The 72089-nt window shown below is 35.5% G+C and overlaps 5 protein-coding genes and 1 long non-coding RNA gene across 8 annotated transcripts; 2 read left to right on the top strand and 4 right to left on the bottom strand.

Moving 5' to 3' along the window:
- The first annotated feature begins 10414 nt into the window (after window positions 1–10414).
- LOC104898983 (uncharacterized) lies at window positions 10415–11389 on the top strand. Its single transcript, XM_010686121.1, has 2 exons — window positions 10415–10647; window positions 10810–11389. Exons 1-2 carry the CDS (start codon window positions 10415–10417, stop codon window positions 11387–11389), a joined length of 813 nt encoding a protein of 270 aa, XP_010684423.1.
- Window positions 11390–22887: 11498 nt separating this feature from the next.
- On the bottom strand, window positions 22888–40381 carry LOC104898904 (putative GTP diphosphokinase RSH1, chloroplastic). Of its 2 annotated transcripts, none has more exons than XM_010686035.4 (24): window positions 40084–40381; window positions 39748–39947; window positions 34052–34231; window positions 33114–33179; window positions 32936–33028; window positions 32726–32857; window positions 32541–32642; window positions 32385–32462; window positions 32238–32309; window positions 31479–31586; window positions 31136–31233; window positions 29279–29339; window positions 29093–29155; window positions 28932–28988; window positions 28664–28765; window positions 28217–28369; window positions 27959–28090; window positions 27765–27851; window positions 27614–27685; window positions 25984–26070; window positions 25401–25842; window positions 23800–23861; window positions 23635–23703; window positions 22888–23556 (listed from the first exon to the last, which is right to left on the bottom strand). In XM_010686035.4, the coding sequence occupies exons 1-24, from the start codon at window positions 40112–40114 to the stop codon at window positions 23470–23472; spliced, it is 2634 nt and encodes an 877-aa protein (XP_010684337.1). In that variant the 5' UTR covers window positions 40115–40381; the 3' UTR covers window positions 22888–23469. The 2 variants fall into 2 exon arrangements, with proteins under 2 accessions (XP_010684337.1, XP_048489842.1); XM_048633885.2 differs by lacking the exon at window positions 40084–40381 and adding an exon at window positions 37991–38111 and having other exon boundaries at window positions 39748–39889.
- Window positions 40382–47576: 7195 nt separating this feature from the next.
- LOC104898905 (uncharacterized) lies at window positions 47577–48742 on the top strand. Of its 2 annotated transcripts, XM_010686037.3 has the most exons (4): window positions 47577–47840; window positions 48147–48220; window positions 48319–48393; window positions 48479–48742. In XM_010686037.3, exons 1-4 carry the CDS (start codon window positions 47588–47590, stop codon window positions 48551–48553), a joined length of 477 nt encoding a protein of 158 aa, XP_010684339.3. In that variant the 5' UTR covers window positions 47577–47587; the 3' UTR covers window positions 48554–48742. The 2 variants fall into 2 exon arrangements, with proteins under 2 accessions (XP_010684339.3, XP_010684338.3); XM_010686036.3 differs by having other exon boundaries at window positions 48319–48742.
- A 3504-nt stretch (window positions 48743–52246) lies between these two features.
- On the bottom strand, window positions 52247–53134 carry LOC130589525 (uncharacterized mitochondrial protein AtMg00810-like). The gene is made up of 2 exons (XM_057390798.1): window positions 52833–53134; window positions 52247–52733 (listed from the first exon to the last, which is right to left on the bottom strand). The coding sequence occupies exons 1-2, from the start codon at window positions 53132–53134 to the stop codon at window positions 52247–52249; spliced, it is 789 nt and encodes a 262-aa protein (XP_057246781.1).
- Window positions 53135–57545: 4411 nt separating this feature from the next.
- LOC109135470 (uncharacterized mitochondrial protein AtMg00810-like) lies at window positions 57546–58751 on the bottom strand. Its single transcript, XM_019250584.1, has one exon. The coding sequence runs from the start codon at window positions 58749–58751 to the stop codon at window positions 57546–57548; it is 1206 nt and encodes a 401-aa protein (XP_019106129.1).
- Window positions 58752–66511: 7760 nt separating this feature from the next.
- LOC130592208 (uncharacterized) lies at window positions 66512–68449 on the bottom strand. Its single transcript, XR_008970459.1, has 3 exons — window positions 68011–68449; window positions 67732–67839; window positions 66512–67400 (listed from the first exon to the last, which is right to left on the bottom strand). It is a non-coding gene; the product is annotated as an uncharacterized LOC130592208 (long non-coding RNA).
- Window positions 68450–72089: the final 3640 nt, after the last annotated feature.

The following is a 72089-nucleotide window of genomic DNA, read 5'->3' as shown; positions in this document are numbered from 1 at the left end:
CTTAGAATTACAAATTAACAAGTTCCATTGTAGCATGATTAAAGGAGAAATATAGAAAGACAAAATTAAAAAAGTTCATGTTCCCACACAAAAACAAACGAAATAGAAAAGTTTATGTTTAGGAGAGGGAGGTTGCTCACTTCTTCCACCACATCATGAAGCTTGCCATCACTTCTTGATGATTTTCGGCCAATGTCATTCCCTTGAGCACAATTCTTCCAACTTCAACAACGAGAGTTCATTGCTTGAATGGAGGAAGAAAGTTCACCAAGCCGAGCCATATCCTTGTTGTCCTCCAAGGCTTTTCAACTTTGTGCATTACCCCTTTTACCAACCCATTTAAATCCTTAGCTTCGTAGCAAACTCCATCATTGCTTCCGAATGACCCATAACCAAGAGAACAAAAATCCAATCTTCTAGCATGAGCTAGAGTATATGTAGAACCAATGGTAGGATTTTGAGAAGAGAGGAGCTTGAGAAGGACTTGGTGCGGCTGTTGTTCCTTAGGTTTGGGAACAGCAGGTTGTTCCTCTGAATGGGAACACACTGTTTCCTTGCTTTAGGAACAGAACAGGAGGGTTTTGAGGTAGAGGGAGGGATAGGATCATTTTGTGGTGCTAGGGTAGAGGTGAGGCAGATTTTTGTGAGATGGAGGAAAAGGAGGATTGGTTTCCATGGAACAGGAGTCGGTTCCCTGAAGGAGGAGGTTAGATTCATAATCTTCCCTATCAATCACCTTACTTCATCTTCCTCACAACTTTCTCGCATCAAGCAAAGGAAAATTAAGCACTTTCATTTTTGAACCTTTGACTAGTTCTAGTGCTTTTCAAACCGGTTTCACCACCTCTTCAACCACCTTCTTCCCTTTCTTTTTCGGTTTTCTTTTCTTTTTCATTTTTCCACTTTTTCTGTTTTCTTCTCTTCAATTTCTTTTTCTTCTTCTTCGTCCACTTCATCATACACATCATCATCCTCATCATCATCAAAGTTAGCACGCTCCCTTAATAACTTCTCCATTCACAACACAAACATTTAAGTTATTCAAGGCACGCACATTCAACATATTTCCCGTGAATACTAATGGATGAGTTCCCGAAATTTTCACTTAAATTAAGTAGATTTCGGTTACTAAGCTCCATAGCCAACAACAAACCATTTTCAATGCAATGACTCAATGTGTTGAATCATTAAAGAGGAAAGTTTATGTGTTTGAGAGGTAAACAATGAATATAAATTAAATCCAACATGCTAACTTGAGCACGTTTAAAGAGACGAGGCAATAAAGCTTTCTTAGGATGTGAAAAAAATTTTGTGTAGGGAGAAAGAGATTATGATCAAGAAATGTTTTTCCCTTTTGACCACCATATTAACAATCAATTGATCAAAAGAGATATCCGAAAATGGATAGGACCACGTTGTTTCTTGAAATAAACATCGTTCCTCTCACGGGAACACCAAGCATTTACCCAAATTTTAGCATTAAAATCAATTTGAGTTCCTTTACCAAGTGGAACAATTTCCTTCTTCATCCATGGAAAAGTTTTCACAAAATTCATCCATAATTTAGGAATCAAACTATTTCCATAACATTTCACAAAGATGTTTCCCAACCTTGAAACTTAATCATATTGAGCAATTGACGAAATTTACTCTTTTCACCAAGAAACATCAATAAAAAGTCCATGCACATACCTAGATGCCGTGGATTTTTTCGAGCAACCTGTTGTTCCTCTCTCGGAACATCTGATTCCCCCTCACTTGTTGCATGATTCTTCAACCTCCATTTCAACGTTTCTTCATTTTCTTCCTTTTCCTTAGAATTCTAGTGAAGAATTGGAGAAATATCCATGGGTGGTGATTCAATTTAGATGGAGAAGGAGAGGGTTTTTCGGCTTTGTGGGAGGAGAGAGAGTGAGAAGTGTTTTTGGGATCATATTTTGTGGAGTATTTTCGGTTTTATGAGAAGGAAAAAAAATTATTTGTTTTGTTTAAGGAAAGAAAAAAATATAAACCGTGTATTACACGTTTTTGAAGAAAAAAATCTTATCTAATAAAAAATATCTTCAACTAACTTGAGAGATATAAGGAAAAAATCAAATTTTTAGGAAATAAAATCTGAAGAGAATATTTTTGGATTTTTGAAACAAAAAAAATCTAAATTGAACACGCTGGGAACATCGTTTGGGAACAATGAATGGAAACAAGAAATTTTGCTACTTTGGAACCCATTAATTCTTTTAATCCTTTGTCATCACTTAAGGCATAGAATTGTCTTATGAACAATAAGGGGAATATTATTGGACATTGGTGAGCAGTTTTCAGACATTTTTACTTATACAATGAAATAATCATATAAGATTGTGATGTATTTAAGCAAATAAAAACATGAAAATGCACATCCAAACATAATGCCAAAGAATTAACACAAAGGGGAATATTGTAGCAATCATTTCAACTTGATTAAGCCAAGTTCAAGTCTCAATTTCTCAAACCTATCTCTATTTAAGGGCTTTGTCAAAATGTCTAATTTGACGTTCAGTCTCACAGAATTCCATTTTAATAAGACCCTTTTCAACATTATCTTTCAGAAAGTGATGCCTAATATGGATGTGTTTGACTCTTGAATGATGCACGGGATCTTTAGAAATACTAATAGCACTAGTATTATCACAATAGATGGGAACACATTCAAAGTAATTCCATAGTCACGTAGTTGTTGTTTTATCCATAGCATTTGGGAACAACATGCTGCTGCTGCAACATATTCAGCCTCGCTGTAGATAAAGCAACTGTGTTTTGCTTCTTGGTGCTCCAAGAAACTAAACTATGACTAAGGAACTGAACCATACCTGATGTACTCTTCCAGATCTCCTATATAGTCAGCATACGCAAATCCTTTTAATTCAAAGGTATCACTTCTCGAATAGAATAGGCTTAAATCATCTGTTCCCTTGAGGTATCTTAGGATTCTCTTCACAGCTGTGAGATGAGATTCCTTTGGATTGGCTTGAAACCTTGCACATAACCTACACTGAAAGCAATATCAGGACGACTTGCAGTTAGATATAGTAATGAGCCAATCATACCTCGATACTTGGTTTGATCCACACTTTTCCTATAGAATCTTCATCCAATCTGGTTGAATTCCCATAGGTGTATGATTACTTTGGATGCTTCCAAACCATACTTTTTCAATAGTTCCTTTATGTACTTTTTTGATGGATGTAGATTCCTTCTTCTGTTTGCTTGATTTGCAACCCAAGAAGAAGTTTAGCTCACCCATCATACTCATTTCAAATTCTTTACTCATGAGATTAGCAAAGTCCTTGCACAAAGATTCATTAGTGGCACCAAATATAATATCATCAACATATATTTGAACAACTAATAAATGTTTTCCTTTTGATTTTAAAAACAAGGTTCGATCCAATTTTCCTCTTTTAAACTCATTTTCAAGAAGGAACTTAGAAAGTCTTTCATACCATGCTCTTGGAGCTTGCTTTAACCCATAAAGAGCTTTGTCAAGCTTAAAGACATGATTAGGAAATTCTTTATTTCAAAACCTGGAGGTTGTTCTACAAATACCTCCTCATTAAGATAACCATTTAGAAAAGCACATTTTACATCCATTTGATACAATTTAAACCCATGAAGGCAGCAAAAGCTATGAAATTCTAATTGCTTCCAATCTTGCAACTGGAGCAAAAGTTTCTTCATAATCAATGCCTTCCTGTTGATTGTATCCTTTCACAACTAACCTGGCCTTGTTTCTTAATTATGTTCCGAACTCATCTAATTTGTTTCGAAACACCCACTTCAAACCAATAACCTTGTTATGTTTAGGTTAGGTTCAAGGTGCCAAACTTTGTTTCTTTCAAATTGATGAAGTTCATCCTGCATTGCTACGATCCAATCAGCATCAGTGAGAGCTTCTTCATGATTCCTAGGTTCCAACATAGAAAGAAAACATGAAAAGCACAAAAGTTTTTCAATTGAGATCTCGTTTGAGTTCCCTTTTTATGTCACTGATTATTAGTTCCACAGGATGGGAACGATGAGTTTTCCAAGGCTTTGGTTGGAAATCCTGGATGGAAACTTGTTTCCTTGATCTCTTCATTTCCCTGTACTTGGGAACCAGGTTCAACAATAGTGGATTCATTCACTAGTGCATCATCACTTAGTTCTTCTTCTTCCTCATTGGGAACAGGAACAGGATGTTGTTCCCTTGGCTTTGTTCCCATGACTTCGTCTTCCAAAGTCTCATCAATAAGACTTGATCTTTTTCAATCCTATTTCGAAGTCATCTTCAACCTGTGTGCTTGCATCAAATTTATCTGTTTCATCAAAAATAACATGCACACTTTCTTCTACACACATAGACCTTTTATTATACACTCTATAAGCCTTGCTACTAGAAGATATCCTAAGAATACAGCTTCTTCACTTCTAGCATCAAATTTTCCAAATTTTGTTTCCCATTATTATGAACAAAACATTTACATCCAAATGTTCTGAAATATGTAATATTGGGCTTTTTACCAAAATACAGCTCATAGGGTTTTATTTAATAAAGGTCTTACCATGGCTCGATTTATAATATGACAAGCAGTATTCACAGCTTCTGCCCAAAAGTTTTAGAAGACCACTAGCTATCAACATAGTCCTAGCCATCTCTTCTAGTGTTCTATTCTTCCTTTCAACAACACCATTTTGTTGAGGTGTTCTAGGGGCTGAGAAATTGTGATCTAATCCATTGTCTCTGCTAAAGTCATCGAACTTAAATTTCAAATCTTTACCATGGTCGGATCTAAGGTGTAAGCATTTTGACCACTCAAATTTTTACTTTCTTTGCAAAGACAAGGAACTCATCATAAGTCTCGTCCTTGCTAGAAAGAAAAATAACCCAAGTAAATCTAGAGAAGTCATCTACAATTACTAACACATATTTCTTTCCACTCCTACTTTGTATCCTCATAGGTCCACATAAATCCATATGATTAACTCTAAAGGTCTTGTGGTACTACCACATTCTTGGACTTGAAAGAGGACCTAACATGCTTACCTTTTGCGCATGCATCACAACATGATCTAAATGAAACTTAGTAGAGGGTAAACCTAAAACTAGTTCTTTAGAACGCAGTTTGTCAAGCAAGAAAAGCTAGCATGACCTAGACGCTTGTGCCATAAAATGAATCATCATCAATAACACTAAGGCATGTGAATTTGTTTTTGGGAACAAGGTTGAGATCCACAACATATGTGTTCCCTTTCCTTGTTCCTTCCAAAATGAATCCTTTGTGCTATTGTTGACATAAACATTTTTCACTATTAAACTTCACACAGTTCCCTTATCACAGAATTGGGAAATACTTAACAAGTTATGCTTTAATCCATCAACTAGAAAACATTTCTATGGAATGTGACGATGACTTACCAACTTTGCCCATGGCAACTATGTTACCTTTCTTGTTGTCACCAAAAGTCACACTTCCACCATTATAGGCTGAGAGTGAGAGAAATCTTGATTTATCTCCAGTCATATGCTTAGAACAACCACTGTCTAGGTACCATGTGTTGTTCCCCCTCACTCCAACCTGCAAGAAAACTAATTGTTAGAGTTAGGAACCCAATCTTTCTTGGGTTCCTTTCCTTCAGGAACAATAGATTTCTTTTTCCAAATTACTTCTTGTTTCCAAGTTCTCATTATGCGACCAAGTCTTTTAGGACAAGAGTTCCTAAAATGACCAGTGTTCCCACAAAACATACAAACTTTATCACTTGGTAAATCAACTCTCTTTTTAGGTTTTTCAAATTTTTTTTGTGATTAAAACCAAGACCTTCAGTTCGTTTTGTTTGAGGGTTCTTAATCCAGTTTGGAATAGGTAGCATTTTCTTTTCATTTCTCATTTGGTGCAGTTCCCTACAAGTTCTCTATTTTCAATTTCCAAAAATGAAACATGATTTTTCAATTCGTTTATTTCAGATTTGAAACTTTGCAAGGGAACTGACTTAATGTCAAATGAACTTACTTCAGGAACAAACTCTTTTAGTTGTGATAACTCAAGACTTAACAAGTAGTTCTCATTTTTAAGATTTTGAAATCCTCTTTTAATTTAAGATTTTTGTCAAACAATTCGAAAAATCTTTTCTCAATATCAATCGAACACTTTTAAGCCAAGAGGTATGTTCCTTTGCTAACTTAAAGCATGTTGACATTGTTTTAGTTTAATGTTCATCTTTGCAATCATTTACAGCGTCAACAATAAACTCAAATAATTTTCTTTACTTAAAGAATTAAGACGAGTTTTGATGGTGTCTAGACTTGCCTCAAGAGATTCAATCTCTTCATCAGATTCGGAATTGTCAAGAGCCATAAGACAGAAGTTTGCAGTCTCCTCATTTGGTTGAGGATCATCTTCTTCTCGAGTCAGAGTCTCCCCATGCAGCAACCATAGCTTTCTTCATGTCAGATCGAGTATAGGAGTTTTTGTATTTCTTGTTCCTATCTCTGCTTCGTTCCCTTCCTTTGCCTTTTTCTTGTTCCCATTGGGGACAATCCTTGATGAAGTGCTCAGAACTGCCACACTTATGACAAACAAGTTTGTTAGAATATTTCTTATTCTTACCTTTGTAATCCTCTTCTTCATGTTCCTAAACATTCTTTTGAATTTTCGGACCATGAGAGCGATTCTTCTTCATCGTTTCTGAGCTTCACTTTCATCAGCTTTTAAGGCAATCGATTTTTGCTTGGACATGTCTCCATTCTCATTGTCCAATTGCAACTCATGAGTCATGAGGGAACCAGCAAGTTGTTCCAAATTGAACTTAGTAAAGTCCTTAGTTTCCTGTAAGGCAGTTACCTTAGCCATCCAACGATCCCTAGGAAGGCTCCTTAGGACCTTTCGTACCTGTTCCTCAGATGTAATCACTTTACCAAGAGATGTTAGCTCATTAATATATTAGTAAAGCGTGTAAACATTCTTGGATAGACTCTTTTGATTTCATTTGAAAAAGTTCATATTGGTTCATCAAAAGATCTATTTTTGATCTCTTAACTTCACTCGTACCTTCATGAGTGACTTCAAGAAGATCCCAAATTTGTTTTGCGGTTTTCATCCCATGACACGATTGTGTTCATGAGGTCCAAGACCACAATGAAGCAATTTTAGCAAGAGCATTAATTTCCATCTTTTCGAAATCAGCTTTATCAAAATCAGATATAGATTTAGGAATTACCTCATTCTTGTCATTAGTGGTAGTGACTTCAAAATCACCTACCTCTATGACTCTCCATACCTGGTAATTGTCGGCTTTGATAAAGATCTCCATTTGTTCTTCCAGTAAGTGTAAAACTTACCATTGAACATTGGTGGCCTCTGCGTAGAGTACCCTTCTTCCAGTTTCTCTCTAGTATTCATATTTTTCAAGATCTTGAACTCAACAGGGTTTCCTGAATATTAGAGTTCCCGCTCTGATACCAATTGTTGTATAATATGAGCACTATAAGAGGGGGGGTGAATTATAGTGAGAGAATAAGCTATACTTTTTGCGGAATTTGTTGAACCCTAGTTTTGATAATGACAAAGAAACAAAGGAACAAACTAAGTAGTGAACTAATGAATTATTTAAGTGTATGGTGTTTAAGGTATCAATGCAAGGAACTGGGAGAATACGAAGTCAATGAAGAAGTCAAGAGAGGATTTCAGTTGATACTGGAGCAAGCATTGGATCAAGAATAATAGAAGCTAGGCGTTTTATTTTCTAGTTCCAATGTAAAGGAACAAAGAAAGAATGGTAAGGAACTGTGGCAGAATATTTGAGAATGAGCGTTTGTTCCTTTATAAGGAAGGCACTTAGCAAATATGTTAAAGGAACTGAATTAATAAAAGGAACTAGACTTAGGCGTGTAATTAGTGTAACGGTTAAAATGATAATGGAGTAAGTCATGCCTAGATTATAGGAAATTAGTTATTTCTAATTTCAAATGATAAAATCAGTTTTAAAAAGAAAAATTTGTTTTAGAAAAAGATTATATTTTTCGGAAAATAAGAAAATAAATATCCGGTTGTTAGAAAGATTTTATTTCAAAGATATTATTTTCTTAAAGATTAGAAATTCAGATTTAAAGATAAAAAGAGTTTATAAAAACTGATTTTCGGATAAAGCTCAAGGAACTCCTATTAATTAGGAGTAATGGCTGCAATTTATCCACGATCATTTATAGTTCATGGGATCATGGGACATGATGTAAAACGTGTTCCTTAGGGGAAGGAACATCATGGGTTAATGGACTAAACATGTACTCTAACATTAATCCCATGTTCTTCATGATTAACACTATAAATATAGAAGTCTAGATAAGTTCCAAATTGTGTCTGACTAAGTAATTAAGTGAGTTTAACTAATTAAGTGTCAGTGCCTTCATTCTCTCATAATAGCCATTTGTTCTTTGCCTTCTTACTCTAATTCCACTAAGCTTATTTCGATCAATTGTATTTTGGTTTTTGGGGTAAGGGAACTTTGAGTGAAGTTCTGTAAGAGAGAGGCTTTGAGTGAAGCTTGTATGTGTGAGAAAACTTCGAGTGAAGTTGAGAGGAACTGTTGTTAAGGGACAGTGGCTCAGGAACTTGAGTTTAGGAACTCAAGGTGTGGCTCGAGTTAGAATTAGGTTGTAACAGAGTTGTTTGGCCTAATTAGTGAAAGTGTTGAGTTTAAAATCCCTAGTGGTCGAGTTGTTTCTTCTTGTTGGGCCAAGAAGTTTTTCCTCGTAAAATCCCTTGTGTTCCTTAGCTTGTTTATTCGTTTAAGTTTTAATTTCCGCAAAAAGTTACGTTTATTTCTACACCTACAATTCACCCCCCCTCTTGTAGTGTTCCTAGGGAAATAACAGAATTAAAAGTAAACTTGGGAACAAACAATGGGAACACGAGAGATTTAGCGAGGAAAAACTTCCTAGGCCTAGTAGGAAGAAACAACCTCGACCACAAGGGATTTTAAATAACTTTCCACTATATTAGGCCAAAACAACTCTGATTACAACCTATTACTTTTCTCTCGATTCTCAACTTAAGTCACTCAACTCAAGTTCCCAACGACAGTTCCCACAACTGACGTTCCTCTCAAACTTCACTCGAAGTTCCTTTCTCTTTCTCTTTCTCTTTCTCTTGCTTCACTCAAAACTTCTCACACTTACAAGAGTTCACTCAACCCCTTTTCTCAAAAATACACTTTGTAAAATAATGGAAGAGTAATAAACTCGATTAATGTAAGTATGAATTCTCTTAAGGAAAAGGCGGCACTGACACTTTGATAACTTAAGACAAATTAACTAAGTCAGACACATTTTGCTCAAATGAATTAGGCGCCTATTTTTAGACAATTAAGACAAGACATGTTCTCCACTAATTTAAACCATTATCACATGATCTCCATGATGTTAATTAATTAATTAAATTAAATTAATTATTCTATGTCATGTAAAGCATCCACTAATCCACTACTTCACTTCATAAGAGAAGCAGTAACACATTACGTGGTTTTACAAAACTTGAAGAATAATTAAACTCATTTTAATTAAATAAATACTTGGAGGATAATTAACTAAGCCACTAAATCCACTAACTACATAAATCGTGTAGCAGTAGGTTTAGGCGTGCAATCTAATTTTTAGGAAATAAATAAATTAAATCCTTTAGCTAGTTTTTAGGAAAAATATCTTTTTCAAAATATCTTTTATAAAACCGAAAAAAACAGGTTTTATATTTTAAAATCCGAAACATTTTAAAAACCGAAAATATTAAATTTTCGAAAACTAAATCTTTTAAATAAAATATAAAAGATAAAAGATAAAAGATAAAAAGATAAGATTTGAAAATCAGTTAAATTAAAATCAGAAAATCTTTTTAAAATCTTTTCCTAACAAACTTAAACTAAATTCCTAAAATAGTGGATCTTAGTCAAAACATCCCTAAAAACTCTAACAACTATATTGGGCACAAGTTTAACTTAGGCGCACAATATTAGAGTCTCTTAGGAGTTCCTAAATCAGTTTTTAAGTCTTGTTCCCTAACCTTGTTCCTATAGTGCCAGGTCTGTTCCTTTCATGGGAACAGAACCAAGTTCCTTTGAGAATTCACCACGAACTTAATTAAGCTTTTACTCAACCTTAACATGAAGATAATAAATACCCTAATGTATTCTAATCTTCATTCCATGCTTGATTCTTCATCTCTCGAACATTTTTACTTCGATCTTGATTAATTCTCCGTTTTAATCTTCAATCAAAATATTCTCTTTGCTCAATCATGAATCACCTTGCAACAACATAAATAAAATATATTATGTCTTTTGTGGTTAGGTCATCTTCAAAACTCAAGAGTCAACAGTGTGTTTTGAAGGGGTGAAACAAGGTTGGATGCAGGGTTGTAGGAAGGTTCTTTGTGTTGATGGGTTTTTCTTAAAGACTATTTTAGGAGGGCAATTATTAGCTGTTGTAGGTAGGGATACAAAAGACCAAATGTATCCTTTGTGTTGGGCTATGGTTGAAGGGGAAATAAATGACTCTTGGTTGTGGTTTTTCAATGAATTGAAGAAGGTGCTTGGTGAACTGATGGCAGTGACATTACAATTATATCTGATGCAGCTCAGGTAACTTTCTATACTTCTATTTGTTTTGTTTTAGTAACTACTTATTAGATATTAATATGTTAGTTACTATGGATTGCAGACCATTTTGAATGTTGTGCACAATGTCTTGCCACAGGCATAACATAGACATTGTGCAAGACATGTATTTGCTCATTGGCATAGGTACTTTAGGGGAGATGAAATGAAGATATTATTCTGGAATGATGTAGAGGCTTACAATGAGGAGGAATATGAGGATGTATTAAAGGAGATGGAAAAGGTTAGTCCTAGTGTAGTTGTATCATTCAAGGCTTATAACCCAAAGTGTTTTTGCAAGGCATTTGTAAGGAATAATACTAAGTGTGATGTCATAGTGAATAATATGGCAGAGACTTGCAATGGTTATATACTGAACGCAAGAACAAAGTACTTGATCTTCATGCTTAAAGACATTAGGACAGCTTTAATGCAAAGAATGGTGGAGAATAAGGAAGAAATGGAAAAAAGCAAAGATGTTTTGTGCCCTAGGATTAAAGCTAAGTTGAACAAGGAGAAACTACTAGTTGTTGAGTGTTCTATAATGCCATCAACAACCATTTTGTTCCAGGTGTCACACAAGTTAGGCACTTTGGAAGTTGATATTGAAGCAAGGAGTTGTACTTGCAAGAAATGGAATATCACTGGTGTGCCATATTGCCATGGTTGTGCTGCTATCTTCTTCAAACATGAGAAGCCTAAAGCTTATGTGCATGAGTGCTACTAGGGGTGAAAGTTACGGATAAAATCCAAAATCCAATCCAATCCAGTCCGAATTAGTAATTTGGATAGGATTCGGATTGGATTCAGATTGAGATTTTTTGAACATTTGGATTTTTGAATCGGATTGGATTGAGGGTAATTGGATTCAAAAATCAAATATAACCGAATAGTAATATGCCTTGTATTATGTATCTGTATTGGGTTTAAGTGCTTAACTGATTTTTTATTATAAAAAAAACCTACTCCATAGCCCAATACACATAGCACTTCAATCCTTCTCCTAAAACACTAATTGCACTTAATTCCTCATTTTCTAAATCTGCTTGGTTGTTGTTGTGCTTAATTTATTTCATCGAAAAACTAGAATTTAAAAAAAAACGGATTTCCGGATCGGATCCGATCTAGAGTATGAAATTTCGGATTGGATTGGATCAGATTCAAACCCTGATTGGTCTGGATTCGAATTGAAAAATTGAAATCCTAATTTTATTTAGATCGGATTGAATTAGGCCCTAATCCAAACCGCACACCGAACTTTCACCCCTAAGTGCTACACTAAGGAGACATACATGAAGATTTATGAAGCCCCAATCCCACCATGTGTTGGAGAAAAACACTGACCAAAGGTGGACCTGCCATTGGACCCTCCTCCTATTAAGATAGGTCCTGGAAGACCAAGGAAGAATAAAAGAAAAAATCCATTTAAAGATCCCAAGAAGCTAGGGAAGTTGACCAAACAAGGTGTAGAAATGAGTTGTAGTGTGTGCAAATCAAAGAACCATAATAAGAGAAGGTGTCTTGACAATGACAAGGTAGTTGAGCCAGAACCTAAGAGACCTAAGGGAAGACCCAAAAAAGTAGGGTCCAGGAATGATGGAGTTGAATCATCACAAGCACAACATCACCAACAAACAGCATAACCTTCTGCACTAGGGAGAAATGGGAGAACAATCATAAGGGGAAGGGGTAGAGGGAGCAGAGGAGATGGTGCCAGAGGTGGAACAGGGAAAACAGTAGTGTTGGAAGAGGTAGGAGGGGGGCCAATGCTGTTAGAGGGGGAAGAGGTGACAGATGTGGCAGAGGTGGCAGAGGTGGGAGGGGTGTTAGAGGTGGAAGAGGTGAGAGGGGTGTTAAGGGTGGAAGAGTGATCTTTGATGAACAAGGTAATCCAACTACTTTTAATAGTAGAGTGCAAGCCAGCCAACTGTCTTCTCAAGCAAGTACATCAGCAACAAATGCACCTGCTAGCCACCTCTGAATTTTACTTTTGCTCTGAATTTGCCTTCATCTTGGTTTACTCTTGTCGAGTTTGTAATTGAACCTTGGATTACTTAGGTCTGATGTGTTGAGTCAACCTTTTTTGGGGTTTACTTTTGCTTATCAAATAACATTACTATTGTTGGCTCAATTTTGTTGGTTTATTTCAGATTAATAGATTCATTTTGATTCCTCTTACTTTGGTTATAATTGCAAGTGTTGTATAATACGCACAATTTCATTGAAAATTATGCTAAAGTGTAAGATTGCAAAAAACAACAGTTGCAAAGATTAGAAATAACTGAGGCTTTTATTTACTCCATTGAATGAATAATACACTTCATTGTGCCAATACATACACCTACTTTTCCTTCCTAATATCTTTGTCTAACAAAATTCACTTCCTAAATGACCAGAATTACCAACAAAAGAGTGCAGACAAATTGAACCCATCGTTAATTCCCACAAAACATACAAGCCAAAACAACCCAAGACAAAATTAGGGCGTAAACCAATTTCTTCACCATTGATGCATTCTTGAACCTTGTTTCAATTAGTTCCACTTTCAACATTTCACTCTTCTTCTTCAATTTCGCTACCTTCTCCTATAATTTGATATTTTCTGCTTCAATTTCGCTACTTCCTCTACCATTACTTGTTCCATCATCAACCATATTCACATCATCAAGGTACCATTCAAAAAATTTACACTGCAAAATAAATAAATTTAAAGATATAAAACCCAAAAATAATCAAATCAATTACAATAAAATAAAGGAAATATAAAAAACTAACCGGTGAAAATTTAGGGCATCCCCAATATCATGTCCCAACGTTTTCTCCTTGCTTCACAACCTTCACAACAGCATGAAGACGATGATAGCATTGTAATCCAACTGAGGAAGAATTACTTGTCATCTTCTTTCTTCCTTCTCTAATTTTTCGCAACTGGTTTTTTCTTTCTTTCAAATAGTTTCAACTGCTTTAAATGGGGGAGATTACCTAATTGATGGCAAGCAGGTAACTTAGTTCATAATCACCGGTTATAACAAGTTAATCAGGTTTAGGGACTAATATTGTGGATAAGACATAATAATCTAGATTATACCAGAATAATCATTAGTTGGGAACTTGGGATTTATATTTGCAGACCGGCCATAGTTGGGGTTATTTATGTGAATTTTTCCTAAAGTTTACACAAGTACTTTTTTAAACTTTTTTTTATTAATTGAACTTAAATATACAAATGTTAACTTTTACATAAACTTCTACATAAACATAAACTAAAATTTGAACTTTAACATAAAATAAATTGGAATGTAAACTTAAACTAAACTAAGCATAAACTAAACTCAAACATGAACTAAAATTCAAACTTAAACGTAAACATAAACTTAGACTTAAACTCAGACATGAACTACACTTAAACATAAACTTAACTTAAACATAAACATAATTTAAAAAATTGCATTATTAGTCAACAATGTTGTTAGTGTCTCAATCATACCATCCTCAAATGGTGTTCGATTTTCCTTTGCATATAATGCTTGCAGCAAATCCACTCTTGCACTTTCATCATCCTGTTTTGCAGCGCTATTTTTTGTTCCTTTGCAGCAACCTTCCTTGTTTGAACTTCTGACCTTTTATCTTCTCTTTCAACATCTGTGCTCCTACCCTCTGAATAGATCCGATGTCTTTCATCAAATGAATTAAAACATGCAATTGTTTGACTAGACACCCCCTTTGAGCTTAGACTTCACTTTCTTAACACCATAGGGTTGTGGGTCCACATCACCTCCTTTACCACTGGTAGGTGTCTCAGGCATTGAGTCGCTTCCATCAACTCTCGGCCTTTTACCGCTACTTTCGCTTCTAGGTGAATCCACATTTTCTTATGGATTTTTGGTGCGACCACGTCGAGTTTCCATTGAATTTATAATTATTGACCTCCATTTACGAAACTTCCTCAACATTTTCTAAGCATGTTCGAGGATGAACCTACCATGTTTTATCATGCAATAAATGAGCTTCTCTCATAACATCATTATCGTTTTCACCACTCTTCTTTCTTGCAAGAGCTTCATCTTAAAATGCAACCCACCTTAAAACTTGTGGAGTAAGTCTACTCCAACGACCTTTCACCATATCTGTATTTCTTAGAGCAATTTCTGTTGGGTTTTCTATTCTTCCTACCTCGGAAGCTTCCCAAACTTTTCCCTATAAGACACCTTTCTTTTGGCTCGTCCTAGTCACCTTATCAAGAGAAGTGTTCATAAATGCGCAGATAATATTTTCATCTTCAACATGATCCCAAACCCTCTTACCACTTGCTTCTGCGATAAGTGCGTTTTGTGTGTTGAGTGGGTTGTGGTTGTGGTGGTTGCTGAGATTGATTAGCTTATAGTAATTGCGAAAATGATTGAGTTGGCTGAATAAAGTCATCATAACCATCAGAATCATCACCTTCTTGGTATTAACCAACACCATCACCATCATCACCTTCTTAATTGGTATTGACCACCATCATCATCTGATCTACATCATTATTTGGAGATGAATCTTCTTGGTATTGAGAAACTCCATAATTAAGACCAGGTTGACGAAGTGAAAGGTTGGCATTTTCAAATGGAGATTCATGGTAGAAGTCATCATATTGAGGAGAATAATATTGCGAATTTTCACCCTTTTGATTGGTATTTATATGAGAGGATTGGCGATAATTTGACTGATTTTGAGAGGGTTGACGATAATTTGACTGATTTTGAGAGCTATTTAAGCGATTTTGTTGCCTAGGCATTTGGTTTTTTGAGCAGTTTTGGGATTGATTTCTTATATAATTAGGATGATTAGGATCCACAATTATAAGAATTTGAAAATAAAGAGCAATGGAAGAAGAGTTAATGAAATAAATTAGAACAAGTAGAAGAAATTAGTGAAGATGGGGAAAATTAAGTGTGTCCAAAATTTTGCAAAATGCGTCTCTATTTATATGTCTCGAAAAAATAGAGCCGTTGGTAATTTCTTTGGATTTATATATTTAAAATATAACCGTTAAAAAACTTACAAAGGTTATAGTTTTAACATCAAAGGTACCTATTATACACATGTACGCAACTACAAATAATCACATGGACATAGCACAAGAAGAGCAAATTATCACACAACAGGAAAACATAACATTGATATTTGTCATTAAGGCAATAGTCACACAAACCATGCAGGAAAAGATATAATTATTTGAAACAAGTGCTCCAACACCAACACCAACACACAACATCAAACAAAATGTTCAAACTTGGTGACATAACACCCCAAAAACTATAAACAAAAAATGTTTTAACAGGTGTCACAGCACCTTGCAGGAATTAGAACTGTTCAAGCATCATCAGTGACAACGTCATTGATGCCTGAGTCAGCGGTAGCAGCTACATCAGTTGCGTTGATGCCAACTGGAAGCAGATCCTCATGAGTGCCGAAAACTTCCAGAAATTGCCTGACATCAGCCTCTGGAGTCCATGATAACATATGCCCTTCCATGTACTACTTCATTAGACGAGCTTTGGTCTTCCAAGTATAGCGACTGGCAGCGTCCACAAGCTCTTCACGCAGCCCAAGCTATTGTCGCCTCCATTTCTTCCTTTAACGCCGTAAACTTCATTGCCTGCGCAGCGAACAACTCCTTCTCTTTTGTTACCTCTGTTGTAATGTCCTTCAGCTTAGCTTTTGCCGCCATCTGCGTAGCTATAGACCTCTCTGGTTTGTCACAAAGGGTTTTACACTCTTTTTCAAGATTAAGAGCAGTTTTGTAGAGAGCAAGGGAGTGTTGAACAGCCTGAACGTATTAACATCGTCGGTAAAGGTATCAATTTCACAAGTAAATTTATATATGCCAGAAACTTACATGGATTTGCATGGCCAGCCCTTCGCTTGCTACAGTGGTTAGAGGAAAACTGACATGACGGTGTTGGGGCGCCGAAAATGCAAGCTTCCGCACAGCAAGGAAGATTATTGGAGACGTAATTTCGCAGAAGTTTTTGGGAAGAGTGATGGTGAATGTCTCACCTTCTTGCAGCGGCGTCTTAGCCGGTTTGGGAACATCTATAGGCATGGCTATCTTGGGAACTTTGGAAGGAATTATGGAGGACGACATTGTTATAATTTCTCCCTGAGTTTTCTTCCTCTTCTTCGCTCATTCTAGCATTTCAGATTCAGAAAGAGCAACGCTGGGAGTCTTGAATCTAGTGGACATGGTATTTTCTGTTGCACGTGTGACGATGTCAAACACAAAAAAGGTAATGGGAATCGTAGTTTCGCTGAGCGAGATAATTTAGACGTGCCTTATGCCATGGATGGAGAAGTGTTGTTTGTCGGTTCGTCGGTGTTATTAGTTGGTTCGTTAGTGTTGTTGGTAGGATCGTCATTGTCCTGGGGCAGATCGAGCTTCACCGTCAGAGGACGTTAAATCAAACGATTGACCTTTGTCCTCGTGTAATCAGTCTCTTCAATTTTCAGTGGTAGCACTTATGAAAAGAGGAAAGATATTAGACAACTTCAACTTCACATTTCGTCAAACGACAACACAAGAAAAAGAGAACAATTACCTCCAGTGTTCCATCCTTCGTGTAAGAACTTGTAAGGCTTTCGTATTGATGATTTATCCAAAAAACATATCTCTTCTTCCACCACTTGTGTTCAAGAAGAAAGTATACCTTGTGTTCTCAACCTTCCTTATCTCATACAAATACAACAAATCATCTAACCCAAATTCCACACCCATATCCCTAGTAAATTTGTCTATCACATGCACTACCCTCCACAGCAAAGGCATAAGTTGGGCGGGGTTAACTTGTAAGGTTGTGAGCAGTTTGTTCATTAGAGGGTTTAAGGGAATACTTGTACTCAATCTTGAATGGATACTCATAAAGCATCACCCATCCCACGGGGTAATCGTAGGGGAGCTCATTTAGGGTAGGAGTCCTAGCTTTGGTAAAAAGGGGCAAACCAGTTTTCTCCAAGAATTCATCTATTTCCTCCTCTAAAAATTCACTAGCAACACTAAGACCCCCACTTATCCCGGTGCCAACAACAATTACTCTCTTGGTGTCTTCAACAGGTTTAGAGGCTCTTTTGGACTTCCTAATTTCGGGGGTTTCTTTGGAAGCCATGAAACAAGAAAAGTGGAGTAGAGAAAAAATTACCTGTGAAATTGATCGGTGGAACTAGTGAAGGAGGCAAATAACCATAGTAGTTGCTTTCTTGAAGATGAGAGAAGTTTTAAGAAATTGAGAAGAGAGAGAAAGGAAAAGGTGAAGGGACAAAAGTTTGATGAGACAAGGTACTAATAAAGAAAGCGTGTGTAGTTGGTAAAAGACGGAGTGATTTTTCAAGGTGTGTAATTAATGTTGTTCCTAAGGTAGTTTTGGACAACACACATCAATTAGGCGTAATTATTGCGCCCATTAATTTTCATAATGGCGGCAATTTTTCTTTTTGAGAGAGGGAGATAAGAAGCATAAGTTATCACTTGTGTGAAGGGGTCAACAGAGGAAGAGGGGACCACGATCTTACAGTTGAGAGAAAAGGGGGAGCAGTTGCGTTGAAAGCTGAGGTGGCCTATTCCTTGACGAATATTCCAACAGCTATAGTGGGGTATTACTGTTGGGTATAAATAGAACTTGTAACCTAGATTTGGGGATTCTAGATGACATTGAGTCCTTGTACTCTAAGATCATCATTCTTTCACTCTCCATCCATTCTCCATTAGAGACTCACTTACGGCTCTTGTAATCACATAGTTGTATTGACGTTGTCATCATCATAGTGGATTGATGATTAAGAGTATCACCCGCGTTTTTTTTCCAATTTAAGGGTTTTCCGCGTTAACAATTGTTTGTCTTTCTATTCCGTTATTTATCTTCTTGATTTCCGTTAAGTATTTCATGTTCATATAAGTATATAGCTCTGTTGTTGGCTTCCCAATACCTTTGGCGTACTTGGTACAAAATCGACATAAACAACCACCACTTTCGCGCCACCGTAATTGTAAGACTTTTGCCATCATCTCCTTCGATTTAGATGCAAAAAAGAAGAAAAAAATGAAGCAAATATTAGGAGAAGGCGAGCAGCTATGATCAATCTTAATGTCAACCTAAAATTTAGAATAGTTAATTTCCAATTTTTTGATAAAAAACCACCTTAATTATTTCATTCGAATCAAATGTTGGAGGAATATGTGACTACTCTCAAATTCCTATTTTTACGTTAAGTACACTAATAGAAAGAGATGATTCATCTACTTCTTCATTCCCCACTTCGGGAACTCACCTCTTCATTGTATTTCTCCTTAAGTCTGTAAATGATACGAGTCAAGTTCGAGTTTCGGCTAGGTCGACTCGACTCGTTAGCATTTTGAGTCAAGTTCGAGTTAAATCGAGCTCCCAAGAGTCAAGTTTTGACCTAGTCGAGCTTTTACTGAGTCGGATTTTGACCGAGCAAATATCGATTAGCTTGCAAGTGTCTCAGATTAAAAGCAACCATAAGGTTGAAACTATGTTGAATTTAGGTATTTTTGATATAGATAATTGAGTATTCGAGATTCTCACGAATGTTCGAGTCAAGTATTGAGTTGCTCAACTCGACTCGCCAACATCTCGAGTCGAGCTCGAGTTCCATTCAAGCTAAATCAAATTGAGCTTTAACTAAGTCGATCTCAAGTAGCTCGTGAGTTGTCTCATATTATTTACACCCATATTTCTCCTTCTTTACAAATCCACAATTTATATGGTTGAAAACCATGAGGAACCCAAATTCCCTAATTCCTTCGTCGAAGCTCTGCTGTGCTTTGCCCTTGCTTTTTCTCTACTATATTTTCATTGTTGTTGCTGCTGTATGTGCTTTGGCCTTTTGTTTTGTTGACTATTGTGGCTTACTTTTTTCGTTATAGGGTTTTTGTGGGTAAACACCACTCAATTTTTTTCGGAAGGACCAATTAAAATACTTCCGTTGGCAACTTAACACTACATTATGATTTTTAGGACCAATTAAAATACTTCCTTTGACAATTTATTTTCCTCAAAACCTCGTTTTTTTTGTCTTATTTCCCCCTTTTAGTATATAAAAGTCCTAATTTCCCCCTTATTTTGCCCTTTGTTACTACTTAGAGAACTCAGAGAAATTGCACTCGTCCGAGTTCGTAGAGGAGAAATGGGTGAACCTAGATCGAAAATCAGGCTTGTTGTTGTTGGTAAACGAAAATCAGGCACAATGTGAGTGAGTGAGGAAAGAGGAAGAGAGAGAGTGTGTGTTAATTAGTGAAAAGATGGAGAAGTGGGTAAAAAGGAGAGTAAGAAGACGACATGAAGATTTTAGAGAGAGAGAGAAAAGATGGGGATCTCGTGAAATAAAGAGGAGAAAATTTTTTGGGGGAAACCAATTGTCAACACCGAAAAGTTGACAATCTGGCTTGAAAATTGTAATGTGGTGTTTAGTTGCCAACAGAAGTATTTTATTTGGTCATTCCCTCCAAAAAAAATTTAAGTGGTGTTTTTCCACAGAAACCCTATTTTAATTGGTCATTCCCTACAAAAAAAATCTTTTTTTTAATTGTTATATTTTCCTTAAATGGTTGTTTATCTTTAATTGTTAAATTGCTTAAACTTTCCTTATTTGGGGTATTTGGCCCACCATAAAGTAATTCTATTATATTTGTTTTTCTATTTTTCCACCAAAAAGTTGTACTTTTCCTTTTTTTTTTCCCATTATTTTACATTTAATGGGTCAAAATGTATCCTCTAAATACTCCCTCCGTCTTTTTTAGTTGCTACATTTACTTTAGCACACAAATCAAGAAAACATGTGGGGCCTTTGAAAATAGAGTAATAAAGCATAAGTAGTTGTCTTTTGTGTGATGAATAAAAAATAGGGTTAATTGGCTAGAATAGCACGACCTTTGGCTCTAGTGCAAGAAACAGCAGAACCTTTAACGGGTGCAAAGCGTAGCACCAACTTAAGCACGTGGTGCATAAAGTAGCATAAATGACACCGGAGAATGGAGATTCCACCGAAACTAGGGAATCTTCATTATTTTAGTATTTTCTTTTTGTTTCTCTCTCATCTTCTTCTTCTTCTCCTTCTCCATTTCTTTTCTATTTATCTCACTTATCTTCTTCTTCTTCTCCATTTCTTTTCTATTTCTCTCTCTTCTCTTGTTCTTCTCCATTTTTTTTCTATTTCTCTCTCTTCTCTTCTTCTTCTTCTCCAGTTGAACTGCCAACTTCAATCTTAAAAAATTGATCTCCTCTTTACTCTTCTTCGCTGTTGTGCTACATCTTCACGACTTCACATCATCAACAAATTGAGGAATAACAATTGTGGTGGCTGATCTCATTTTCTCCTAGCTCAGTATTCTGAGGTTGCGCCATACTCGCTCAAACTTCCTGGAACTCTTCTGTTTTATGGTGAATTAGTACGGAGCGCCAACTCCTGTGGGCTGGGAGTAATGCAAGGCTGTGAAGATGGTGTTTGGTGTGGTGGTGCTGCAGTGTTTGGAGCATAGAATGGCGTTGTTGGAGTGGAGGTGGTGTTTGGTGTGGTGAAGGAAGATGATGGTGTTGAGGGTAATTGTGGTGTAATAGTGTTGTGGGCTAGGGAAGAGGGTGGTGGTGGTAATGCAGGCACATGACTTTAAGGTTGTGTAGTTCCTTGCACTTGACCCAAAGGTTGTGATGTTCTAGCCAATTAACTCTAACAAAAAGGGGAGGGAATTAAAAGAAAATACTAAAATAATAGAGATTCTCTAACTCCGGTGGAATCTCCGTTCTCCGGTGTCTTTTATGCTATTTTCTGCATCACGTGTTTAAGTTGGTGCTACGCTTTGCACCCGTTAAAGGTTATGATGTTTCTTGCACTAGAGTCAAAGGTTGTGCTGTTCTAGCCAATTAACCCTACAAAATAAGGGTATAAAGGTAAATAATATGTGAGTATCACATACTAAAAGTAGAAATATTTGGCAAATGTAGCAACTAAAAAGAGACATGTCTAAATGGTAAAATGTAGCAACTAAAAAAAGACGAAAGGAGTAACTTGAAAGTGACATTGCCTAAATTGTTGTGCATAACACAATGTAACAATTTAAAAAAGACAGAGTATTTTCTATTAATTTTGATAAGGAACTCTATGATGGACATTACTTAAGGTTTTTTCTTTTATTGTTATTGGTGATAAATTGAAATTAAGATAAAAGGAAAGAAAGAGTGCGATGAGAGAGGGGGCAAAGCTCCAGTGGAACGTTGGGGGTAACGCGGAGCCATCGGCATGGCAGAAGAGGCAAGTGAGGAATTTCTAGGTTTGAGTGACCAGTCTGATCCAAACCTCATCTCATATTAGTTAATAATCAATTAGATTTAGCTAATATTCTTTGATCCAATACCATATATGCAACTCAAACGTGACTCAAATTCAAAAGTAGCAGGTTAAAGAATGAAAGAGAGGGGTAGAGGATGGAGAAGATAGAAGGGTGTCACGTGATCTTTATAGAGTCACATGACTCATAACCTGCTTTAGCATGTTCCTAAACCTGGAAGGTCCGATGAAAGACAATGCCTCCTAAAGTTAGGACTATCACAGGTTAATCGATACTTGGGACCTCTTGAAAATGTTGAGTCATAGTCGAGACCTCTAATATCAATTTTTTCCTAAATTCTAATTGTTCTTATCTATTTATTTGTTTAACTCCATTATGCATGAGTAATACTTTAATCTAGAGTTAGGTTGAACCTTAACCATGATTAATGTATGACTTATGTTTTGAAATCCCCAGTTTGATTAAACTGTGTACCTTGCTTGTTGAATTGTGCTTTAATGCTATGTTAAATATAATCTAGTATTTGATTAAATCTAATATTTACTTTATTGACAAAAGTTGAATTTAGATCATTGTGATAAAAATGATTGGTAGAATTGATTGTCAGACATTATTGAGTTACGTAGTTAGCGACTTAGCGTCTTTAGTTTGCATAATTTCATGAGAACAAGTTTGATTCATATTAAAGAAGCAATTAATACTCCAGAGAGTTGGTGATAGAAGAGCACATTCTTCCTCTTTGGTCATAGATTTTCTGAGTCTCAAGAAAACGATACTTTCTACTGAGAATAGGATTTTGCCTCACGCAAATGACCTGATTCCTCTATGTTGGCGCACAAATCTCAGTGCTCCTCTTTCAAAGAATAGTGGACATCATCAATCAATTATAGAAGAATAAACCACTTCCCTTTCTTATTATCAATGAAGAATCACAACCAATAAGTTGTAATCCCAGATGTCAACACAAAACAATGATGAATTACACTCTGATTACAGTATAACTTTGCAGTGAGAAGCAAAATTAGAGCACAACTTCAACAAGACATCCAAAAGAAAATGAATATACAAGTAAATACATCGAACTTTGCTGATTAACACATGGATATGTTGGCTTCTCCCTTCGTCTTACCCAGAATCAAGCCTTGTATACCCCTTTACACCTTTAGTCCTAACTATAACTCTCCTCTGTATATACAGTGCCCCGACTCAAGTATATGAGCTAAATCTGCTCAAGCTATCTACTTCGACATGTTCTACCAAAAAAAAAAAAATTCAGAATTCTGATATAACAAACTAACATCATCAGAAAGGTCGGTCTTTTCCCCCCACAAAACTTCCAGTCACAAGCCTGCGAGGCAACAACTGCTTGGACAACAAAATAGAGGTTGCACTGAAGAACATCAGACAATGGTAACATATGTGATAACCATAACCCATACAATAACCTGCTACAAGCAAGCATTGTTTTATGATTCACTAGGGCTCAACCAACTGCAACCTGCGGACCATCCCACAACACCAAGTATAGTATCAATCCTTGAGCAAGCATTGATCTGGAAAGGGACAAATTAAGTACTTGTTATTAGCATGAACTAATAAGTTTTCGTTGAAGCAAATCCAAGATCACATACCAAATCATCTGGAGTCCCTTCGATGTGAAATAGCATAACTCCCATACCCTTCCCTCTGTCGAGTTCAGCCTGATTCAGTAAATAGTACAATGGCAAAGAAAAAGTTAGATTTGCAATTCTGTACCCGATTTATACCAAGAGAATATGTTAATAGCTTCAGCTCACCACACAGGAACACACTGAGATTCCCAAAGCAGATAAAACTGTTGTGACTTCGCCCATTATACCTGAAATTTTCATGGGTATGTATACAGAGCTTCAGAATCCAGAGCAAGAAGATAGGTGCATATCCAAACTGTAGGTACAAAATAATATAGTCCAAAAAATTCCTAAACTGAGAAATTCTCGAGTCCTCCCCAAATATGTCATTCACATAGATCTAAAAATGATAGAATTATATATATGAGAAATGAGAATAACACTAGGAAGGCCAAAGAATTTGTTACTTCACCATGAAGAAACTGAGAGGGAAAGGCAACTGAATCAATTCAGGAATTTTGCCTTCATCCAATTGAATTAATTAATTCAAAGGGCTCTCTTTAGTACGCTGTGGGTAAACTCCCTCATGAACAATATTGGACATAGAGATCATGTTATCAACAAAATACGAGGGATGCCTGCAATTCTGATTTACACAGCTTCAATAATCACCAATGAGTCCTGCACTCCTGCTGCTTGACAAATCTGGGGGGTCTATTTACATGTGATGGTCCATGATAGTAAATCAAACAAGATGATCATCACGCAGAGCCGTTTGCACGCCTTCTTTTCACAATCTGGAATGCTAGGAATTTCAACTTATTGACCCCCCTCCCCTTAAATTCCTGAGCACATAAAGGATAAAAAAAAAGGAATTTTGGGCTTGCTCAATAGTTGGACAGATCAGAAGCATAGCATCTGATGCTTGCCTGTAGCTTGTAGGAGATCAAAACCCTATTCAGTTTTTCTCCTCCATTTCAGTCCCAGTCATACAGAATTATAGCCATAAAATGTTTGACATGGAATATTTTTCTTTAGGAGAGATGTGTTGGTGGTAATCCCGGACCCCCAGCCCAAATTTTTTCCCTTTGTGAAGACAGGCAGCGCAGAAGTGAGCCTATTCCTTCCCCCTGGACTCAGCATAGAAGTTATTATAATGTTATATATACCCCAAAAATCACCAAATAAGTTCCACAAAATCCTAGATCACTTAAATTCTTAAAACACACTAAACTATTAGGAATCAAGATAGCCGATAGCTTTCATTAAAAACGCATATTGTCCTCTACCTGTCCTAAATTACTTTAGTTTTGACCTTTAAGGCGAACCTATATAAGCTTAAAACATCTAATACATCAATATACAGTGGTATTGCATAAAAGAAGTTTTTTTTTTTTCAATTCAACTTCCATTAAATTTTTTGTAGTGTACTGTAAAAATGATCAAAACCAGGTCTCAGAACCATTGAAATGATAAATTATGAAAACATTTTGGGCCAGGGGTAGCCCTTATCTTCTCACGAGGTATAAAAAAACTGCAATGGAAGTAGGCTAAATTGAAACCCCAATAAATTTAAGCCAAACAAATCCAAATGCCTCCGTTCTCTGGAGACTAGAGGGCACATATATACGCAAGAAAGCAACCTCACCCCTCCACCAGTGGCCGTTTTGAAATGCAACGATTCATCTACTACTTAAACAAGAAAGAAGCACAGACATTTTAGTGACCTATTCTAATTTAGTGCATTATCACCGAAGAAAAGCAATAAGTAAAAGCAGAAACATTACCCTGACGATCAATACAAACTACGCAGAGCCATTGGATAGAGTTTCCTTCAATGCTGTGCCAAGTAGCAATCTTGCTCGTCTGCCAACTTTCCAAACCTGGAAGGACTTCCCTAGGCCTTGCAGTGTTAGCAAATATCAACTTGGCAATATTATTATCACATGACAATATTTGCCCCTTTTCCCACAAATTTGAATGCTCCACACGCTTATTGTGCTTCCCGTTGACCTTTGGAGCACAAGGAGCACCATTTGGCAGCTGAATATTTTCAGGATTTTTAGGGGGCAACAACGTCTCAATGATCATATCCGAAATTGGCCTGATCACCCTGGAAAAGTTTGAGGGTTCCTCTTCTACTTCTTCCTTTTCAGAATCAGAAATGAAGTCATAAATAGAATTTGTAGTAATTTCTTCAGCAGACAATGCAGCTTGTTCCCTCAAAAACTAGACAAACAATATGGAGTTACCAAAGATATCAGCCAATCATAAATTAATCATTGTAATCTAGCAAAGCATTAGAGCACAAAATGGAGTTAACAAAGACATCACTCTATAATTGTCTAGCAAAGGGTAGTGCAAACTCACTTTCATAATCTTATGACGAGCACTGCGGGTTTTAGCATGCTGTAACCACTGCTTGTGCTTCTGGAAAGCAGACTTACTCGAGAGAGCCTGGGAATGAAATATCAAAAAATTATATATACAGATATCAGTCTGCAACTGATTTTACTGACATATATGTATACATATATATAGGGTGAATTCTGTCATTGAAACATGGAACGGAATCGCAAAACAAAGCAAAGGACAAGGCATCCTCGTTCCATAAATTACAAGTAAAAGAATGACAGTCACACTGGACATTTGGCAAAATATGTGGGCAAGACATCAGACGCCACAAACCACAAAATGATAAGTATACCACATGATCCCACCAGGCCACCACACCGTCACCCAATCAATCTTATTACAAAAGATAAGGTCATTAAGCTCCAACCAAAGCACCCAATCACCGCCTTAAGCATGAACCTTCAGTGCACCTTGCTTTGTTTTCTCCTCCCTTTTTAAACTCACCTGAGCACATCTAAAATTCCTTTCAAAATGGAAAAACATATGGTAGTAGTATATTGTCACCAGCCATCTCACAAGAAAAGAAAAGATGAGGACCAGACTGCAATTCTGTAATGCATACTGCATAAATTTTAGGACAAAGCTCTAGCTAGAGTTGGCAATCCACATAAAATTGGTCAAGTTCGTATTTGGTCTTGTATTGGTTGCAATTATACACAAATTACATAAAAAAAAGCTAATACAATATGTAAAATGATTGCATACTATGACAAATCAATCAGACAAGGTCAAGTTAGTGGTGATTGGCTTTTGTGTCGTTTCAGGTTCGGGCATTTCTCACCAATATGTGATGGCTTCAAGTTGTGTTACCATGTCGAGTACCAACCAAAGCCATAGTAGCTTTGCAAATTATGGAGTATATTTTCAAAAACTATATTCCATAGAAATGCGCATACTTAACCTTTAGGATCCTTTGCCTTCAAATGATATCAGAAGCAAGGTAAACTATTATTTGAGGCATCTACAAGGGCTCTAGAAACAGAAGTTGCCGGAAGAACGAGCATGCAAGACTTGATGATCTAGAATAGCAGAGAAAACATAGCAATCTACGTCCCCCAACAGCAATCACGTTTTCCAATTCCAAATTATTAAGATGAAAATATTGCAGTCGTAACACAGAACATTAGCTACTCCAGAAAATAAAGCAAATATCATTTCCAGGGTGTGATTAGCTCAAACTTGCTTTACAAAGCAACTTCACCGATTCAACAACGCACAGGCGTTGCATGAGAAGGATTCATGGTAAATCTAGGGTTACTTTTACATATGAGCAGTGAGCTGACTCTCTATGAGATACGGGGTGACCTGGCCGTCTTACCTATATATAATCCTTTTATACTATTCAACAGACCGGCACGCCCTATATTGAGATGAATCTAAAAGACAACTTTAATTGTGGTTCTTATAGTAACCATATGTTCTGTTCTGACAGCATCTGTACTTCAACAATTAGCATTTCCAGTTCAAAAGAAATGATAGACAGAGAGTATAACGAGACAGCCCTTGATAATTAACACTTCAATGAAAAAAATTCAGATAAGATCAAAGGAGATTATTAGATAAATGTGGTCAGGCAGTGCCTTACATTATAGGTTATTATCTCCACAACTTCAGCATTGGCGAGTACATGTGTTGGAGAAACAAGGTTGCCATTGACCTGAGGTAAAACAGCCCATCTCATTACAAATTTTTAAATAAGACAATAACAAAGCCTGATTAAGAACTATAAAGAATACCTTAGCAGCCACCATATTGTTTCCAATTTCTGTGTGGATCATATATGCATAGTCAACAACAGTTGCTCCCTTTGGAAGATTTTTGATCTGTTTGAGCGCACAAAGAAATATGATTATTGAGAGAGAAATAATTATTTCTTTCAGCTTGTAAATTTCCTCAGACTTTGTATATGTAGGCTTGTAGTGCCCTTTACCTCCCCACGTGGCGTAAAAACAAAGACGCGGCTGCCTAACAGATCCCTGGTGATAACATCCACAAACTCTCTAGAGCTCATGTTCCCAACAAATTCTTCTTGCCATTCTCTGATAGCATTGAGCCAGCCAATCTGGAGGAACGAAAAGACTTCATCTACATAATTAGCAAAAAATGCCACAGAGGAAAGGGGGCATGATATGAAATACAAAAGGGGTTAACACCAACAAAAATTCAGATTACAGAATAGATAGGATACCCTGAGTGCTGCATTGCTGTTGTTCAGACAGACTGGCTTCCCTCTTAACTTCCTGGGCATTACATGGCCAGCTAAACCATCAACAAACACTCTCCCACAATAGTGAGCAGCTATCCCTCTTTGAGCTAATAAATTCATTTCCTCTGTTCTTATCTGAACTCAAATTCAAAATTTTGAAAAATAAGAAAAGGGGGCACTACAAGAAATCCTAAATTTGATAACAGCACGTAACTTTGATGTATGAATTAGCACGCATAGATGTCGTAAGTTTAGTATTATAAAGATGAGCAATATCTACTGAAGCCATCGGGTCTATTGGGTGGAATTTAATAGCATTGAAAAAAAAACTTGTGAGAAAGCTATGTGAAGTGCAGAGTGCTGGACTAATTAAATCCTCGCTAGTCTCTATCAATGTAATGAAGGAAAAATGACACTTCCAATAACAACCTGAACTTCCAGCCGGAACATGCTCTCATAAAGAAATGGTATAACTGTTGTATGCAAACTTTGATAGCCATTAGGTTTTGGGGTAGCGATGAAATCCTTCACCTGTTTCATAAAATTAAATGAAATTAATAGAGAATAATTGGAGAGTTTTATCTTCTCCTGGCTCTCAATTGTTAATGTATTGAAAAGAGGAGATACGCGTTGTAACAGAGTAACTGCGATTGAATTGCATTAGCACGCACTATCTGTAAGAGATCAAGAAACTCACAGATCTCGGAATTGGAGTCCACATGCCATGCACAAGCCCAAGAACATGGTAGCATATCTGAACGGAAAAAAACCACAACAATATTAAAGATAAAACAATAATAATTAAATAGAATCCAGATAGAAACTTCGAGGAAAGATTGCAAAAAATGATATTTTGACCTGCTCAGCACTACACAGAGGCCCGATTCCAGTGCAAGGTTTAGGCTTTATAACAATGCGAAGCTGAAACCAGCCAGCATTTAATACATTAGATACAGATGATGTTAATGAAGCTTATGTCCAATTAAAAAAACCAAAAAAAACGTATCCACGTTTGTTAAAATAGAAAAAGAAAAGGCAAAAAACCTGAGCAATCTGGTTGACCTCATTAATAGAAACATTTGCTTTCGTTACAGCTTTGTAGATACTGCAAGTTCATCAAAACCAACTTTAACTTATAAACTAAAGTTCAAGAGACCAACAAACATAGCCAAAACTGCATTGCCTTTAAACATTGACACATTAGACACAACAATGACAATTGTCGGCTGTGATTTTATGACAAAATAAAACAAAGCAACTGTGTGCCAATGTAGGCTTCTTATAGCATGGCGCAACAGTAAGGACAATAAAAGAATTAAAATGGATCAAAACCAACTTTAACTTATAAACTAAAGTTCAAGAGACCAGCAAACATAGCCAAAACTACATTGCCTTTAAACATTGACACATTAGACACAACAATGACAATGTCGGCTGTGATTTTATGACAAAGCAAAACAAAGCAACTGTGTGCCGCTGTAGGCTTCTTATAGCAAGGCGCAACAGTAAGGACAATAAAAGAATTAAAATGGACTGCTTCAGATTGTTCAATATCTAGTTGGTCATCACTAAGTAATTTCACTTAAGTCCAAAAAGCTTCAATAAAACCTTCCATCCAACAAAAAGAAAACGCTACAGAAATAACACCTGAGATTGCCCAGTACCTTCCAATCATCATGTGCAGATTACAGAAGAGGTCTTATAAACCAAAAGCAACAAGAACCTTATACATTTAAGCTAACTAGCAACGGATGCAGATATATTAAAGCCATAAAAGTCCCACTTTTAGAACAGTTATTCCCGCAGCAAATACACCACAAAGTCCCTCACTCTGAGTAACAGATCAGATTAGTAATTACTACATTCACAGTCAGACACCAATCATATCACAAAGATATATAGGGTCTGTCCTCTTCACCTTATTTTTGTTTTTTTCCAGAAAAAATAATAGAAGTTAAGAAAAGTTCATAACAGTTCAGAATGAATAAGAAAAGTTCAGAAAAAAAATAAATAATTCAGAAGAAAAGTAAAGGAAAGTTAAGAAAAGTTCACAATAAATAAGAAAAGCTCGGGAAAAGTAAGAAAGTTCAGAAAAAAAAAAAAGCGAAGTTCAAAAAAGATAAGAAAACATTAAGGTGAAGAGAACAAGCCCTTACAGCTTCTAACTAATTTTTTTATACATATAGTATCAGAAAAAAACACTACGCTTCCAAGAATAATTGACAAGTAAAAGGTGATAATGTATGAGAACCTGTAAACCTCTGTTTCTATTTCATGTACACGCTTTGTATTCGCAATCAAGAGAAGAGTAAAAAGTGAGAGAGAAAAGAGGGAAAGTATGAGAGATGGAGGGTAAAAATATGAAAGAGAAGATAAAGTAACCAAAAAATACATCATGGGGGTTAAATTCGACAAAAAGTGTAAGGTTCCCATGTCCAAAAATGGCAAGAAGACAGTGCGTAGATTAAAAAGAAAGGAAAATGTGTAGATTAAAATGAAACGAAGGGAATATATTTCAAAGATTCAGCTAGTCAAAGGAAATTTTACAAAACAGCCAGGGAGCTTGATGTAACACATCTGCTATCTGCTAGACTGCTACTTCTGCAAGTCTAGTATATACTTTAGCCATAGGTACTTGTGAGTTGTAACTTGTAACACATATGTGCTTATGATGTGCTCATAAAATTGATATGTGGTAAGTGACACAAACATCAAAATCAGGAAACACAAGAACAAATTCTCAGTCCATATCCAGGCACAAGACCGAACCATAAATAGGTACAATAACACCAGTCTTTCACTTAAGATAGTATCAACTCAATTAGGAGATTGTTAAACTTGACATGCCTAACAAATTTCTAGCGAAAAAAATTTGGAAACATAGACAAAAAACTGCTGCACCTGTAAGGCTCCTTAAGTACAGCATGCACTTCAGTTTTGACAGTCACAAGTTCCAAGAACTGATCATCCTCAATCTTCTTCACCAAAATTTTGTTCGCCTAGGAAAATGGGAAAGCACAGGGTATATATAAAAAACTATCAGTTTACATCGACAAAATTCATCCTCAAATAAAATCTTGCAGTTACTAAAACTAGTAAATAACATTTCCAACTGAATTTATGAGAAAAGTATAGAACCCCCAATATGTCTGAGCAGTCTATGACACCTACATGAGAATATACAATAAAGATTCAACAGTATATATGATACAACAAGGCTATAGAAATTACAAGGTGATATCACCTCAGTTAGCTCTTTCTCATGTTCCTCATAAAGTTCAGCAACTCTTTCAGTGATCTTTTCATACTCCTGAGTGTTTGTGTACATGAAGGACAAGTTCTCAAGTTCAGACTGCAATTTAGACAAGAAATTCATAAAACGCTAACAAATTAGATTACATGTCGAAAGCAGGAATGAATTTATCTGAGCAAACGTAGATTTCAAGACAACTCTATGAGACACACCACTAAATCATGCAGGAATAGCACATTTAACAATCACACAGTAAATCAATAGTGAAGAATAAAGGTGAAAAATTCATGGGCTCTTTCATGTTGTTAAGGGAAGACCAAAAGAAACTATCTACACCATAAGAACTTGGGTTCTGAAGTAAGCACCACAATCACAATCTAGGAGCTAGCTCAATAATCTAAGCAAAACGCATTGGTTAGTTAAACAATAAGGAGAATGAATCCATAAAGGACGAACAAAAAAATTGGGTGAAAACGGATTACAGGTATTCACAAGTTAGGCAATTGCAGGTTGTGTCCATTTACAATCACATTCATGTTCGGCAATTCAATTTCCAAATCTCTAGGACCTCTATGGCTGAAGTTCAGGTTTGGATTGTAGAATATCAAGAGTAACAAAGGCAGCACATAAGTTACAAATTTCTGAAGTGAAACTTGTGTATATTTAAGCAATAAGGACTAAGGAGGAACAAAACTACTTAACAGAAATAGCGGCCGAAAAACGATTTTGGTAAAGATTGAACACAAATACCTTGATTTTGTACATTCCTAGCAGCTTTGCCAGAGGGGCAAACACCTGCAGCGTCTCCAGTGCAATACTTGTCTGGATGCAACAGATAAGAAACAGCTACATATTAGTCCAGTGACAGGTATACACTGACCTAAATTACAACATTACCTGCTTATGAGATGGCATGTGCGAGAGCGTGCGCATGTTGTGCAATCTATCGGCTAGTTTGACAATGATTACGCGGACCTGAACCAGAAGTTCAGTCATCAACTTGTGATATACAACTGATAAAGCATGGGGATGAAACAAAAGGTGCTAAATCACCTCTTCTGTCATTGCCAGAAACATCTGTCGTAAGTCATCTGCTTTTACATCTTGCACACAACTATTTTCATTGTTGTACTTAAGTTTTCCTAGTTTCGATACCTGCAAAAAGAAAAAAGAGAAAACTATAGATGTTAAACAATGAAAGACAATTGCAAATCACCCTCAACTGAAAGAAATAGCACCTTGGTTTCCCCTTCAACAATGTGTCGAACAGTAGAGCCAAAGTCCTTTTCGATCCGGTCAAAAGTTACAAAATCTGTATCCTCAACAGTATCATGCAATAATCCAGCTGCAATAGACTCCCAATCCAACTCCTAAAATCATGATCACAATCTATAAAACAGAACCAGGAAGTTGAAATCAGAATTTGAAGTACATTTACAACTACTTACAAGTTCTCCTAATATACGTGCAACTTCAACTGGATGAATGATGAAGGGCTCTCCACTGCGCCTTCTTTGACCATCATGGGCATCAAAAGCAAGCTGTGCCAGCAAGCTAAATAACATAAAACCACTAAACCGAGATATGAATTTAACCAAGAAAAAAATAATGATTCACAAGTCATACCTTTAATGCTTTTTGAACCAATTCGAGTTCACCATGAGGCAGGTATGAGATGCTCGGTTTAAGATCCTGAGGGCAGGCAAAGAAATAGACAACGTTACTACTTCTGGATTAGTCACACATTGAACATGCACATATCAGCAAGTGCTCATGGTCGTACCAAATCCTCACTGAACATTTTTCATGAATAAGGTTAGATAACATACAATAACACTTTGCGAGCCTATTCTTAGAAGCTGCAATAATTCCTGCACTACTCCTTGTGCTATCATCAATGGGCCAGCCTAGCTGATTGCAAACCAAGCTAGATCTTCCAAGCAGACTTTCAAAAACTCCACGATTCACATTTTACAGGTTGACCCAGGTAGCACAAGGAATGATTGTTCGAAGAAACTTTACAAAAAGTAAACAAATACATGGCTATTACACCTAAATGAAGCAAAAGAATGAGAAATATATCTGAACGATCATCTCATCACTCATCAATATATAACTTGGTCTGAGGCATCTAGTACAGGCCTATCACTTCCAGAAAATTTCTCGAATAAGACTTTACATTTAATCAAATTAGCAAGAACCCAAATTTAAGGAGTATTATGTCAGTTAGTCTCCTTATATAGATTTCAAGCATCCGGTGCAATATCTTCTCCTTCACTTTTCACCTACATAACTAATGACGTGGAAATTCTTCGCTTACATTGATTCACAGTTATTCTTTTCACTGAATTCAAATGACATTATCAAGCACTGCTTTCAATTTTGCACAAATAACCATTTTCCCGAAAAATGAGTCAGATAGTTGCCAAATATATTTGTGTATAAGATGAACACACAATGACACCGATTAGCAGGCCATAATAATAATGTAATAATGTCAAGCTCAAATACCAACACAAACAAGTTGTGTTATTGCTAATACAAATTTTAAAGTCCAAACATACCTCCCACAAACTTTGAGCTGAAAAATCATCAGATGAATCAGAATCGGACGATGACATACAACGCCATTTCCATCTTTCAGAAGCCGGATGTCGCAAGATTACCCTGAAGATCCATCCAGCATCTATAAAGCAGGAAGTATCTAGCCAATGTTTACCTCTAATATCAGGAGCCACACATCTCTGTTTAAGCAAAAGGTCACGAAGTACAAAATCAGGAAAGATACTCTTTTATATGAAAAGACAAATAAATTACTCCATCCAGAGATAATAGTTGCACATACAATTTTGAATGTCCAAAAAATTGTCTTCTTTCCTAATGTAATATTGGTTTATACTTTATAGTTCAATTTCCTAAGATTACCTTCAGGTGAGTGAAAGATACAACTCTTCATATCCATTATTATGAGGAGTTGGGACAATGTGACAATTATTTTTGGACCAAAAGTAGAAGAAGTTCTACACGAGGATAAAAAAAAAAAAAAAAAGCAATAGGAGACCAGCTATGACACATGAAACAACAATACTAAGTGGTTGTTTGGCATACATGGGAATTTAATTCCCATGGAAAGTTCCATTTCGTAGGAAGTTATTTCCCTTATGTAATTCTTAGGAAATGGCTTTAATATGTTTAGTTCACATCAAGAAATTTGCACTTCCCATGAATTGATGTGGAAATTCTGAATGACTAAGGGAGGGTAGGTGACGTGTTGTGGGATTTCCCAAGGAATATTCATTTCCCCCATTTTCTGCACTTCCTATTTACCAAACAACTACCCAAATTAGAAAATCATGTGAATTCTATTGACTCCATAATTTCTTGTATACCAAACCACCACCAAGGGTCTAATATACTAACAAGAGAAAAATAAGTGAAACCTAACTCTCCTCTAGTCTGCACGAGATCATATTTAGTTTACCAAAATGAGATGAAGTTGAAAATTATATTCTCTCCGACCTCCAAAAATTATCTTGTATACTATTTTGGTCAATCGGTAGATTATCGTCTTCTTCCTTTAAATGAAAATTTTACCCCACTTAATACATGAGATATGGGTTCCTCCACTAACTATATCTCTCTAATACTATCCCTTCATATCTTGTGACGTAGGTCCCTCGACTAGCTCTCTATTTTACTCATTCAATTTTTCAGTCTTACTTTGACGCTATCTAGCCCAAAAACCTAAAATTCCCTAATATCTACTCTTAAAATGCGTGAACAAAACTAATAAGACAAGTAATTGAAGACAGAGGGATTATAAGATAAGGCTCTTCCATTACATAAAGGAAATTGTGTAAAGAGTAGTAATTAAACCACAAAGGAATAACAATGTGACAATTACATGTCGACGAAGGAAATAAGAAGTTCAAGAGGATAAATCTAAAAAGTGAGAAAAGAGACACTTAAAGTATTGAATATCAGTTCTGAAGGCTCTATCATTGTGACAAGTGGAAAATAAGTGAAACTTGAACTCTTTTCTTGTATGCTTTGAGGTCATTTTTTGTTGATTTAATTGAGAATTTTATTCATATTTATGGAGGATACAATAGGGAAAAAAAAAGCCAAGGTTCATTACATACAAGACATTTGGTCAAAAGTAACATTACCGCATTAGCATTTTCAATCCATTCAAACTTACAATTCTATTGATAAAATTGACATTCAGATATAAGAAAGCTCTGAACTCATACTTTACACACTACAACTGTTCAGAATGTCTTTTATTTTCGGAAACAAGCATGATAAGGTGCCTACAAGCATGTCTAAAATATAATATACTCTTGGTTCCGTTGGTTGCAACGTTTGACATTTGGCACTATTTACATGATAAGTTTGACGGAAATTTTTGAGTAATAACAAAATTTCATGGGTAACATATTTTAGGATTATCAGACCTTCCATAATTTATATGAATAGATGATTAAAGATAATACTGGACAAGGTTTTGCGTTGGCAGAGAAAACCGAAGTAGTAAAAGATATGGCGGGGAAACTCTTAAATTAGATTGATGATGTTGAAATAGCCAATTTACAGCTCATGCTGATTCTTCTTCAACATATTGCTGATGTCAAAGTTCCAAGTAACACATGATGCCGATTCAGCAAAAATGCGAACTTTACGCCAGTCGCAACCACAAATACTCTTTGTTGTGATTCGAAATACATTAACAAAAGCCAGATTGCAATGCGTGTGTCAGATCAATAAATGACCCCTCTACACTCTTAGATATACCCATAAAGAGATAAACTTAGATTTTAGCTTTATACAGGATATATACTGCTACAATGCTACTCCTCCATTGTACTAATACCTCTCCTTAAATTATTTTCATTTTTAATAAGCCAAAATACTTTCATCATAAATCTTCTTTAAATCTTTGTATGTCCAAAGTCATTGTGATTATAATTAAGAGTAAGTAGAATGACTATGAAAATACTTGCTAAAATATTAGTAAGTTTTAATTAGTTCTAAGAGCATGTTTGGTTCAACATATTTGGACTCCAAGAAATAGAGTCAATCACCAACTCTCGTTTCTCTTGTTTCAATCAATTACCATTAGTTGGTGGTAATGGATTCCCCTAGTTTTTCACCTTCCTTTCTTCCTCAAGTAACAAAATCAATTTCTTGTTGGTAGTGATCACCATTCTCTTTCAATTTCAGGGCTTGAACCAAACGCACAATATAGGTAATAATTTTTGTTAGCATCCTTCCGTTCTCTTTCCATTTCATGGCTTGAACCAAACAAGCAATAAGACTATTGCAAATTCCCCAAATGCCATATATTAGGCAATCACAAGAGATTAAAATAAAAGAAGGACACTCAGATGCTCCCTAGATCAATTGCTCACTCCAACATGTTTGGGTGGCTATTGAGAATCAACTCCTCCTAAATCTAACCAAAATGACCTATTGAATCCAACTCTTCTCAATCGATTTATCCATTGTTCTATTATCTTCTTTTCAAATGCTGAGCACTTTTAAAACTCTAGGCCCCTTCCATCCCAGACAAAAAAGAAAAAGAAAAAGAAAAAACTCTCATGCGCTCATATACAAAGTGAGACTCTTGTACTATGAAAAGAAAATCCAAAATGCCCAACAACTACAGACTTAAAGCCATAACATATACAATGGACAACATTGATATTCCAAGTGAATTACATCATTGAAACAATAGATACCTTGATCCACCCTAAAATTTATCATGCCTAATTGAATGCAAAGTGCAAACGTTCCAATAACCTAGCATAAAGCAGCTAAGCAGCAAACGGTTAGCATACTAGTAGACTATTAGTTACTAACATACCGCATATAATGTTTATAAAGAAATTCACTTAGTGATTCTTAATGTTGTGAATGGTTGGGAACATGAGACTCCACCCAAAGTGTCAAGCCGGTTGGTTGCGGTTACAATAAAATTAAAAAAAAAAAGATTAGCTTAATACATCAAATTATATTTATTTTTCAATAGTCAAGTCTCAAAAATCAAGTCCCTAATGGAGGTCCTATAAGAGTACAGAAGTCAATTTGTCACCACATGTAGAGGCATGGTTTTGACTGGACTCCGAACACCATTATTCCCTAATTTCCCTCCTTGTAGGGTTGATATCATGAAACAACACCAACATGTCCTACTACGACAGTAGTACAAAGATGTGGCAACTAAGAAAATATAGCATACCAACTACGAGAAGTGGTTGTCAGATCACAATACCTAAAAGAAAAATATTAACTGTTCTAACAATAATATTGGCAACTCTTGGGTCTCAAGAAATGACAACAGACCAATTTACACAGTGCAAGCAAGCAAAAGGTATTGAGCCTCACATACATGTGTGCACACATTTGAGTTGTCCAACATTAAAGAAGAGGAGAGATAATTACCAACTTAGCTTTACAAGTTACTCATCCCTTGTGGCAATTGATCATAGGATGAAACTTACTTGGCTTACAGTAGGTCCAAATCTCTTCCTCCTTTATGAGTACCCAAAGCTCATTTCCATAATCTCTCAGCTTTTATCATGTATTCATGATATCGGAGCCAATATTCTTCTTGTCATGCAACTGAACAAGAATTCGGCCTCAATTGGATCATTCTTAGTGAAAATAATTGCTGATCACCATTACAATTTGCTATGAATTCAAAGAACACTCGCATGTAAAGAGGGAATTGTCCTATATTCGATGTGTGTGCATTTGTCAGTCGCCCAGCAGCCTCTGTAATTTGGCACTTTACTAAATAAATTTAGTATTATAAAAACTTCCACTTGCCTCAAGCCCCTACCAGAGCGTGTACACCAAAAATGTGAAGCTTACGATGTCTTTAACTATTGTGTGTATTATATCTTGGCATCAAGGCCCTACTATATTAAAGCCTTTACATAAGGTTACCCAGTATCTGCAGCCAGAGAGTTCTTGTGACCTCTTTGTGACAATCTTTTATGTCAAAACCAGCTTAATACAATGCAAATTCCAGAAGAAATGTCAACATGGAATACGTTAAGAGGTAACTCTAACAGGTCATTTGGTGCAAGGGCATAAAGAAAAGGAGAGCCACTCGTTTTTGGTGCAATTACAAATGTATAGATATGATAAATATGTTAATGCATATCCACTACAAGCATGTGCATTTCAGTATTTCTGTTTTGATTTCATTAACAGTTATCAACTCCACCCCCCCCCCCCGCTAGGTGTTGTAATACATGGCAAAGAATATTGATGAAAAATAACATAAATCCCCCCTTTTTGAAAAAATTCTACCAGTTTCCGTTTTGAGTTTTTTTTAGAAACCTTCTCCCATTTCCTTTTTCATAACAATTTAGCAACTTGGCCCACACTTGTATATTAAAAACCTGAAACAGTTCGGTTTCTAGTGAGAAAACGCCAACTATCTACGAGTTCACATGGGTTCATTTTCAAGGAATACAACCTTAACCAACAACCATTAAACTTCCCCATATAGAAATGGTAGAAGCACAAAAATGAAAGATAAACGGAGTACTAGTAATAGAGATGCAATAACATGAACATTCACACAGAATATTCAGTGTAAAATGACACACAACTGCACATGCCCATTACTATCCCCTCAATTTCTGAGCATATAATTGGATTCCAACCAAGCCATAAAGGTGAAAAAAAATTCACATATTAACTTTCTTATTACAAAAAGATCAGAACTTACAACATAGTACATGACACCAAATAATTAGCCAAAATTGGAAACTCTACCTATTAACAGTGAAACAAAGATGGGAAACATTGCAATTACTTTCTGTCGCTCCATTTTATTGCTAGTTCACTCGTATAACCCATAAGGCGATAAACCAATGGAATAACACTATCTTATATGCTGATTTTCCTACCACTTGAAATTACTTTGCAATTACTTTCTGTCGCTCAATTTTGTCAAGTTTCCTAGTATGAATACCTTTTTTCCCTTCTTGTTTGGTTCCCTTTCATAACTAACCATACCCACATCAACATATTGCAATTAATCAATATTAATTCTCGAAAAAAGCTCCACAAATTTGAGTAAAATTGTTCATAAGTACTAATATCTTAAAACAAAATCAACTCATCAGCATAATTCAACAAAAAGAGACTAAATATACATCAGATAACGATAGAACGCTAAATTCTCCCATTAACAGCACTAAATTGAGCATGAATACCATACAAAACAATAAAATCAACTCACATATCTATGCCGGTTGAATCTTCTACAAGAATAAGACGACGACGAAGACGGAAACGAACTCTGAGTAGTACTAGCTAAAGAACCAGTGAGAACCCTAGGCGCCTTCCAAGCACAAGAAAGAACACTACAATCATACCTCCCAACACTCCCTTCTCCTCTCCATAGCTTCAACTTACATACACTCACACATTCGACTGAAACTGCGCGCATACAACAAATTCACAATTTCATTCAACAAAACATCACAATTCAGTTTGCGAAAATCAACTCAAAATTGAACTCGAAAATTCAACGAACACAAAAGATAAGAAAATGGAGGAGAGAGAAAATGAGTACCTGATGACATGGATGATGGAGCACACGCCATAATTTCTAGAGCGAAGCATCGGGAATTGAGAAAGGCATCGAAGGGGCGGAAAATTGGAGGGAGAAAGAGTTATGACGGAAAATCGGAAAGAGTGTGGTGGGATTGTTTGGTTTGGTATGTTGTTTTGAATTGATAAGGTGAGTGTTTGGTTGTGGAGAGAGAGAGGGAGAAACAAAAAGAAGAAAAAAAAATAGTGATAATGGAAAACGAGAAAGTGGACTGAAGAAAATTATGTGTGGGAGAGACTAGAGAGAGAGAGTGTGGTGAAGGCCACATGAATGCTTGTAATTTGTAAAACTGAAAATCTTGACACAATTTCTTTTGTGGGAATTGAAAAATTGTTTGGAAAAATAATCTGATTATTATTACTCAATTGTTTTGTTTTTTTTTTAAGTCAACTATCACATGTATTTGTATCCCTCAAAAAAAATCACATGTATTTTTATGAAATGATTTTAATGACGTAATTATCACTAGCCAATAAAAATCTACATTATTGACTTATTAGTTCTTAAAGCATGTACGATATAAATTCTTTTTTTTGGTAATATTATATTCATAAGTTATTAAATGTGATAATAAAATAGATATTTTAAATATTTTCTCCATTTTATTTTGTTATATGTACTTTGTTTTTTGTAATTTATTTGGAATGTTGTCTAAGAGTTAGAAAAAAAGATTTATTACCTAACAACTTTCAAATTTCAATGTGCCTTTCAAAAATAACTCATAAACTTAGTATTCCTTACAATAGTTATTGGGACCTCATGTAAATAAATAATCTCTTTGAATTACAAATCTGCCTCCTTAGAAGCATCATCCATTTTATGACAAGGAATGAAGTGTAGGGGTTGATTCAGGATTTTAATAATGGGGGCCACCTAAATAATCGACCAAATATCAATATATCATGCAAGAATTAAAAAAAAAATCAAAAATACGTAAAATTAACCACAAATTCTTTTTACCTATATCACAGTCTAACAAAATTGTTCATTCGGGGCTTGAGTTTCGGGATTTGAATTAACTCTAACTTATGTTTCATCTCTTTTCTTTTTTGGATTATTATCAAGTTCTTGAGTTGACGGGTTATTAATTGGTGGAGAAAATTTTGTTTGAGACCGATGAGGATTTGGCGCAGAGGGGTCTTTTGAAAAGAAACTAGCGATATCTCTTTGGTTCATTATCTTCATTATGAAATTTATTTTACGGTTTTTTCACCTGATACACCCGAGTTTTCAAAAAATTCACCTGGTACCCTCCATGTTTTCAAAATTCACCAAGTTACCCCTCAGTTTCGAACTAATACACTCAGATACCTTAATGACTAACGACTTTAACCGCCATTAGTCATTACCCCTAATTTCCTGCTTTAAACCCTAATTAATTCCCTAATCTTAACCCTAATCCTAACCCCTACTCCTAACCCTAACCCTAACCCACCACCCCACCACCACTCCCCCACCCTCCCACCACCCCTGCCCACACCCCCATCCCAGCAACCCCCTCCCCCACCCTCGCAGCCCCTCCCCCACCCTCGCACCGCCTCCTCCCCCACTCAGTTCAGTTCAGCAGTCCCCCCCCCACCCCCTCCCTCCCCATCGCGCCCCCCGACCCTCCCCCCACCTCCGCGGGTTAGGGTCAGGTTAATTAGCCTAATTAGGATTTAGTTAGGTTAATTAGGCCTAATTAGGATTTAATGAGGTTTAAAGCTAACGGTGTTAACCGTCGTTAGTCATTAAGGGTATCTGAGTGTATAAGTTCGAAACTGAGGGGTATCTGGTGAATTATGAAAATATGGAGGGTACCAGGTGAATTTTTTGAATATTCGGGGGTATCAGGTGAAAAAACCGTTTATTTTATAACTTTAATTAGATCATAATTTATCAATCACTTCTAAAACAACAAGACAATAATATAAAATCAAAATCATATATTTAAATCAACATCCTTCATATGTATTCATTGATGATCTTAATTTGAATTTTCTACGAAATTATATAGATTAGTAGCAAATTGAATATTTCATTCATATTTTACAAATCACAATCAAACAAATTTATAATCAAATAATGATATATAAACAATATGTTTCTATAGATTTCAATTAATTAAGAAAACAAATGACAAATTTGAAACAGAGATAAATAACCAAATTGATTTAGAAAAAGAACGAAAATCGAGAAAAAAAGCATACTGACCTCACTGTTGTTTGGCATGTGCTCTATTTTCTTCGAGTTAACACGTTAGTCTACAATCCCCTAAGAAGCCTTGACACACTGGCGTCTACTGTATTTTTCTCTCCAAGTCTCCAGAATCTACTTGTTTAGTTTTTTAGGTTTTAATAGTTTGGGAATGCGAGTATGATTGAGATACTATTATTTAGATACCAGTAATAAATTATTAGTACATTTGTACATGTAACATCCCGTCCGATACAAAGAAGAAAAGAGACTAAAGTAAAAGAAATAATGCAACTAGTGGCAGCGGAAATACCACTAAGACGGAGATGCTACTCTAGGGAGTAGAATTTGGACTATAAACAAGAACAATCCTATGAAGACAATATTCAACTTCCGAAATCATATATAAAAAGGGAAATGAGGTCCCATACCCTCATTCCCACAAAGTCCCAGAACAACATAGAATTTCCAAAGAAAACCTCAAAGTAGAGAAATCTAAACCAAAGGACAACTAAAAATCCGTGGTTCAAACATACGACAAAACATAAAGGATAGCTACTTAAGCCCTACTAATTAAGTAACTAGTCCTAATTACTGCTTCAAAATGCTCGTCCACTATGACTAGCACCACTTTCTCGCTCACAAGGTTAAAACGCACAACCGCGGTCCAAGTCGTAACAATCCTAAACAGCATCACCATCTGCATAATAAATCAACAACTTCCACAATCAGTGAGGAGTAATTAGCAGTCCTCCCAGCCCAAATAGGAACAAATAATAAACTTAAAGAAATTAGAAGCAACGTCAGAGTAACACATCACCAAGATATCATACTCACAACAAGGTACAATAAATCATAAGCAACAAATAAGGAAGGTCAATGTGAAACAAATCCCGGTCAAACCATGCAACCAATGCGGTCAAACAAGTTCAAACACAACAGACCATGCCATCTGTAAATGGACTCATTGGACCATTCCGCCCAAGGCCTACGTTGCATATTCAAGGACCATGCCGCCCTTTCCGGATAGCTAAAGTCTACTGATCATACCACCCGTGAGTGAACCAATGGACCATACCGCCCAAGGTTAAGTAACCAATTCTTAGAACCATACCGCCCTTAGGATAATCAAACACAAATTTCTAGGACCATGCCGCCCTTAGGATCATCGACCCAAATTCCAAGAACTATACCATCCATAGGATCAATCCAACTCAACAAGCACAAGGTATACACGACAAGGTATACACAAAATCCATCTAATCCTCTTTTCAAAGGTATACACAGCAAGGTATACAAGCAAATCGAACCCAAACTAACCAACAAGGTTCAAATGTAAGTAAACACGACAAGGTATGGGTCCTCAACATACTCCAAGGCAAACAACCATAGGCCACCCAACAAAATAAGGTACATACCCTCAATATAACGACTCAAACCAACCCAAACTTACTCAAACATGCTTAACATACATGCCTAAGACCATCCAAGAACAAATACACATGTTGTAAGCCTAATAGGAAATTAATCAAAGATTACGCAACCAAGGAGACAGACCCCTCGTCGCGAGGTGCGACGGTTGTCGCGAGTCGCGACCTGTGGGCGTCGCGAGTCGCGAGCTGCTGCAGTTTGTGGCTTGTAAGCTGTGCTCGCACGCCCTTGCCTCGTCCAAAATACTTAAGTCCGGTCTCTACATCCAAACCAACCCCAAATTCATACCAACCGCAACACTTAACACCCCAACATGAGGCTCAATAACATCATCAACATCCAACCACTCAAATCTTCAATAATAATCAAAGAGACTCCAATTCACTACAATAACGAAACATCAAGTTGACAATCTAATCAACGAGACTAACAAGATGATCATAATAACAGTCCAACATATGAAAAGTAACACTAACAACCATGATACTACACTTAACTACAAACATACAATCCTCTAAGTTCCACCTAGCATGATTCTAAGTTCTCTAATGCGATTCTAACAACCTAAGTTCACAATCTATTCTGTATCGAACTAGAATAACCCTAGTTACCTTTTCTTGAAGAGGTATGTAGTAGAACGCTTCGATCGTAGTATAATTGCCTTGTGAATAATCACCACCTTCGTCTCCTACGAACACAATCACAACGAACTCAACACGTGCTTGAAAACCGGTGCAAAATAGCTTGAAAAATAAGTAATAAGGACTGATTTTTGTGTGAGAAAAGTGAAGGAGGAACAAGAGAAACTTTTCCTCTTACTTTTGATGGAAATGGCGTGTGAAAATGGAAGGAGGAAGGAGGAGTTTTTCTGATTTTTTTTCAGTAAAAAGGAATGTGAAGAGAAGGTGATTAAAAGGGTATTAAGAGAGGGTAAGTGAAGAGATGACTCTTGGTTAACTTAACATTACAAGAGATTATGGGGCAGTCAAACTCTTCATAAATCATGAATAAAAATCAGAATTATGGACCCTCTAAAACAAGTAACACAATGTGCGTAAAGGCTAGCACAATGTACATTTCAGGAACCAAGTAAATCGTTCAAAATAATATATAAGTAAATATTTTTATAATTAAAAATTATAATTATTAACGTAATACAAATACGTACTCACCAAACCATCACATTTTACACTTTGCACAAACACGAGCACTACATTGCCCGTTTAACATAATTGACGCAAATACGAGCATTGTACGTCTACTAAACAATGCCACACATAAAAACACATTATAAATACATTAAAATATTACCGAGCAAGAAATGTAGATGTAAATATATATATATATATATATATATATATATTATATATATATATATATATATAATATATATATATATAATATATATATATATATATATATATAATATATATATATATATATATATATATATATATATATTCATATTTATCGGGAAAAATATATTAGTAAAATATAATTTATCAGTCAATAGTAATAATTAACGCGCGAAAATTTCAGAGAAATTTTGGGGTGTTACAATACATTACTACCAGGACCCTCCGCCCCTAATGAAGTGAGCCATCTTGGAAAACCTATCAACAACCACTATGATGGAATCTAGCCACTTTGTGCCCTAAGTAATCCCACAATGAAATCCATAGCAACATCATACCAAGGAAACATTGGTATAGGTAAAGAAGTATATAAATCTTGGTGAAATGTACTTTAATAGCACATCTGGCAATCATCCTTTGGATATCTCCTTGCATCTATTGCTAATTAAAGTGTCCTTGGAGTATAACCAAAGTCTTACTCATTCAAACGTGACCAACAAGACCACCAATATGAGTTTCTCTAACCAAAAAGCTTAGAAATAGAACATGAAAGGATGCACAATCTAGTTCCCTTAAAGAAGAAACCATCTTGGATAAGTAAGAGCCAATGATAGTACCCTTGGAACCCTCGTCAATTCAACTTCTCTTCTTTTGAACCAACACAACCCCGATGCCTACTCCACTTGCGTCACACTCAACTTTAAAAGGACTTGAGAAATCTAGCAAAGCAAGGATATGAGTATCACACAACAACCTCTTAATAGCTTCAAATATTTTATGAGCTACCTTAGTCCACTCAAACTTACCTTTGTTGATGCATTTAATCATAGGAGCCACCATACAACTGAAATCTCTCACAAACCTTCTATAGAAAGAAGCCAAATCATGGAAAGATCTCACCCTCGAGATAGTAATAGGAACAGACCAACTCTTTATTGCTTCTACCTTGGATGGATCCATAGACACACCGTCCTTAGAAACTATATACCCTAGAAAGGCAACACTAGGAACTAGAATGTAGCGCTTTTCTAGCTTCTCATACAACTTATGTTTTCTCAAAACCTCAAACACAACTTCTAGATGACTTATATGCTCCACAACACTCTTACTATAAAATAAGTATGTCATATAAATAGACCATCATACACTTACCTAGAAAATGTTTCAATACTTCATTGATTAGCCTCATGAAGGTATGGGGTGCATTCGTTAGGCCAAAAAGGCATCACAAGCCACTCATACAATCCTATATTTATCATGAAAGCAGTCTTCCGCTCATCCCTTTCTCTCATTCAACTTGGTAGTAACCACTCCTTAGATTTATCTTTGAGAAAATTGTAGAACCATGTAACTCATCAAGTAAATCATCGAATTTGGAAGTTGGAAACCTATGCTTCACAGTGATGCTGTTAACAACCCAACTATGAATACACATACGCTAAGTACCATATTTCATAGGGTCTAATAAAGTTGGGACAACACAAGGGCTCATGCAAAACCTCTCACATATATACCCTCTAAACATCAACTCCTCAATTTACCTTCGTAGTTCTTGTGTTTCTTGAGAATTACATATATAAGCAGCTTTTTTTAGGAAAAGAGGCTCCAGGAATCAATTCTATTTAATTTGATGCTCAATACCTCGAATCTCTGTTATATAAGGGAAGGGGGGAGAAATGATGTCCTCTTTTGAAATGTCTATTTTTCCCCCCTTCCCTTTCTAAATTACAAAAGGAATGTCAAAATCAAAATCGGCACTCAAAGAAAACTACCAAAAATTAATTTACAACACTCACTTACTAATCACTCACAAATCAATTAAAAGAAGAAACTTTACAAATCACTCATATAATTGAGAAAATCACGTTATAAAAATCACGCAAATCACTCAAATAATCAGAAAGCTTTATTAAAACTTAAAATTAACATACAAACTAAAACTAATAACCTAGAACGTCAATACATACAAAAATATTTACAAAAATTTACTTACGAATCACTATTCTCAAGAACCATTCACAATTAATGGTGGGTCATGATAAAAAAAGAGGTGTATTTGTAGTGAAATCAGAAGTTAGAAGTTAGACAAGGAAAAAAATTATTTAATTTTTTATAATGTTTCCTGTATATAATGAAACTTTTACATGTATTTGGACCTATCTTTTTCTATTATATAATAACGATTAATTATCAAGGTAAAAAAGTTTATGTAAAATATCATTCAAGAATTAAAGTACAACATAATATAAGGGAAGGGAGGAGCTATGGTGTCCCCGAATGAAGAGTCTATGTTACCCCCTTGCCATTCTAAATTACAAATTCACTTACAAATCAAAGAGGGCTTCAAATGAAAATACCAAAAATATAATTATAACAATAATTACTCACAAGTCAATTAAAATTATAAAATTGCATAATTTGCGTTATGCAAATCACTAAAATCATAGTAAAAGGTTGCGCTTTTTAAAAAAACGCAGCCCTATACAATTAATTCTCGCGGGCTAATGGGCTTACTCTACTTCACACGTAACCCTAACTCCTCTTTCTTCACTCTTCGCTTCTCAAAAACAGCCACCACCACTCTCCCAATCTTTGTTGCCAACAACCACTCCCCTAAATCTTCAATTTCGTCGTCGATTTCATCATCTTCGCCTAAAACCATGGATTTCGGTACCGACGCTCGTCACCCTCCGCCGGCTATTTTCGTCGATAAGCGCACTCGCGTCGCTCGTCACCCTCCGCTGGCTGTTTTCGTCGGTACCGTCGCTCAAAGTTCTTTTTTTGTTCTTCTCCTTTTTGTTTTGATGAGATTTGAACATTTTGCGAATGATTTAGTTGTTTTAGATATGAAATTCTTGTAAATTTTCACTGTTTGATTTGAATAATTGCATCTGTTATTAGTTCTTTTGTTTTATCAGATATTAATATATATTCTATATTTGTTTCTTGGTTAATACTATAGACTTACATTGTATTTGTATAGTAATTTGTTTCGTTTGAGAATGGGTGCCACAAGATTTAGGAACCTTCGGAGATATTTGCTTTGAATTGTGTTTGGAACAGTAATGGTGGAGTCCTTGACTTCAAAAATCTGGGCATGGGAGAAAGAAAGAGGAGTAGAGTTATTTTATGATGGGGTAAGAAATTAGCTTCATCTATATGAACTTTGATTTTTGGATTCCAGACAATCTTAAAGTGATTGATTTTCCTGATTATGATCCTTAATTATCTACAGGTCAGTCTACTGTCTCTGCTTGAGGACTACAACATCTTGAGGGAAGAGAAGGAGAAAGAGCGTCAGAGGCAACGAGTATCCCTTCTCCTCCCACGAAAATATTTCGAGATTTATATTTTCGTAGCATTAGTATCTTACGAATTAACATTTCTTACTTCAGGACCAAAAGAAACTTCAGGGAAGACTTTTAGCAGAGCAGGAGGCTCTTTTCGGGTCAACACCAAGCCCAACATAAATGGGTGTTGGTGTAACTTGTAAGTTTCAATTTTTGGGGTTTGTTTGTATGTAAAATGGGTTTAAATATTGCTAATATGAAGTGGGTTTTTGGATTAGCAAAAGTAAGTTTTGATTTTGTATTAATTTTATAAGTTTGGAAGTAGTTTTTGTTATTATATATAAATGTCAGTTTGTGATTTTGTTATAATTTTATCAGTTTAGAATTGATTTTGTGTCAATTTGACATAAAAATGTAAAAAAAATTTTTTTTTTGGGTCCAAATGGACTGCGGTTTTGGGTTATCCCGCAGCCCTTCTATGTTAAAAGGGCTGTGTTTTAGGCACAAAACCTGGATGGGCTGCGTTTTTGGGCCTCAACCGCAGCCCTTCACAATGAAGGGGTGCGGTTTAAAAAGGCAGCCCTTCACTTTTAGTGAAGGGCTGTTATAGAAAGGGCTGCTGGCCAAAAATGAAGCCCTTAGGGCTGTAACCCTTTCGTTTTTTTCCACTAGTGACACTTTATACCTCTCTTGTTTAAATTCATGTTCAAATTATTTAGCGTTGACAAGTGAGGTGCTCTTGTGACTTGTTTTAAGAATTTAAGGGTTTTAGAGTTGTTTTCTTCCCTCCCACTATAGCAATATATACATTAGATCTACGATCATACTTCACAAATCTATCATATTGCCAAGAGCTTCCTAATAGTATATGATAAGCATCCATTTGAAACGCATTACAAATCACCCCATCCTTAAATTCACCAGTTTCAAAAGATATAAGAGTTTGTTTAGTTACCTCAGCTCAATTGTCATCACTAAGCCAATTGAGCTTGTAAAGGCGTAGATGATTGGTTGTTGGCCACTTCAGTTTACCTATCAAAGTGGTAAAAACACATCAGCGCAACTCCCGATGTCATTGATCAAGCCACAAAGCTTTTGCTTCAGTAAGCATCTTGTAATGAAGATCTTGTCTCTTTGGTTGGTCACCATAGGGTGTCGGCTTGGAGTGTAAGGTTCTCCTAACAATCAATTGTTGCCCCTCCATTATCAGTTTTTCCTCGAAACCAAACACATAATCCTCATCTTCTTCTTTACTACTCTCCTCATGCTCCTTTTCTTTGAGAGATTCCCTCCCACAAGTTGCATATGACTCTTCTATTTCTTGTATATCATGCAAAGTCATCATTCTCTATTGCTAGGACAATCCTGTAGAATATAACCACAGCCTCTGCACTGCAAAGATAACTGCATAATTCCATATATTTAAATATCCTTATTTTCTCATTATATGAATGTTTGTATTGTTATTATATGGATTTAATATACTTATATTAAGTTTAAATATGTTACTTTATATTTTTAGTTTCATTGTTAACTTATTTAATTATACTACTTTTGTTTAATGATAAATCTTGGTCCAAGAACTACAAGCCAAGCCCGATTCTATATCTTCAAGGACAACCTTACAACCAATTTGAAGACAAAAATAGAAACGAAAAGAAAAAAAAAAGAGAAATAAGAAGAGAAAACAAAAATAGAAGAAGTAGCACTAAAGGAACAAATGCAGCACCAAACACTCCTTTCTTTCATCTTCTTCGATGCACCTCATCACCACATCATCCCCACCAATGACAAAGCAATAATTTAAATCTACAAACTGCAACTATGTCCTCAAATTAGAAGACAGTCGAAATGGGGCCCACAAACATGGAAGAGTCGTTTTTAGGGAAAAACTTGGAGCCTAATTCTCTTCTCTAATCCGAAATTTCGACTAAGGGCAGTAAGTTTTGGGTATAAATATCCAATTGAGGGCCACAAAAATGGGATGCAAGCAATTCCCACAATTTTTGAGAGAAAAATTAGAGAACTTGCGTGTATAGCTGTGCACCGGTCCAAAACCAGACCGGTTGCACCGGTGGATCGGAATTTGAATTTTTTTGGACCTGGATCGGAAAAATTCTGATCCGATCCGTTTTTGGATCGGTTGGACCGGAATTTGTACTTTTCTATTCAAAAAAATCTTTTTTGCTCAGTTTTAAATATATTAATAAATTCGATAAATAAAAAACTAATAATCATAAAGGCAATAAAGATTACGTTTTAACTTTCTAACTTTTATAAGTTTTAAAATTTTTAACCTTCAAACCTATTTTACAAAAAATAAAAAAATTCGGTCCATTTATGTCCGAACCGAAAACCCAAAATCTCAAGTTTTCATGCACCAGAGACCGGACCGAAAATTTTCGGTCCGGTCCATTCTAGTCTAGTCTTGGTCCAAAACTACACACCCCTACTTGCAGGAGATAATCAAGCCATATTTAGGGTGAATGAGTTCGACGAGAAGATAACTTTTGGGTGGAGTCCTATCACATACATGAGGAGAGTGAGATTCAAACTTGAATGTAAGTACGAAATCCGAAATTCAAGGGCGAATTTCTACGTGAATTACATAAGTTCTTCTTTTTTTTTCTTGTACTTCCAAATTGGTTTTGATATCTCTAAATTATACTTTTGAATTTCATTATTAGTTTGAGTTCATTTTTGGACTGTATTGGTAAATTTTACTTAGATTTCAAGATTGCTTGTTGTTGGATACTCGAGTATTTGTGTGTAATTTTCATATTTCAATGTTATGCCTAATTTGTTATCTTATTAATTACTAGTCTTATATGCACGCGTTGCATGCGAAAACATGTAGAAAATTAAATTAATTACTATTTGCGTCTAATAAACGAGGATTTTTGGACTTTTAAAAATTAATGTATATAATAGTGTCATTTAACAAAGGACCCACAACCAATATAAAATGATGACTTATAAGATACTATAAACAATACTTCAATATAGTAGTTGGTAGTATAATAGAGATAAATTGTGAGATGTTTTGCTTTTATTTTTTTGTTTGTGATGCAATTCAATGTATTTTCCCATCAAAGAAAATTTCAGTGGGCTTGTTCGACAAAAGTAGATGTTGTAGTAATTGTTAGCTGTTGAAGACTTGAAGTAGATGTTAGCTGTTGGAGTAACTGTTAGTGGTTCAATTAATTATTAGTTGTCTGCTAGTAGCTGTCGACTTTTAGCTGTAAAAGTAGTTGTTTACAATATAAGTGTTTGGTAAATATAGTTGTAGAGATTATATATGATAAAAATGTCATATTATTTAATTACAATATTAATTACAATAACATGATTAATTTATTTCTATCAAAACAATGTACCTATCTATCTTTATCTATATAATTTGTTAGTACTAATAAAATATACCAATTCTAACACAGTTATTATACTTAAGCTATTTTTCTATAACCACTAGAATTATAATATGCTTCTCTATGCAATCTAATAATGAAGAATTTTCTTAATATGTAATAAAAATCTGATCTTGCTTTTCTAATCAAAAGAAAGATAAAAGTGGGTTTGGAGGCGTAACAATTTGGTTGGGGGCTCTCCACCCTTGAAAGCTTGCTTCATTGCCATATAAATATGTACATATGATATACAACTGCTATACACTACAAGACAACAATAAAAGCTACACCTAGCCTCCTATACATAAAAGAACAAACAAAAAAATAAAAGAGAAATGTACAGCTATGTAAGAATTGTGTACATTTCTACACCCCCTTGTCAAGTTGGACTTGTGATAGAGAAACAAGTCCTAACTTGGAGGATAGAAAGTTGTGCTGAAACTCAGACAGGGACTTTGTCATGAGATCAGCCAGCTGCAATGTACTTTTTACATGAGATGTAGTGATAAAACCTTGTGATGTTTTCCCTAATATAGTAGCAATCCAACTTGAGATGTTTGGTTCGATCGTGAAAAGCTAAATTGTGAGCTATGTATTCAGCAGACTTGTTATCACAAAAAAGAGGAATGGGTTGAGGAATGTGCAGATGTAGATCTTCAAGGAGGCCTGTAACCCAAGCCAACTCACTGGTTGTCTGTGACATACTTCGAAGCTCGACCTCACAAGAGGACTTGGACACCACCTTTTGCTTCTTAGTTTTCCATGATACAAGGGATGAGCCCAGGAACACACAGTAACCAGTAAGCGACCTACCAGTATGCATGCAAGTACCCCAGTCAGCATCACTATAACCATATATTTGGTGTTCAGCAGTAGAAGAATAAAAAAGTCCCATGTCAGTTGTCCCTTTGAGATATTTCACAACATGAAGAGCAGCTTGCATATGGGGTTTCCTGGAACAACTAACATACTAGCTTAATTATTGCACTGAAAAGCACAAATCAGGCCTTGACAGATTGAGATACAATAACTTTCCAACCAATCTTCTGTACACTTCAGGGTCTTCCAAGACCTCCCCTATGTCAGTGGAAAGCTTCACACCTTTTGGAAAAGGAAAAGTTGCAGGGGTACAATGATCAAACCCTGCATCTTTTACAATATCCAAGGCATATTTTCTTTGGTTTATCATGGTTCCTTTTCCATTTCTAGCCACTTCAATTCCTAGAAAGTACCTGAGATGCCCAAGATCTTTGATGGTGAAGCAATCATCTAGAACTTTTTTCATCTCTGCAATGCTTGTCTCATCATCCCCACTCATCAAAAGATCATCCACATATACCAAAATGATGCACATCTTTGTGTCTTTCTTTATGAAAAATAGAGAATGATCCCTCCGGCATTGAGTGAAATCATGTCCTAACAACACCCTTTTAAGCTCCAAATTCCAGCATCTTGAAGCCTGTTTCAGACCATATAGGCTTTTCTTTAGCTTACATACCTTCCCTTTTTCAACTCCTTTATATCCTGCAGGAGGTTTCAAGTAGAATCTTCCTCTAAATGCCCATGAAGAAAAGCATTGTTTATGTCTAGTTGATGAAGAACCCAATTTCTATAGTTGCTAAAACAATTAATATTCTAACTGTAGCAAACTTTGCCACTGGGGAGAAAGTTGCTTTATAATCCTTTCCTTCAATCTGCTTGTCTCCTCTAGCTACAATCCTAGCCTTATATCTTTCAATCTCTCCAATTGACTTAAACTTCACCTTGTACACCCATTTAGTGTCAAGAGTTCATTCCTTCTGGCAATTCCACAATATCCCAGGTTTCATTCTTATCTAAAGCTTCTAGCTCTTCCTGCATTGCTTGCACCCATTCTTCATGTTGAGAAGCTTCTTTATAAGAGTTTGGTTCTCTAATCTGAAGCACATTGTGAAGGGATGTTGTATACTCTGTTGTATAATGCTCAAGATTTGTCAAGTCTCCAAAGACAAAATTGCTGTTAATGGAAGCCTCTCTTTCCTTCCCTTTCTCCCGCTTCTGCTGTTGTTCCATGACATAATCTTTATATCTCAAAGGTACTCTTTTTTCCCTAACAGGTCTGCTGCTCACTTCTTCCCTTATATCTGCATCTACCATTCCAGGTGATACTTCTTGCACATCAATATCTGCATTGTCTTCCTCTAAATCTGCAAAACATCTATTTGCACATCTTCATCTCCCATAGTTTCATGATTAGTTTCCTGCACACAAATGTCAGTAGATATAGGGGTATTTCCATTGGTGTCACTAGAATCATCATCTGAATTCTTGAACACCAATGGTATACTGTTTGGATTTTTAGCAAAATCAGATGAATTTTGCTTGAAAGGGAAAATTTCTTCTCTAAAAATTACATCTCTAGATACAAAAATTTTCTTGCTTTCTAGATTGTACAGTTTGTAAGCTTTTTGCCCACTAGGATATCCCAAAAGGACACATCTAGTTCCTTTAGGAGCAAATTTATCTCCCTTTCTATGAGTGTTGCTAGCATAGCATAAGCACCCTATGACCCTCAAATGATCATAACTGGGTGCTTTCTTCATCAGCCTCTCATAGTGTTTGCCAACTTATCACAACAGATGGTAGGAGATTATTAATGTGTGTTGCAGCAAGCACACACTCTCCCCACATCTTGCCTGGCAGCCCTGCATGAATCTTGATAGCCCTGGCAGTCTCAATCAGATGTCCGTGCTTTCTTTCAACTCTCCTGTTTTGTTGTGGGACTCCAGGAACACTTCTCTGATGCACAATCCCTTTGCTAGCAAATAAACCAAGACAATCAGATTGCAAAATCTCAGTACCATTGTCACTCCTAATGCATCTTACCTTAGTTCCATACTGAGTTTCCACCACAGTCAAGAAATTTTTAATATTTCTTTAACTTGCTCCTTATTGGACAATAAGTGAGTCCAAGTTGCCCTAGAGTGATCATCAACAATTGTGAGAAAATATGTTCCTCCTGTCATAGTTGGGGTCCTATAAGGTCCCCACAAATCCACATGTAACATTTCAAAAATTTCATTTGCAATAGAACTACTTTTAGAGAAAGGTAGTTTGTGATGCTTTGCCAAACAACAAGTGTCACAAAAATAATTTATTAATCCCTCACATTCACAAATCTTTAAATGTTTCATCTTGGACAAAGATGTATGACCTAATCTCTCATGCATCAAGTTCAGCGTTTTGGTAGCCTTGTCACTCAAAACTACACTATTACAGATTTCTAAAACTTCATGTTTCTCCTCTGCTTGCTTCCTTCACATATCTCCAGCTTGTACAATCCTCCTATCTTCCTTCCCTTTCCAAGAATTCTCTCATTAAAACAATCCTGAAACACAGATCCATTATCAGTGAAATTCACTTTAATCTTCCCTTCATCCACAATTTTACTAACAACAAGTAAATTGTGCTTAAAACCTGGTATGTACAGCACATCTTAAGAACCATGTGTTGGCTAAGCACAACAGTTCCAATATGTCTTACTTTTCTGGTACTTCCATCTAGCATTCCTACATTTACTTCTGTGCTCATAGTTCTTAATTCAGAAAATAATTACTTACAACTTCCCATAGGTCAGATGAACCAGAATCTACAATCCATGCTTTCTTATCAAGCAAATCATAATAAGAGCATATATTTGATGTATATGTCATACCTGCTGAATTGCATGACATTCCTTTTGTACCTGAACTACTTGCTCCTTGTTGCTTATTCTTGTTCATCATGAACATCACCTGCTGCACAATACTGCTTGTGAGTTCTGGATATTCCTTTTTTTTTTTCTTTTGTGCCTTCCTCCATATCATAGTCAAAAGGAGTTTCCTGTCCATATCCTTCATCTGTGCTTCCAACATTTGCAGCATATTTCCCTCCTGGCTTTGGCAAATTTGTGAACCAGTCGGGAGCCCCATTCTTCTTAAAACATGTATCCTCCAAATGCCCTCTTTTGTTACAATATTGACATATCTTCCTCATCTTTTCTTCCTTGCTTTCTCTCCTTGCTCCATGTCTTCCTGTGTTTCCATTCTGCCCGTTGTTCCTTTGATGAGGATATGAAAAAACCTTCTTTCCCACAGCTAGTGCACTCACTTCATTGTTAACCTCAAGGGTGCCAGAGATTTCCTTTTGGTTCTCAACCTGAAGCACCATTTGATATGCCTTATTTACACTGGGTAAAGGATCCATCCCAATAATGTTTTGTTTCATATTGTCATACCCAATGTTCAGCTTCATAAGAAAATCAATCACCTTGTTCTTTTCATCTCTCTCACTTAATTTCTTTATGACAGCACAAGTGCATTTTTCCATGACTCCACAAGTACATTCTAGATACCCTTCTAAAATACTTAGTTCATCCCAAAAACCCTTCAGTTTTCCAAAATATTCACCTACACTCATGTTATCCTGCTCAAAATCATTCAGTTCCTTTTTAAGCATATATAACTGAGGTGCATTTGACTCCCCATATCTTTCATTTAATTCATCCCAGAATTCCTTTGCACTATTACAAATTAGCATATGCTCTGCTATCTTAGGTGTAACACTAGCAGTCAACCAACACCTTAACATACATTCATTTCTATACCATCTTTCAAAATTTTCATCTTCAGCTGAGGGTTTGAGAATCTTACCAGTGATAAAAACAAGCTTATTCTTTGCACCAAGAGACATCCTTATGCTTCTGCTCCAGTTCATGTAATTCTTCCCATTGAAAATTATGGGTCCAAGAGCAATGTTGGACTGTTCAGAGCTGCCCAGATAATAGGGATATGCATAAGGGATGTTCTGTTGCTTCCAATTCTTCTCACCTTTCTCAGTCATCTCGAAAATTTCTTAATCTCAGAACCAAAATCTAACTCTTCAATCTTGAAAGAGAAAAAAAATATCAAAGATAAGATCTTTGACATCAATATATCATCACAAAGTTTGAATCTTTGAAACCAGAATAAGAAAGAAAAATTTTCAGCACAAGCATAACCTGGTTAGCTCTGGTACCATGAAGAATTTTCTTAATATGTAATAAAAATCTGATCTTGCTTTTCTAATCAAAAGAAAGATAAAAATGAGTTTGGAGGCGTAATAATTTGGTTGGGGGCTCTCCACCCTTGAAAGCTTGCTTCATTGCCATATAAATATGTACATCTGCTATACAACTGCTATACACTACAAGACAACAATAAAAGCTACACCTAGCCTCCTATGCTACACCTAGCCTCCTATACATAAAAGAACAAACAAAAAAAATAAAAGAGAAATGTACAGCTATGTAAGAATTGTGTACATTTCTACAAATAAGGTAACATCTCTATTATATTATCTTTCAGGGAAGTGGTTTGATACATTTTATTTGGAATAGACATAATAAGTTTCATGTGATGCAACTTATTAACATAACACATTTGGTATAACTTACAACAATTGCTCTTTCTTTTTCATCATCCCCATTTTCTCTCTCTAAATTTTCTTCCTCTTTATTCACCATTTCAAACTATTATGATTCATAGAATCAAAACTAATAGAAAAGCTTCAGAGAGAAATAAGGATGAGAGAGAATGGAAGTGTTTTATTTCATGTTTGTGTAATTCTTGAATGAATTAAAGAATACAACAAATGAGGTATTTATACACTCAATATTACAATCATTCTCTTCATTACAGCAGTAACTGAATTCCCTAGATTTCAGGAAAGTTAGTTAGGCTGTTGTTAGTAATAACAGAAAGTTGTTACTAAACTTGCTGAGCTGGACCAATAGCAGGAGATACTTCAATATCCCCCCTCAAGCTAGGGGTGGATTCAGCAGGAGACACACCTAGATTGGACATTAGCTTAGATAACTGAGGAGAAGGGAGAGTCTTGGTGAGAAGATCAGCAAGTTGTTCTCCAGTAGGAATGTAACTAAGCTCAAGTAATCCTTCCAACACTTTGTCTCGAGTGAAATGAGCATCAAGCTCAATGTGCTTGGTCCTTTCATGCTGAACAGGATTCTTACCCAAATGAATGGCAGATTGGTTGTCACAGCAAAGCTTAACAGGATTCAAATTATCAACACCAAGCTCAGTAAGAAGTCTCACTAGCCAAGTAATTTCTGAAGCAGCAGCAGCTAAGGCTCTATATTCAGCCTCAGAAGATGATTTTGAGACAGTGGACTGCTTTTTAGATTTCCAAGAGATAGGACTTTTGCCCAAGAGCATCAAATAGCCAGTCACTGATCTTCTGGTGTTGGGACATGCACCCCAATCTGAATCAGAATACCCTTGCAAAGTAAGCTGAGGAGAAGCTTGTAATAAAATGCCCTGGCCAACAGAACCTGCTACATATCTAAGAAGATGATGTAGAGCTTTCAGATGAGGAGTTCTGGGAGCTTGCAGAAATTGACTGAGTGTTTGGACACCATAAGAAATATCTGGCCTGGTATGAGTCAGGAAGTTTAGCTTGCCAACTAAACATCTGTAGTGGCTAGGATCAGCATAGAAATCACCTGAGTCAGCCAAAAGTTGCAAATTGAGAGGAAGAGGTGTCTTTGCAGGTTTAGAAGTATCAAGTTCACACTCTGCTAGTAATTCTTTAGTGAACTTTCTTTGACTGAGAATGATGCCATTAGACAACCTAGTGACTTCTAAGCCAAGGAAATAACTGAGGGGACCCAGATCCTTGATGCTGAAAGCAGTATGTAGGTGAGCTTTGAGGCTAAGAATAAGAGGAAGATTGGGGCCGGTGAGAATTATATCATCCACATAGACAGCAGCAATGCACATATCAATCCCAGATTTGTTAATGAACAAGGAGTAATCATTTTTGCTTTGTATAAAGCCTTGAAGAGTAAGTTCTGCAGTGAGTCTTGCAAACCACTGCCTACTAGCTTGTTTTAAGCCATATAATGACTTAACAAGCTTGCAAACCTTGTGATCTGGGTTAGGAAGACCTTCAGGCATAGTCATATACACCTCCTCATCTAGAGTGCCATGAAGAAATGCGTTATTGATGTCAAGTTGGTGAAGGGGCCAGTTTTAAGTAGCTGCCAGAGCTAACACACACCTTATGGTTGCCATCTTCACTACTGGAGAGAATGTTTCAGCATAGTCAAGTCCATACTTCTGAGTAAACCCCTTTGCCACCAGCCTTGCCTTATATCTCTCTAAGGAACCATCCTTTTTGAGTTTCACCTTGAAGACCCATTTACAACCTATAGCTTTCTTCCCCTTGGGAAGGTCAGTAACAACCCAGGTGTTGTTGGCTTTTAAAGCTGCTAATTCTTGATTCATAGCAGTTATCCACTCACTATGCTGAGATGCTTCAAGGTAGCTATTAGGTTCTGTTAATTTGGAAAGCTCAGAAATGAAGGCTTTAGAACTAGTTGGCAGTGAATCATACTTGACTAGGTTGCACCAATGTGCTGGGGAGTTAGTCACAGTACACACAAAATCTTGCAGCCAAGCAGGAGGAGCAGTTGTTCTAGATGAATGTCTTGTGGGAAGAGTAGGGACAGATTCAGAAGATATAGTGGGAGAAACAGAAGAGGAAGAAGAAGAGAAGGGAGAGGTAGTATGTGGTTGAGAGATTGTGGGAGAAAAGGAATCTGGAATGTCAGGAGAATGTGATGTATAGAGATTTGATGAGAAGTGAAAGACATCTGGGATATCAACAGGGATAGAAGTATCAGGTATAGTGTTTGTAGGGAGAAATAAAGAGGTAGAATGTTGGTGAGGTGTGGATGAGAGATGATAAGGGAGGTGTTTTTCATGGAAGGTAACATCCCTAGATACAAAGATTTTGTTAGTTTCAAGATTAAGAAGTTTATAAGCCTTCTGACCAGTGGGATATCCAAGAAAAACACATGGTATAGCTCTTGAATCAAACTTGCTTCTATGAGCCTTTATAGTAGAAGCATAAGCTAGACATCCAAACACCCTCAAGTGAGATATGCTAGCAGATTTATTATGCAATTTGGCATATGGTGTAGTATATTGAAGGCAACTTAGAGGCATCCTATTGATCAAATGGGTAGCAGTGAGTAAACACTCACCCCAGAATCTTGGTGGAAGATGAGATTGAAAAAACAAGGCTCTTGCTGTCTCAAGAAGATGCCTATGCTTTCTTTCAACTACCCCATTTTGCTGTGGAGTGTCTGTGCAGCTCCTTTGATGTAAAATACCATGTTGATGAAAAAGAGATAAAATCCTGCCTTCACATAACTCTTTTGCATTATCAGTTCTAAGACATTTAACAGAATAAGAGAACTGAGTGTGAATCATGACAACCAAATACTCCAAAATATCAATAGCATCAGTTTTATTCTTCATGATAAATGTCCATGTATGTCTTGACAAGTCATCAACAACAGTCAAGAAATATGAGCAATCATCATAAGTTTTGACTTTGTAAGGACCCCAAATATCTACATGTAAAATGTCAAAGCAATGTGAACTCATGCTGTTGCTTATAGGAAAGGGTTTCCTAGTTTGTCTAGCTTTAGGACAAACTGAACAAATAGTGTCAGAACAACAACCATTTACAGGAAACATAGGATTCACATAATGAAGCTTATTAAATGGGAGGTGACCAAGCCTGAGGTGCCAAAGTTTAGCTTCTTCATGAGCAGCTAGATTGATAGAAGATCCATGATCAGCAAGGGAAATCATAGTATCAACAGCATAAAGCCCAGCATCTAGCTTACCAAGAACCAAGGAACTGTTCTGGGAATGCTCCTGTAGCAAACATTTGTCATGTGAAAATATTATATCACAATCCATGTCAATGCATAATCTATGTGTAGATATTAGATTTAAGTGTAATCCAGGAACATGTAACACTTTATCTAATATGACTCCATTGTCCAATTTCACAGTTCCTATATTCTTCACTTCTACCCTTTTACCATCTGCTACTGTAATGGTGCTAGGATCTTTATCAAAAGGCTGATAGTTATCAAATAGTTCAAGATTGGAGCAAATGTGATCCGTAGCTCCACTATCTATTATCCATTTGGAATTCAAATAGGTGATGAGACATGTACCTGCCACATTTGCTACTGATGGAGACTGAACTGATGCAGGCTTGGCCATATTTTTGCATTCTTCTTTGTTCTGCTTGACTAAATGCATGAAGTGTTCATATTGCTCCTTTGTGAGATGTGAAGTTTCATCATCTTCATCATGATCATACTCAGAATCATCACCATATACAACAGCTGCTATCTTCTTACCCTTAAAAGGCTTGTTGATGAATTTGGATGGATAACCATGAATCTTCTAGCATCTGTCCATGGTATGTCCTGGAATCTTGCAGTGATCACAGTACAAAGAAGTGGAAAAACCTCTTCTACCAGGGTTTGTATGATATTTGGTTCTATAAGAAGAATCAAAAGACTTCTTGTCATCAGTAGCTGCAAAGGCCATGGTAGATGTATGATTGTTGAGGCTGGTAATCTCCCTCTGCTTCTCATCTTGTACAAGAAGATTGTAAGCAACAGAAATTGATGGCAATGGTGTCATCATCAATATGTTTGTCCTTACTGCAGCATATTTGACATCCAATTTCATCAGAAATTGAATCAATCGTTCCTCCTGTTGTGCCTTGTGAAATTTCTTGGACAAATCACAAGTACATCCACTGCAAGTACAATGTGGAATAGGACTTGCTGAACTTATTTGATCCCAAATCACCTTAATCTTGGTGAAAAATTCAGCTATTGAACAAGAACCTTGTTCAATTTGAGTTAATGATTGCTGCACAGAATATAATTGTGGTCCAGAAATTACAGAATACCTATCTTCCAGGTCCTGCCAGATTTCTCTTGCTGTTGAGAAATACAAAACACTTTTGGCAATTGTGTTATCTAATGATCTCAGAAGGTAAGAGATTATCATGTTGTTACATCTCTCCCAAGCATTATAGAGAGAATCATTAGGTGCTGGTCTTTTTAAACTTCCATCAACAAAGACAAGCTTATTTTTCATAGACAAAGCTAGAATCATTCCTCTTTTCCAATCAGTGTAATTCTCACCATTGAATTTATCAGATACTAAAGGAACAGTATGATTTTCAGAAGGATGAATATAATAGACTGAAGCAGGATCTTGTACAGGATTTAAAGAAGGATTGGATGAAGAAGGATTGGATGTATTATTTTGTGAAGTTTCTGGCATTTTGATCAAGATTTTAACAACAATTCAATATCAAAACAAATCAATGAGGTTCTGATTTTGATTTTATCAACAAATCAATTTTGAAACTATATCAATCAATGAAGCAATTGATTATTCAATTTCAATCAACATTTTAAGAAGAATCTTACTTGAATATCTTGAATTCTGAGAACAAATTCTGCAACAGCAGATAAGAATTTTGCGGAATTTTTCAAGAATTTTGGCAGGAAATCGCCTGCTCTGATACCATATTATGATTCATAGAATCAAAACTAATAGAAAAGCTTCAGAGAGAAATAAGGATGAGAGAGAATGGAAGTGTTTTATTTCATGTTTGTGTAATTCTTGAATGAATTAAAGAATACAACAAATGAGGTATTTATACACTCAATATTACAATCATTCTCTTCATTACAGCAGTAACTGAATTCCCTAGATTTTAGGAAAGTTAGTTAGGCTGTTGTTAGTAATAACAGAAAGTTGTTACTAAACTTGCTGAGCTGGACCAATAGCAGGAGATACTTCAATACAAACAAATTTTCAAAGTTCACCCAACATCTTTTTCTATTCCTCTATTACTAACTTAATGTTGCAACTCTTCGTTTCTTTGATCCAAATCTTAATAAAAAACCACCAAGGTACTTAATTAAAGGGTATTTTCATGCAAACTATACTGCAAATTTGTCAATTCCTCATTACTGATGTTATTTTCATCTCTCTCTTTATAAATGGCCGGTAAAGTTAATAATTGGAGATAGAAGAAGAAAATCTTTACTTAATAATTGGAGCATTTTCGATCAATTAAAACACCAAGAGGATTGAAGGCTCCTGGAATATCTCATGCTTTCTCACTCCTAGGAGGCTCCTCGGCTTTCGTCACTCCAATCACTCGATTTGGCTTTTGAGTTTTTCGACATTGTCGATTTCGATTTTGGCTTGGATGTGACTTTGAATTCGATTTATTTTCTTTTAGCATATGAAAGATTTCGGGGGCATTTTTGCTTAATTTAATTTCTTTGGGTTTGCTTAATTGTTGTGAAAAAGCAGGGTATAAAGTAGTGTTTTTAGTAGGAAATGAAGGTCTCTTTTGAAAATCATAATACAAATTTAGCAGGGTGATTATCATATATTAGTGTAATATTGTATGTACGCAAGATAGAAAGGAATTCTGATCGTATTAGGTCTATATATATATATATATATATATATATATATATATACTAGTTGTACCACCGCGTGCTACGCACGCGGTAGCCAACATGAATTATAACAATAATCTCAATTTTGGAATAATATTTTGCATATAATAAATTATATATATAAATATTATTTATATACACACATATTTATAAGATACATATATAAAAGCTTAATTTTGGACATAATTACATGTACACCAAGATATAAACATCGAAGGAAAAAACAAATATTACATTCCAATGATATATTATTTTACATAAAATATACTTTTCTAAGAGATAGCAACATCATTTTTTTTTATCTTTGATCTTGGATGCATTCATTGTATTCTTGAAGTAGATGGCTATTTGTATCTTGCAATATTTTGAACTCATAGTAGTTGAAATCTGCAACTTCAATATTATATGTTTGTTCTAGAAATTTAATTGCTTTTCTTGCTGCATTTTGTTGTGAAGGGCCTAGTTGTGTAGATGATGATCCAATAAATCGTAGAGGTCCACGAACGTTTGGAATTCCATGAAGATCGACATATGCTTCTATTTTGTCATGAATTGCCGCATGAATTCCAAAATCTGCATGTGGTAGACTTAACTGCATTAATATATCATTTAATATAATTTTGATATTTACCTCAATTACGCGACGTGGTTCTTCCATTGATACTGAAATAGAAAAGGAGAGTGTTAATCAATTATAAGCAAGTAATATTTGAGATTTAAGATATGTAAGTTGTATGAGTACATTCTTAATTACTATGTAAGGGACGAACTATTGTACTTGTTGATGTTTTTTTTTGTGTATTTATATAGAATACAAAAGGAACTGAAATAGATTTGTGAAAGGTAAACTATGAACAAACTTAATTTCAGCTACGTGTCTTGATGTAGATATCTACAAAAATACGTGTAAGACAGGTGGTCAATTCAATGTAAACTTTTATTATACGTGTCTAAAAAGTTGTTGTATATGTGTCAACCAGTTAGTCAGTTATAAAAAGGTGTCATAGTATTGAATGACTTTGATTTAAGTAAAATGTTGATAGTTATCCGCATATGATGTATATGTATATACATTTTTTTTATTTGTTATAATATTGTATTTAGGATAGATAAAGAAATTGAGTTGTTGTCATTTCTATATAACAATATTTGTTAAAGTAACTATAATTATGAAATAATATGGATGTAGTAAATAAAACAAAATGATATTAAAAAAAACTTAATGAAGATATATTAGTATTTGTGAAAAAAGACAAATACATATTGCACCATATATTACATAGTTAATAAAACATAGGTGATTACATAAAATCTAATTTTGAACGTGAATACATTATGCAACAACACAATTAGGTTCTAATATATTTTTTGTATAGCTGATGTAAGTGTCGGTGACTGTCTTCCAACAATTTCATCTGATAATAATTGTAGTCTACAATGTCAAGATTATATGTATCTTGAAGAAAGCTAATGGCTTGTCGAGCTGCAGTTTGCTGTGAAAGAATCGCCTCTGTTGAAGTTATTCCGATGAATCTTAGTGTTTGTGGGAAATTTGGAACTCCATGAATTTCAACGTATGCTTTCAATTCGTCAGAAGTGATAGAATGAATTCCATAGTGTGCCGCTGGTAAATTAAGTTGTGTCAGCATGTCATGCAAAATTATTTTCATGTTCGTTTCGATTACTCGATGTGTTTCACCCATTGTAAGCAACAATATTTTCGAAGTTTTCGTAGTATTTGAATGAGTGTGTATGTGTTTCACTTTCTTTCTATCTCTGTGTGTGTGTGTGAATATATATTGAGTACGAGTTTGATAATATATGTAACATGCATGTTGCCATGTGCCACAAAGATTGCTCTAAATGCATATATGTACGACAACACGTGTTGTTTAAATATTCATGTTGATATGTTTTGGCATGAATGTTTATGTGGACTGTATATTTGAAATTTACGTGTCAGAACATTTATACCCTAAGATAAATAATTATGACATAATATGGATGTAGTAAATAAAAATCTGATCTTAAAAAAAACATAATAGAAATATATTAATACTTGTAAAAAAAAAAGGTAAATACATATTCTACCATATCTTACATAGATTGTTACATAGATTTTAATCTTAGATTCGGATACATTGTGTAATAACACAAATAAGTTCTAAAACATTTTGTTGTACAGAAAAAGTAAGTGTCAATAATTATCTTCCAGCAATTTCATTTGATAATAATTGTAATCTCCAATGTCAACATTGTATGTATTTCGAAGAAAGCTAATGGCTTTGCGAGCTGCAGTTTCTTGTGAAAGATTGACCTCTGTAGAAGTCATTCCGACGAATCTTAGTGTATGTGGAAAGTTTGAAATTATAAGCATGTCACGCAAAATTATCTTAATGCTTGTTTCCATTACTCGGTGTGTTTCATCCATTACAAGTAACGATATTTTCAAAGTTGTGGTAGTATTTGTTTGAGTGTGTATGTGTTTGTGTGTGTGTTTGTGTAAGTATATATTGAATACCAGTTTTATAATAAATGTACCATGCATGTTGACATTTGTCATAAATTTTGCTTTAAATTCATGTGTCTATGATAACACGTGTTGTTTAAATATTCATGTTCATATGATTTGTCATGAATGTTTACGTGGGCTGCTTATTTGAAATTTACGTGTCAAAACATTTATGTCCTAAAATAAGAAATAACTTGTTGTTAAATAATTTAATTTGTTTTAGAACAATTATAATATTGTACTTTTTAGAAAACATTTTTTATTATATTATAATAAATTGTGATTTATATTTGATTTCTCTATGTACTTATGATAGTTAAAATGATAAAAAAAAATATAGTAAAATTGGAAAGCATTGTATTTAAATATTTAAGGGTTCAACAAATGATATGAAATACATAGAATCAAATGTGGAAGATAAAAACGAAAACCCACCAAAGGAACACGATTTTACGATAAGTTTATGAAATCAAAAGGCACAAACCATCAAGCAAATGAAATTTCGAAATTGTAATTAATTCCACAAACTCAGTGTCAAAATTCGTATAGCCTTAATTTGCTCCATAAACTATAAAAATTCATAAATATAAATGAGAAAACAAACAATAATAGTAGCTGAGTACCTAAGATGATACAAACTCACCGTACTTAATTAACCCACATAACCATCTAATTTATCGTAGCTCAACCAACACTATATCAATCAATGTACTATAATTTCATAATGAAATCTACTAATCATAATCGCAACTTTACCAAAGATCACCTTTTGGTTATACAATGTTATTACAAATGGATACATCACTACAAAATTTGACTCAAAGAATACGCTCGTAGTCCACTTCCATGAATAAAATTTTGTTATACTATACAATAAAATTTTGTAGAACATACAACATTTCACACATGCAAATTGGGAATCAAAGTACCATGGAAGTAGTTGTTGTAGGCTATCATATATAAAAAAATACATAATTTTAGTTGACTAACACAACTTCATCATGATTAATTATGGAAGTATAATATAGGTTTTTCTAGCATAGACTTAAATTATGCATAGATATCCTATACGTTTCTCTTATAACAATTTCTTGCAAATTATAACAACTAAATAAAGAATAAAATTTTTATTCTTCTACTTACTGAAAACAAAGCTAATAAGAATAAATTTTTTTTTAAAAAAACAAGGTTGCTAATAGTTTCATTAACTTTTCTTCATCTTCTTAGTTCTTAAGAACTGCCATCACCATTCTCTAAAGTTTCTTTAAATGCATGACCATTCTTTTCTTTTCTCAATGATGTGCAAATGCTCATATCTCAATGAGGAAGAAGTAAATAACCGGAAAAGACGAGGTGTTTTTCCTTCATGAACTTCGTCTTCTCAAAGTTAAAAATTAATATTACATGATCGTGCATATCAAAAGAAAAAAATTAGGCAACATAGAGTTGAAAACAGAAGAAAGAACATTCTTTATCTATAAAGATCGAAAACAAATAAAAAAGAAGATGGTCATATCTCAATGAGGAAGATATTCCAACATAATCATAAAAAATTCAAAATTTTAAAGCATAAACTTGAGAAATGTAAGAAATTTACCAAACCCATATCAAATTTTGGAATTTTTTTTTAATGGGAAGAGAGAGATTACCTTCAACACTATGAAGAATTTTCTTTACTTTTCGTTTGCAACCTTCACAGTTAATGGAGACTTTCAAGTCCCATATCTGAAAAGAAAAAAAAAAAGTGCAAAAATAAAAAAATTAGAAACTTGAAACTATAAAAAACAAAAAAAATGAGAGGACAAAAAAAGGAATTTAGAATGAATCTTATATTTGAGAGGTTTAGAATTATCTTGATCAGGTTCACTTGGAAGTGAAAGTAAATATGAGCAACGGTAGGCAACAGATAAATGAGGGACTGTTGCTATAATTTGGTTATACAAAACATGAAGGTAAAGCACACAGAGGAAAAGGAATTCCAAAATATAATGGACAAAGAAGTAATTGTTTTTATGGACTAAACACTTGCAACCACAGCTTTCAAAAAAAAACTTACCCAAACATGCCACAAGGTATCTGCCAAAGCAATACATCGCAAAAGCTTCATAGCAATCACGTAATATCTCAATGTCAACACTATTGATGGTTTCATCAATGAAATAAACTGCACAAATATACATACATCATCATGGTAAAAAAAACATGTTAATCACGACTCAATTTAAAAAACAAGAAACAAAATTATCAAAACACAATTAAAACAAATTAGAAAGATGAAATTTCAGATTAAAAAAAAAAAGCTTCAGAATTTCGAATTTACGAACTGACCATTGACCATCGTCAATCAACTGGCCTCGATCTCCGGCGACGACGACGATGATGCCGACGATAATAATGGCGGAGATTACGATGATGATGAAGAGAGAAAGTAAGGAAGTTTGTTTTGGTAAAACTGATGAAAGAAGAAGTAAGCGTTTGAGGAGAGAGAATTGACGTGTTGGATACTGTCATTCTTCCCATTATTTTTAATTTTCCATAAAGGAAAGAAGAGAGAAAAAAAAAGCAAAAACTTCTTCAGAACCACAGTCCATGAAGAGAGAGAAAATAAAATGATGAAGTAAGAAACAGACGTTTGAGGAGAGAAATTCACGGGCTGAATAGTATCATTTTTCCCTTCTTGTGTATTTTCCATTAAAAAAAAAAACGAAAAAAAAGAAGCTTGTAAGGCAGTTATGGCACGAAGGTAATATTGTGAACACATTGGTCGGTGCCCCTACCCCTAACCAGCCGAAACCCAAGTTCCCTTTTTATATAAGATATAAGATATATATATATATATATATATATATATATATGATATATATATATATAATGCCAGGGTTAACCTAATCAGGTTAACACAATTATTCTCCATACTTGTACATAGTATCACAACCTAGGTTTCTTTAATTTTTTTTTTGATGATTCCTTCGCCTGCTTCTTTTAGTCTTTCATAAGCCATGGATAACTCCTCCATCACATCGACCACGATCACAACCGCCGCCCATACTTCCGCAGCTTCGGCTGCCATCGTTCCGCCCACGGCCGCGGGTGATCCACCTGTGTCAGTCGCCACATACGGCTCGCCACTCCGGTTTGGTGCTACACCGCAGCCGACTTTGGATGCTGTTGGATTTCCGCATCCATCCCTCGGTGCTGTTGGAATTTCGCAGCCTCCTATTGACTTCTCGTCGGCTTTGTTTCAAGCCCACTTGCCATCTTCCTCAGGCCCGTTTCTGACATTTTATGGGCCCATGGCGAAATAAGATTGAAGGCCCCATTCATAAAAATCAGAATCATTTTTCAAAACTTATAATCGCACATATATATACTTCCTCTGTTTCTATATAAGTGTAGCAGTTTGACTTTCACACTTGCAAACGTACAATTTTGACCATTAATATAACTAATTATGTATTTGAAAAAATTATAAAAAGTTGATAGTATGAAAATATTTGTTGAAATAAATCCAACATTTTATATGAACAAAGTTGTTTTCATATGTTAGTAAAAAGGTACCGTTAAGGTAGAGTATGTGAATAGTGCAAAAGTCAAATTGTTGCACTTAAAAAGAAATATATCAAGTAATATATTAAAGTATTAAAATACTAGGTAATATTTGTTTGAACTCACATGGTATGGCATCAAATGGGGAAATACCACTCTTTTAAAATTAAAAGTTGGTAATAAATTAGTAAAAGCTAAAAAACTCAAACTGCAAAAGTTTTCTCGTACTTGGGCCCATTCAAGGTTTAGAAAACCATGCAATGAAATAGTATATATATGACAAGGAAATAATATAATACATTTATTTGAGTGAGAGAGTGTATGACCTTAACGTTTTAGTAGTGGAAAGACTATGTGTTAAGGTAATAAAATGATCAGTACTAAGTGACAGATAACACTAAATAATATGATTATACGAAGAGTATTATGACACAAAGGTTTACTAAAAAAAGTATTTATAAGGGGACAATGTTCAATATTATGTAATGCTAATAATATTCATTTCTACAAAATTAATTACTCCTATAGCAAAATTTATGAGTTTTATAGTACTAAGAAGTAAAGATAATGACTTCCCCTAAAAAAAAAAAAGTAAAGATAATGACAAAAATAAAGTGAAACACAAAGAGAACATGTTAAGCTATGTTAAATAGAAGAGAAAGAGAACTACAAACAAAGAAAGTCGGCGTTGAAAACAAGAAAGCAAAAAACTAAAGCCAAATCTGATACACTCCGCTACAATCGAACATGCAACTTAGTGTACACGAACCAAGCACTTATACCATCTGCTCTCACAGATGTTATAACATTCAAACTTGTCAGATATCTTACTTATTTAGTTTTCTAGGATGCGACCATGGGCCCCTTTAATGTTTGGGCCCTGGGCGGTGGCCCCTCTGGCCATCCCTCAGGGTCGGGCCTGATCTTCCTCCTCGCGTACTCCTACACGGTTCATCCTGCTACTGCTGCCTTGTCGTCCTCATCCCTAGTCCAGCAGCTCGTGTTTGTTTTAGCGTAAATCTCTGCGTCGAATCTTAATAATTTGGTAACTATCACTCTATCTTCACCTGAAGATTATTTGTCGTGGAAAACTCATATTACATGTTTGCTTCTTTTCCGTCAATTACTTAGTATGATTGAAGGCACTGCTTCAATTCCCCCTTATTCTCATATTCTTGATGAACGCGGTGTTTCGACTCCTAATCCACAATTTTATGAATATTTACGTGTTGACCAACAAATTAATATCTTGGATTTTTTCAACGTTATCTCGTGGTGTATTTGTTGATGTTTGTGACTTATCTACTTCTATGGAAATAATGAATCGCTTACAAACTCGCTTCATGCATTCTAGTATGAAGCGTACTATGGAATTGAATGTCGTCTTTCACATATTAAAAAGAGTGATTATGAGACTATGGATGGCTATTTGCGTGTAATTAAGGTTATTGCTGATTCTTTAGCTGCAATTTAGTGTCCTGTTTCTAATCAGGATTTTGTTCAATTTACATTATTTAGTTTGGATCGTGATTCGAACTATGATCACATTGTCAATACTTTGTTGCATTATCCATTTGCTTTCAGTTTTGATGACTTGCGCCCTAAGCTCTTACTTCATGAGCAATGTATCAAAAGCTTTAAGGAGGGCTTAGACTCTTCCTCTCACCATGCCTTAGTTGCGATTCAGTCATCTGGTTCTAGTAATTCTAATCCTAAGAATAATTCCAATGGCCGCAATAAAGGCAAGAATAATAAGAACAAAGGTGGTAACAATGATGGTCGTAATAATAAAAAATCGTGCTAATGGTGGTCAATGCAATGCTCGTGGTCCTGGTAACAACAACAACACTGCTAATCCGGGACGACATGATGTTATGAGCAAATTTTCTAACTTGTCATTTTCTAGTATGTCTTGCATTGATTCTAGTACTAAATGGTCTGTCTTCAGTAGGAAATACTTCGCCAAGTAGCACTTTAAACTCCACCCCTACTTTTGATACTTGTGGTCAATTCATCAAGTTTCTTATTGTCCTCAACGATTCAATTTTAGCTTTGTTCCTTCTTCCTTAGATAGTGTCACTCGAGCCTTAGCTGCACTGTCTGTTAGTGGTGAAGCAAATGACTCATTTTGGTACCCAAATTCAGAAGCTGCATCTCATACAACTCCTCAGAATGGTAAGCTTTTTGATATATATTCTTCCTTACACTGTGTAAAGTTCTGTCGTAGTTGGAAATGGTACCTCTTTCCCAATAAAAAGTGTTGGAAATTTGACATTAAAAACTTCAAGTCGTCGTCTTACTTTTGTCTTCTCTTTGTCATGTGCCTAACCTGAAACATAATTTATTATCAGTTAACAAGTTGTGTCAAGAAAATGATTGTGTTCTATGTTTTGATAAAAACTCTGTTTCCGTTAAGGACAAGACAACGGGGGAGGTTCTGCTTCAAAGATCCAGTAAGCAAGATATTTATCCCATTCAACCCATATTGGTCACCAATGAGTCTTCCGTTCTTGCTTTATTAGCCACTAAGGAGTCTGGAGATGTTTGGCATGCTCGCCTTAGTCATACTTCCTATGGAGTTTTAGGATCTTTATGTTCAAATAAGTCTATCTCACGTACTTCAAAATTTCACGATGATTGCGTTGGTTGTAGGTTAGAAAAAATACATTGATCACCTTTTGACCAGTTGCACATTGTTCCCCTTATCCATTATATAAAATTCACAATGATATTTGGCAACTCCTATTTTGTCGAATCAATTTTATAAATATTATGTGGTTTTTGCTGATGATTTCTCTTGATATTCATAGATTTATCATTTACGTCGCAAATCGGATGCTCACTCTCAGTTTCTTGTGTTTCAAAAGA

Source organism: Beta vulgaris, chromosome 7 (genome assembly GCF_026745355.1).
Source record: "Beta vulgaris subsp. vulgaris cultivar EL10 chromosome 7, EL10.2, whole genome shotgun sequence".
Taxonomy (NCBI): domain Eukaryota; kingdom Viridiplantae; phylum Streptophyta; class Magnoliopsida; order Caryophyllales; family Amaranthaceae; genus Beta; species Beta vulgaris.
The sequence above is the reverse complement of the archived record's forward strand: the minus strand, read 5'-3'. Positions and strand labels throughout refer to the sequence as shown.

Excerpts from the sequence above, each read along its gene's own strand:
- LOC104898983 (XM_010686121.1), top strand. The coding sequence starts at position 10,415 with ATGCAGGGTTGTAGGAAGGTTCTTTGTGTTGATGGGTTTTTCTTAAAG. Across the intron at positions 10,648-10,809 it reads TTATATCTGATGCAGCTCAG|GTACTTTAGGGGAGATGAAA; the intron begins GTAACTTTCTAT and ends TCATTGGCATAG.
- LOC104898904 (XM_010686035.4), bottom strand. The coding sequence starts at position 40,114 with ATGGCGTGTGCTCCATCATCCATGTCATCAG. Across the intron at positions 33,180-34,051 it reads CAGCTCAAAGTTTGTGGGAG|GATCTTAAACCGAGCATCTC; the intron begins GTATGTTTGGAC and ends GCCTGCCCTCAG. Across the intron at positions 23,704-23,799 it reads TCTCAGTGTGTTCCTGTGTG|GCTGAACTCGACAGAGGGAA; the intron begins GTGAGCTGAAGC and ends TTACTGAATCAG.
- LOC104898905 (XM_010686036.3), top strand. The coding sequence starts at position 47,588 with ATGGGCTTACTCTACTTCACACGTAACCCTAACTCCTCTTTCTTCACT. Across the intron at positions 47,841-48,146 it reads TCCGCTGGCTGTTTTCGTCG|TAATGGTGGAGTCCTTGACT; the intron begins GTACCGTCGCTC and ends TGTTTGGAACAG. Across the intron at positions 48,221-48,318 it reads TAGAGTTATTTTATGATGGG|GTCAGTCTACTGTCTCTGCT; the intron begins GTAAGAAATTAG and ends AATTATCTACAG.
- LOC130589525 (XM_057390798.1), bottom strand. The coding sequence starts at position 53,134 with ATGTGCATCATTTTGGTATATGTGGATGATCTTTTGATGAGTGGGGAT. Across the intron at positions 52,734-52,832 it reads GTCTTGGAAGACCCTGAAGT|GAAACCCCATATGCAAGCTG; the intron begins GTACAGAAGATT and ends TAGTTGTTCCAG.
- LOC109135470 (XM_019250584.1), bottom strand. The coding sequence starts at position 58,751 with ATGCCTGAAGGTCTTCCTAACCCAGATCACAAGGTTTGCAAGCTTGTT.